The 61,472-nt window shown below is 42.6% G+C and overlaps 3 protein-coding genes across 3 annotated transcripts; all 3 read left to right on the top strand.

Moving 5' to 3' along the window:
- Positions 1 to 12,612: 12,612 nt before the first annotated feature.
- On the top strand, positions 12,613 to 30,664 carry armc3 (armadillo repeat containing 3; the record flags this gene model as incomplete). The annotated part of the gene is made up of 18 exons (XM_084196735.1): positions 12,613 to 12,668; positions 12,928 to 12,976; positions 13,070 to 13,187; positions 14,710 to 14,835; positions 15,006 to 15,074; positions 15,217 to 15,392; positions 15,492 to 15,686; positions 15,892 to 16,075; positions 16,261 to 16,413; positions 16,496 to 16,604; positions 17,514 to 17,763; positions 19,605 to 19,741; positions 21,949 to 22,117; positions 22,323 to 22,423; positions 29,182 to 29,280; positions 29,599 to 29,799; positions 30,206 to 30,368; positions 30,458 to 30,664. The coding sequence occupies exons 2-18, from the start codon at positions 12,929 to 12,931 to the stop codon at positions 30,662 to 30,664; spliced, it is 2,505 nt and encodes an 834-aa protein (XP_084052861.1). The 5' UTR covers positions 12,613 to 12,668; position 12,928.
- Positions 30,665 to 33,062: 2,398 nt separating this feature from the next.
- On the top strand, positions 33,063 to 35,620 carry msrb2 (methionine sulfoxide reductase B2). Its single transcript, XM_084196734.1, has 5 exons — positions 33,063 to 33,271; positions 33,707 to 33,804; positions 34,150 to 34,226; positions 34,380 to 34,527; positions 34,665 to 35,620. The coding sequence occupies exons 1-5, from the start codon at positions 33,154 to 33,156 to the stop codon at positions 34,791 to 34,793; spliced, it is 570 nt and encodes a 189-aa protein (XP_084052860.1). The 5' UTR covers positions 33,063 to 33,153; the 3' UTR covers positions 34,794 to 35,620.
- A 1,467-nt stretch (positions 35,621 to 37,087) lies between these two features.
- On the top strand, positions 37,088 to 58,139 carry c8g (complement component 8, gamma polypeptide; the record flags this gene model as incomplete). Its single annotated transcript, XM_084196733.1, is given in 6 exon segments — positions 37,088 to 37,125; positions 37,127 to 37,234; positions 37,236 to 37,263; positions 55,277 to 55,367; positions 56,608 to 56,712; positions 58,083 to 58,139. Coding segments are annotated over 6 exon segments (427 nt in total), but the record flags the coding sequence as incomplete, so codon positions are not given.
- Positions 58,140 to 61,472: the final 3,333 nt, after the last annotated feature.

Below are 61,472 nucleotides of genomic sequence, written 5' to 3'. Positions count from 1 at the left end.
TATATATTTATTTATAGCAAATATTTTCTTACTTAAAAAAATTCTGCATTGTTGATTAAGGGCTTGTAAGTAAGCATTTCACAGTAAGGTCTACACCTATTGCATTCGGCGCGTGAGATAAATACAATTTCATTTGACACACACCAGAGCATATGAGCGGAGTGGAGCGGTGAGAATCTCAGCTCCTCGCTCACGGAGCTGTTCACCCCTCCGCTCCCCCCGCTCAAAGCCACATCAGGCCAGTCCGCTCATTATCGCTCAGCGCTCAACGCAGTTTGCATCGCGCTCCACTCAAATCGCCCCCGCTCACTCCAAAAAAGGAACGAAATCTGCATGTATTTCACTTTTAGCTTAAACCACAGCCTTACTTTATCTCCCCGAATTTCTTGCATACAGACTCATCTCGGATTATCCATTCTGTCTTGAAACGGGGATCTAACACTGACGCTAAAATGAGATGTTAATCAGTATAGTATATTCCATAGCGAATTGACACGTTGTTTGCCAATGTTTCTGCAAAAGCAGCGATGCCCATTGGAAGTGCAGCGTGAGTGTAATCGGTGAGCAGGGATTTGATTTATGTGACAGCAGGGAGGATCATCCCCAGGTTCCCCAGCTCCTTCTGCATTTTGTCTGTGAGGTCTGCTAGTGGTGTCAGCACACGGACAAGGTGCGTCAGCTGCCGTACTTGATTCAGGGTGATGTTAGCAACATTAGACTTGAGTTTGTTTTGCCATAATGGGTCTTTTTGGAACAACCGGATGAACGACTGAATCATCCGCAGCTGGCTGCTCCATCAAATGGCGCAGGCATTTGTGGGGCGGACACCTAATTGGTCGGTTTCCTCTGTGCTCTTGCGTACACTTTTCACCAGGTGCCCGACTTTCACTAACAGCCTATTAATGTTGTCGTGCTCGTTAACGGCGTTTTTGATCGCCAGCTGAAGCATGTGAATGGGGCATCTCAGATGTAAATTTGACAAAGTAAAGTACTGATTTATCATAGTTTCTTGGGGGGGGGGGGGGGGGGGGGGGGGTGTAGCCCGGTTGAGCTGCGCTGGCGAAGTGTTGCATCCCTTCGCGTTCTCCTTTACTCAGCGGTTCATAGTCCATGAAAATCATTTTTTAAAATGCTACATCCAGCTCTCTTTTTCTCTCCCTTGTTATGGTTGGGCCTTTGCCTGCAGTGAATAAACTTTTGAATTCCTCAACGCTTTTCTCTTGTTGCTGCTGCTGCTCCTCGCTCTATAAAATACAAATTCTTGGACGACACAAATTAAATTAAACAGATGGATTCTGGGTCAGGCTTGAGCATGCTTCAGACTCTTGGTGTGAGCGAGCGAAATTGGAGCGGGACATAGGGCGACGCTCCGTCCTTTTAAAAATGCCGCTCTGCGCTCTGTTCAAAATCCGTCCGCTCACGCTCCACGCTCGCTCCCGCTCCACTCCGCTCATATGCTCTGACACACACACACACACTATTTTCGTCTCGTGGGGCCTACTGTACACACATTGATAGCCATGCAGGGCAACGAGGGCACTCGGATATCTATTGTTGGTGACTAAAGCTTTATTCAGTTTAAATCAAAGTCATTGTCTCCTCTGGCCAAACACGGAATATTTACCTCTGCTCCATGGCGAGCTACAGCTATATGAATGCAGCGGGCTATATGAATGCAGCGGGCTATATGAATGCAGCGGGCTATATGAATGCAGCGGGCTATATGAATGCAGCGGGCTATATGAATGCAGCGGGCTATATGAATGCAGCGGGCTGTATGAATGCAGCGGGCTATATGAATGCAGCGGGCTATATGAATGCAGCGGGCTATATGAATGCAGCGGGCTATATGAATGCAGCGGGCTATATGAATGCAGCGGGCTGTATGAATGCAGCGGGCTGTATGAATGCAGCGGGCTATATAAATGCAGCGGGCTATATGAATGCAGCGGGCTATATGAATGCAGCGGGCTATATGAATGCAGCGGGCTATATGAATGCAGTGGACGCCTGTGTGTGAGATACACACACACATACACACACACAGTAGAGGGCACAACAGAGGTACCAACACCAACTGTGCACCAAAGATGACCTCTCCTCTCCTGCTTCATCAAGTTGCCCCTCTCCAACTCGACCACCCATACACGATAAGTGAGACAGACCATGTGGAAAGACACCCACGCACACACGCCACACACTCTGAATGTGCTTGTCTGGTCTGGTCCCTGGGGACTCCAGGTCCTTTGTGAGATACCATCTATTTTGTTAACACACTCTGAATGTGCTTGTCTGGTCCCTGGGGACTCCAGGTCCTTTGTGAGAACCCATCTATTCTGTTCTTCACCCATATTCACCACATATTAGCTGCAGGTTGCTCCTAGTGGCTATTAATAGGAACTGCCTCTTACGCAACACACAGACCCAGACATAGTCACTGGCTCAGAGAGAGAGGGGGGAGAGGGACAAAGGGACGGGGACGGATAGAGAGACCGAGTGAGAGTGGAAAATAAAAATTATGACAGAGGGGAAATATGAGGAACAGGTAGCAGGGGAGAGAGAGCATGATTTCTAACGGAGGGGAAATATGAGGAACAGGTAGGGGAGAGAGAGCATGATTTCTAACGGAGGGGAAATATGAGGAACAGGTAGCAGGGGAGAGAGAGAGCATGATTTCTAACGGAGGGGAAATATGAGGAACAGGTAGCAGGGGAGAGAGAGAGCATGATTTCTAATGGATATTTTCATCTATGTCACATGAAATACATTTTATTTGTCACATGCGCCGACTACAACTGTTGTAGACTTGCTTACGAGCCCTTCCCAACGATGCAGAGTTTAAAAATAATAATAAAATAGTAACACAAGGAATAAAATAAAATACACAAGCATGGGGATATATACAGAGAGTACCAGTACCAGATCAATGTGCAGATGTACGAGCTTTGTACATGAAGGCAGGGTAATGTGACTAGGATAGACACCCAGGATAGACACAATTGGATAGACACCCAGGATAGACACCATTGGATAGACACCATTGGATAGACACCATTGGATAGACCCCATTGGATAGACCCCATTGGATAGACCCCATTGGATAGACACCATTGGATAGACACCATTGGATAGACACCCAGGATAGACACCCAGGATAGACCCCATTGGATAGACACCCAGGATATACACCCAGGATAGACACCATTGGATAGACACCATTGGATAGACACCCAGGATAGACACCATTGGATAGACACCATTGGATAGATACCCAGAATAGACACCATTGGATAGACACCATTGGATAGACTTCCAGTCATTGCGTTAACGCTAGTTAGCATTGGCTCACGAAACTACCTCTAACTTCCTTCATACTGGACACAGAGACATACAAATGGTACCCACGAGTTCATCTGACTCTGGAAGTAGATAAAAAGGCCTCATTGCCAAAATCCCGAAGTGATTGATTTACCCAGTTTATCAATAGAGATTTACCTTTCAAATAAATTATTATCATTATGTTGTTTTGTAGTTAGATTGTTTTTACCAAAGTCAAATTGATTGTATAATTGATTCATTAATGCATTCATAGTTGGCTCAAAAAAAATGACATAACATTTGTCTAATGTAATGATATTGAACTCAAAAGATGCCCAACGATTGAACAGAGCAGTAACTGAGTTTCTGTCTGGATCAAGTGCCCTTCTGTGACTTTGGCTAACACGCCTTCTTTTTGTTGTTGTGGTATTGTTTTGGAATCGAGTAGCGTGATACTAAACCTGGTATCGGTATCGGAGTCAAAATTCTGGTATGCTGACAACACTAGTATACAAAACATTAAGAACACCTGTTTTTCCATGAATACAGTCACCAGGTGTAGATGAAAGGGAGGAGATGGGTTAAAGAAGGATTTTTAAGCCTTGAGACAATTGAGACATGGATTGTGTATGTGTACCATTCAGAGGGTGAATGGGCAAGACAAAAAATGTAAGTGCCTTTGAACAGGGTATGGGAGTAGGTGCCAGGCCGCACCAGTTTGTGTCAAGAACTGCAACGCTGCTGGGTTTTTCATGCTCAACAGTTTCCCATGTGTATCAAGAATGGTCCACCACTCAAAGTACATCCAGCCTACTTGACACAACTGTGGGAAGCATTGGAGTCAACATGGGCCAGCATCCCTGTGGAACGCTTTCGACACCTTGTAGAGTCCATGCTCTACAAGGGGGGGGGGGGGGGGGCGGTGCAACTCAATATTAGGAAGGTGTTCCTAATGTTTGGTATACTCAGTGTATATGCTACTACTAGGCTATACATCAAATCATTTAAATGAACCACTGAAATAGTGCATGCCTACAACCTGCCCATGGCTGCGTTTAGACAGGCAGCCCAATTCTGATATTTCTTATTACACTAATTGGTCTTTAGACCATTCACATCAGATCTTTTCACATGATCTTTTTCAGAGCTGATATGATTGGTCAAAAGTGAGAGAAAAAAATATCTGAATAGGGCTGCCTGGCTAAACACAGCCAATTAGAGCCGACTGCTGTATGTATGATGATTCACCAGAGATGTGTACAGACATTCTAGAAAACAGTATTTCTCAACCTCCTGTCCATGGATGGAGCGCCACAGGTTCCTGCCTGGGATGTTGCTGTACGGCTAAATGGCTGGGCTGCATGTCAACAGTCAGAGTGTCTCTCTCTAAGCTAAGTCCTATATCCTCAGGGTCTTAAGACAGAGTAGGGATGTCTGAGGCTTTGGCTGTCAGACTGGGTTAGTTCCCTCTCCACACGGGGGGATTAAGAATTCTAGACAGAGATGTCTAGCTGCGGTCACTCACTACCATCAATCACACAGCTGGAAGGACCGAGGCACAGTGGAGGGCTTTAAAATCACAAACGCAATTTGTGTTTGAATGAACTACAGTAGAGGCGCTGCGTCAAATCAAGTAATCTAGTGACTTCTCTCTGTCCTCTCTACCATGGCCGTCTAGTTACTACCAGTTGAGTTGTCTACCTCGGTCACTGGTTTCCCATGATGCTCCAGCTACAGGAATGCAGAGTGCTGGCGAGTTTCCAGAAAGTGCTAGTGAGTGGATGGGTTTTATTGATGGGTCCCTCAGGAGATAAGGAGGGTTCTGTTTCTTTGCCAGCCTCAGTGTGTGTGTGTGTGTGTACATTCTCAGGCCTCCCCCTCTCCCCATTCCATTCTAGTGTTCTGTCGCTAGCAGACATTCCATCTGACCCCTACTCAAACCTGGGGCATAGACAGCAGCTACAACACAATCATCAGGCTTTCTCCAACCAACCTTCTACAAGAACCTCACAGCTATCACCCTCACTACAGTGTTTGCCTTAGGATTTTTTTTAGCAGCGATGGCAAAGTTAGCGTAGGAGGGGTAGTGTTAGTGGGCGTGGCCAATGGCGTGGTCTCCGACCAAAGGTTTTACAGGCCCTCCTCTTGGCCACAGAGACAGAATTTGGCTGTTTCCTGCAAATCTACACATTTTGTCATGGGGCTGAGAGATGTTTGTTTTCTTATGCTATCTGTGAGACTCAAACATTATAACAAAATCAATGGGGGCTCCATTCCATTACATTTTTTGAATTTTAGATTTGGCCTGACTGTCTAGTTTTAATAATTTTAGATAATCTTTGAGAACTAACAACCACCAAAATAAGGTGGTTGTTAGTTCCCAAAGATGATCTAAAATTATTTAAAAATATTCTAGCTCCATGATCTTTTCTACATACTTTATACCTGGTTTTAGTTGTTTAAGTTTACACTGAAAACGTTTTACCGTCCCAAATAAAAAAAAGAGTGGTTAAGCAGTAGGGGAAAGAAATAGTGCACTAACTGACCAATTTAGAGCTTGATGCAAGTCTGCAAGAAAGAGAAAGTTGTTGACCATGAGGAGCGAACCTGTAAAGCAAGCAGCTTCAGGCATAAAACCATGCTATCCGTCACTCTGTCCAGTGTTAGGCAATGCAACAACTAAAAAGGTTTGAACATGTAGGCTAGGCCTAACTGGCCGGGAATCAAACCCAGATACTGTCTGTGTGACTAAAGAGGACCACATTAGCCCACTGAGCCAAAGCCTAGGGGCATTAGCTCTCTCTGGGAGCTAACATTAGTATTCCAGTCCAAGGTGTGGTCACGACAAGCCTTGTGCAGCAAACTACCACTAGGATAGGATACCATGCAGAGCTGTTGTGGTAGTGACTCACTGGTTGAGATACCTCCTTTGGTTCCCCTTCCTGCCTTACACAGAGGTGACTGGGGCTAGAAACCTGTTTCCATAGAGTGTGTTTTCCCCCCTCTTGTCATACACACTAGTAACACCCTAAGAGACTGTTTTCATGTAGAATTTGGAGCTGGGCTGACCAGCCTCTGATGCAGCGTGACTGAGGGAGAACACACATGGAGAGGGGAGAGAGAGAAACCACCACTGTGTCTGGCCAACACTTCACTCTTACAGACACACAGCCAAGGTTTATTCCTGGACTCCTTTTCTGTTTAAAGCAAAAGCTGGTTTCCTCTGCTGGCTGGGCTGGGGTAATCATTTTAGGCCCATCTACTAAATAACCTCTGTTCCCTATTTAAAACCTCTCAGTTTATGTCTGTAGTCTCCAATTAAGCATGCCAGATATCGTAAACACCTCTTCTTCTAAAAGGCAAGTGTAGCACAGCAGAGAGAATCGAATGGTGACACCCTGAATATGGTGATCATTCATATTTTGAATAGAGATACTCTTCCACAGATGTAGGCTAAAGAATTCAGGGTGTCTTCAATGTTCTATCCAAAACAATCACAACATTCTAGTTCCAATGCAAATGAGTTTGTTATGTCATGAAACATTGGGCCAGTGAGCCTATGTTAGGCTATATGGCTCAGACTGAGCCTTCTGTGCAGTCACAGTGACGGAAAGAGACAGGGAAGAAGGGACAGGGAGTGATGAGAAGATCTCTGACATGGGAATATCTGCTTACACACTCACACACGAGTGCAGAGTTGACTAGTATTATAACAACTGTTCTATCAGCAATTCTCATTGACCCCAGTCAGTGTGGCAAGTTATGGAGAAACGACACGACAGACAATCTACCCAACAGCCTCTGAAAGGCCACTTAGTTACCTAGTTAGAATTGAATTGCTGCCAAAGCTCTATTGAAAACCAACTCAAATGGATTTAAAAATCAAGCCTGTTGCGACAAGGTGTTAATTTGCAATGACAGGGCGATCACCACTGCTAGCCGTCATCCCTGATTTCCGCCTGACAGTCTCGAGTCCGTCAAGTCAACCACACTTTGACACATCGCTATCAATAGTGTCAGCTAGTTGAGCTTCATGTTCAGTAGTACAGGGTCATGAAACATCGATTTGTCCACCACCAACCAACCCCGATGGACAGACTCACCGAATGGTTGACTCCCCACATGAGGACGCTGAGCAGAGGGTCGCTGGCTCGGAAAAGCTTCACTTTTTGAGCCACGAAGTGTTTCTTCTTCGTCTTCGTCTTGCTCGCAATAGATGCGGCAATGCTGCTCGCCGTAGCCATCTTTAGTGGAAATTGGCTGGATATCACTCAGTCAGTGACAGTTCGTTATGGAGCTGGGAGAGTAGCCTCTCAATGATCACCTACACTCTGCATTTAGCTAGCGAGCAATCAAAAAAAACGGTAGTCTTTTCTGTATTAGCTAGATACTCCAATTTGCCTTAGCTTTTAGAGTCCAACGGAGCTCACCTGCCTACTGCACACTCCGACTTTAGCTAGCTTTTGCAGCGCAGAGCAGTGGCAGCACTGGCCAAAGCTAACGATAGCTTGCTAACTACCAACTATCCAGCTAAACTAGCAAGCTAGTCAGTCCTTTAGATTATCTTCCTCTTACGCGTTCGTTGGTCTGCCCGAAATATGCTTGTGTCCCAACCGTTATTCTAGTGCCAAAAAGGAGAAATCTAAAATCTACGGTTGATCAAATCTGTGTTATTTCCTACGATGCTTCCGGCTCGGTGTTGCGCTGTCAACTGACAGCTCAATGGAGGGAGGTGACAGCGTTCATCTATACCTCCCTCAGTCAGTGGGTGGCAGATCAGCGTCTCATTAGCAACACTAAAAAATTGCTTCCGGGTCGCGGAATTTCGGGAATTTCCCTCAAATCCCCTACGTAATAGTAGAAAAGTATAATTAACCTGTATTTATTCATGATATATAAATGCCAAATAAATGCCCCCAATGCAATACACGGTATATTAAATACATATTAGCTTATAGAGAGAAAACTCTTCTAGGTGCCGAAGTAAAAGTGGGGCTGGGATTATTCTGCGTTCAAAACAACTGGGAACTCGATTTGAACGTTCATCCAACTCGGAATTCCAACTCGGGAATCCGGCCTCTTTCTAGAGCTCCGACTTTCCGACCTGAAGATCACTGACGTCATGATTTTACCAAATACTTTTCAGAGTTACGAGATGTTTTGACGCATTACTCACTAGGGTCTGTAGAATCTATAGTGTCCTCCGTAATTATTGGGACAGTGACATTTTTGTTGTTGTTTTGGCTCTGTAATCCAGCACTTTGGATTTGAAATGATACAATGACTATCAGGTTAAAGTGCAGACTGTCAGCTTTAATTTGAGGGAATTTTTTGAATATATGTACATTAAACAGGATAACAGTACTACAAGAACCAGAGCATTGCCTAACCTAAGTACAGGGGGTCCCTAATGTAAACTGATCTCTTTCCTCCATTGGAAAAGACTGTCCCACTTTAGCTACTCCATGCTGTCCTACTTTAGCTATGGTTGGTAAATCGGGACAACTACAAAAATGACTGAATTACAAAATGTAAACATAATATTGGCAACTTTTTTATTTATTTTGATGCACCAGTACATAGTATGCACATTTACATCACAATTTGGCACAGTGCATTATTTATGACAGTTTTATAACCTTAACATCAAAACAGAAAAAAGCTATGTTTCTGATCTTACTGTGTGCTTCGCGGGGTGAGCTTCCTGTTTGAACCTTGCTTTGCCCCCGTCTATGATGTCACACCGATGAAGTGATGTGATTTTGATCATGTGGTTTCTCTGCAAGGGTTTAGTTTTGATTTTCACTTGTCAGACCAAGAAATAAATGTGTCAGGATTAAGCAGTCCCAGTTTGTATGATGTCCCACTTTTTATGAATTCACCCAATGTAATTTATAGGCCTACAGTGTGTTGCATTTGGGACCAATGGAATGGGTGGAGTAGAAAGTGTTGCTGGGTATTTAAACCTGAGTCCCTCATGAAATAACACCATATATAGATTCTACAGACCCTACTGAGTAATCCCAACCCCACTTTTACATCAGCACATATAATAATTTTTTCTCTAAAAGCCTATATGTAATTTATAGGCCTACAGTGTGTTGCATTTGGTACCAATGGAATGGGTGGAGTAGAAAGTGCTGCTGGGTATTTAGACCACAGTCCCCCAAGAAATAACACCATATATAGACTCTAGTGCTAAATCAGTATGTTCTTTACATTCAATTACTTTAGCTCCAACCATTTCTCAATGTGCTCCACCTTATATTATTTATCTTATATAAAGTATTAATCATCTTTAGTTTTCCCCCCGATGTAGTTATAATTGTGTAACATAATTGTAACATGATGCACTACGCAAAGCTGCAAAAATGATTGATTTCGTATCATACACATAGCGCAGACTTTTATTTTGAAGGCAAAATCTGAAAACCGGAAGTCTTAATGCTGCTGCTGGAACACTAATACTGCTGCCATGACGTTAATGGGTGACGGCCAGAACGATGTTCCCTCGTGCAGACAGATTGGACAATGGAAGCGTTCCAGGTCGCCTAAATTGGCAGACACGTTGCGCAGATGACCAAATTGTTAAATCAGCATTTATATAGATTTTAGAGCTATCAGATCTCTACAAATACGGAAGTAGTGTTAATTATTAATAGAACCCCAGAAATATGACATACCGATACGATCATATGCGTAATGTAGGCGGCCTGGAACGCTACTATTGTGTTCCGGTTTGCCCTCTAATATATACACTGTAATCCAACCTCCCCCAAGTATGGGGTCTCTCTCTCTCTCTCTCTCTCTCTCTCTCTCTCTCTCTCTCTCTCTCTCTCTCTCTCTCTCTCTGTCTCTGTCTCTGTCTCTCTCTCTCTCTCTCTCTCTCCTCTCTCTCTCTCTCTCTCCTCTCTCTCTCTCTCTCTCTCTCTCTCTCTTCTCTCTCTCTCTCTCGCTCTCTCTCTCTCTCTCTCTCTCTCTCTCTCTCTCTCTCTCTCTCTCTTCTCTCTTCTCTCTTCTTCTCTCTCTCTCTCTCTCTCTCTCTCTCTGCTGTAATTTAATTATTATTAATAGAACCCCAGAAATATGACATACCGATACGATCATATGCGTAATGTAGGCGGCCTGGAACGCTACTATTGTGTTCCGGTTTGCCCTCTAATATATACACTGTAATCCAACCTCCCCCAAGTATGGGGTCTCTCTCTCTCTCTCTCTCTCTCTCTCTCTCTCTCTCTCTCTCTCTCTCTCTCTCTCTCTCTCTCTCTCTCTCTCTCTCTCTCTCTCTCTCTCTCTCTCTCTCTCTCTCTCTCTCTCTCTCTCTCTCTCTCTGTCTCTGTCTCTCTCTCTCTCTCTCTCTCTCTCTCTCTGTCTCTCTGCTGTAATTTCCTTCTCTCAAATACTGTATTGATACAGAATGTGACATAACCTCATAAATGCTGGTGCCTTTTGTATTTTAAAGGAATATTATCCGCTATGTGTGTGTGTGTCTATGTACTGTATGCATGTCCTTTTGCAACCCCTAACAATACATTAGTTAAAAGCCATACAATATCTGCACACCCCCATCCCCTAACCTTGAATGCTTTATTTGAGATTAATCTGTATCACTCAGGGCAGGCAGGCCACTGACAGTGTCCCGCATGGCCACAGTTGCTGTAATGCTTTTAGAGGTCGTTTGGGTGTTTTGGTGCAGAGCAGTGCAGAGTGTGCTGTTTCCAGCAGTGGTGCGGTGCTGTGCTGTGTCAGGGCGTGGTGGTGGTGGAGGAAACCCTGTTCTGTCCGCTCTGTCTGTTCTGTCTGATCTGTCCATTCTGTCTGCTCTACCCATTCTGTCTGCTCTACCCGTTCTGTCTGCTCTACCTGTTCTGTCCACTCTGTCTGTTCTGTCTGCTGATATGGAGCTAATTTGGTTTATGACTCACCCTCCTCTTGCCAGTAGCCTCTGCTGCTGTGGGAGACAGGCAGACCGACTCTTAAAAGGCACAGCCACAACAATGCTTAATAGAATAGAATAGTGGGTGTGGGTGGGTGACATCAGAGAAGCAGACACATAACAACACAATTACACACATGCATATTGCCCTATATAAATAAGGTAAACCAATAAGCCCTAACCAAACAGTTAGTAAAATGTTCAGGTTGTTCTTTTAATGCAAACTCTTTCCAAAATCCAGTTTCTTCAACTGCTGTGTGAAATGTAAATGGATCCTTCTGTTGCCAAGGCATGCAAAGCTATTGCTGAGGTCTTTGGAAAGTGATCAGAACAACCAGTTGATAGAAAGCCACAGTCTGTGATTTCCAGTAATTAACTGAGGAAATATACCTTGATTTTGTACAATTGTCATCATCAACCAAATAAAGGACCTACCTACTTAATTGTTTATGTTGCATGAGGCAGTCATTCCCTGAGCACCACTTCAAGTGCTACATGCATGTTAAAATGTCATGGGATGCACTCCATTGTTTATGTTTTTGTTGATGGTCCAATCTTTATTATGCACAACATGTTAAAGAGTGTGGCACAATCTAAACCAACAAAGGCTTTCCATCATTTCTGGTAAATCTAGTGGTGTAAACTAAGTAAAAATAATTAGAAGTGAGTATTTTTTTTGGGTATCTGTACTTCACTTTACTATTTCTATTTTTTACAACTTTTACTTCACTACATTCCTAAAGAAAATAACGTAATTTATACTCCATACATTTGCCCTGGCACCCAAAAGTACTCGTTATATTTCGAATGCTTAGCAGGACAAGAAAAGAGTACAATTCACACACTTATCAAGAGAACATCCCTGGTCATCTATTACCTCTGATCTGGTGGACTCACTAAACACAAATGCTTCGTTTGTAAATGATGTCTGAGTGTTTGTGTTCCCCTGGCTATCTGTAAATAAAAAAATAAAAAAATAAAATGGTGCCGTCTGGTTTGCTTAATATAAGGAATTTAAAAGTATTCATACTTTTACATTTACTTTTGATACTTAAGTATATTTTTGCGATTACATTTACTTTTGATAGTTAAGTATATTTAAAAGCAAATACTTTCCGAGTTTTACTTAAGTAGTATTTTACTGGGTGATTTTCACTTTTACTTGAGTAATTTTCTATTAAGGTATCTTTACTTTTACGCAAGTATAATAATTGGGTACTTTTTCCACCACTGGGTAAATCACCCGACTTCTGGCTTCTGGTTTCGACCACTAAAACCTCGTGGCATTGGTCGCCAAGCAACGAAATGTCAACCTCAGTTTTCAAACAAACATTGCTAACGGCAGTTAGCTAAAAAGCTAGCTGAAAACCTGTAGGCTAGCTAGGTACTGACCGCCCGCAGACTTCAACAACAGGTAACAAAAGGTTAATTATTCAAATAGTTATTAGGAAGATCATCATACATTACCTAAAGCCACCTCGTTTGGACGTCCAGTGTAATTATCACGCTCTCTTGCAACGTTACCTGTTCTGTGTAAACCAGTGCTTGCCAAAGTTGACACCCACTTTCTGTGTAAACCAGTGCTTGCCAAAGTTGACACCCACTTAGTCATCGACAGCATGTAATAATGGGTAAATAAGATTGCAAAAAAAAAAGGTGCTTTATTGTTTCAGGATGGGGAAGAAAGTGAAAAAAGAGAGTGAGCCTCCATCTAAGGATGTGGTAAGAAGATTAAGATAATTTAGCTGTTGTGATGAGGTCAATTTAATGAGAAGTCAAACTCTCTGCCTCTCTCTTTTGTGTCTCTTTCTCTAGTTTGACCCCCTGCCGATTGAGAGTAAGAAGGCAGCCACTGTGGTCCTCATGCTCAATTCCCCTGAAGAGGAGGTTTTGGCTAAAGCTTGCGAAGCCATCCACAAATTTGCAGAGAAAGGTATGTTTTACCATTGATGGTCATGTTCGTGAGAGAACCAACATCATAGCCATATGGTATAATTTCTTCCTAAAGTAATCACATTATCTGAAATAACTTGACTGTGGAAAGATATGTAATGAAGGTGATATGTTAATTTCACCCTGGACCAAAGCTTAGGAGCAGCTTACCTACTGAGCATAAAGCCATCTCTCTCTCTCTCTCTCTCTCTCTCTCTCTCTCTCTCTCAATTCAATTCAATTCAATTCAATTCAATTCAATAGACTTCATTGACATGGCAAGTTAAATTACTTACATTGTCAAAGTATACATATAACAAAACTGGTGGGACCAACAGCAATAATAATAGTAGTAGTGGAAATGGGATCACCATTAACAGCAACTACAACAACAATATTAATGAGAATAACAATACATTAAAGCAATAGTAGTCGACCAGTCTCAACATGACTGAGAAGACACATTACATGGTATGAAAGCCAAAACAAAACAGGAAATATTATTGACATTACATTACACTTTTCACTGGCTGTCCCTCAGGTTGTGGCAGGAGGACACATACAGTTGAAGTCGGAAGTTTACATACACTTAGGTTGGAGTCATTAAAACTCATTTTTCAACCACTCCACACATTTCTTGTTAACAAACTATAGTTTTGGCAAGTCGGTTAGGACATCTACTTTGTGCATGAAACAAGTAACTTTTCCAACAATTGTTTACAGACAGATTATTTCACTTATAATTCACTGTATCACAATTCCAGTGGTTCAGAAGTTTACATACACTAAGTTGATTGTTTTGGGTGACTTGTTTGTCAGTTAGAGTGTGGAGGGTGTAAATGTGGTCTGTTGTACGATAATAAAAAAAATTCATCCAAACTGGCTTCTGCTTAGGATGTTGTGTTCATCAAGGAAATGATGTAGTCTGCTGTTTATGATACTGCAGAGAATTTTCCCCAAGTTGCTGTTAACGCAAATTCCTCTGTAATTATTTGGGTCAAATTTGTCTCAATTTTTATAGATTGGTGTGATCAATCCTTGGTTCCAAATGTCGGGGAAAATACTTGCAGTTAGGATAATGTTGAAGAGTTTGAGTATAGCCAATTTGAATTGGTGGTCTGTATATTTGATCATTTCATTAAAAAAACCATCAGCACCACATGCCTTTTTGGGTTGGAGAGTGCAAAGTTTTTCCAATAATTCTTGTTCTGTAATTGGGGTATCCACAGGATTCTGATAGTCTTTGACTGCTGATTCAAGGATTTGTAATTTTTCTTCTATATCTTGTTGTTCTGGGTTCTTTGTTATATTGCTGTAGAGGTTTGCAAAGTGATTTCTCCACATATCCCCATTTTAGATAGCCAATTCCTCATTATGAGGTTTGTTTAATTTATTCAAATTCTCACAGAAATTGTTTGATTCTATTGATTCCTCAATTACATCCAGCTGATTTCTAATGTGCTGTTCCTTTTTTGTTCTCTCTCTCTCTCTCTCTCTCTCTCCCTGTCTCCCCCTGGTGACAGGTGATGAGAACAGGAGTTCTCTGCTGGGGCTGGGGGCGGTGGAGCCTCTGTCTCACCTCATCTCCCACGAAGACAAGCTGGTCCGCCGCAACGCCTTCATGGCCCTGGGGGTCATGGCTGCCAACAGTAAGGACCCCTGCCCTAACTACTGCTGTAGGAGTAGTAACACAACGCACAATGCAAAATCAGTTGTTTAGGGTCGGTCTGGAGTCTGTTCACAGTCTGTTCACTTGTGACTGAAGACAAGATTGTAGCCATAAACTTTGGGTAACCTCTGTTTCTGCTCTGTTTGAAAGGTGATGTAAAAAGACTTCTGAAGAAACTGAATGTCATTCCTTCTGTCATCGGAAAGCTGTCACCTGAAGGTATTCTCTGGCTGGGCGTGGCTCGCATCTTCTCAAGTATCAGTCATATGTTAAATCATTGTGACATTTCATTGTATCTGCCTGTCTGTCTATATCTGTGTGTACCTGTGTGTTTGTTTATATGTGTGTACTTCTGTGCCAGAGGATGTTGTGGTCCATGAGTTTGCCACCCTGTGCCTGGCCTCCCTGTCGGTGGACTTCAGCTGTAAGGTCCAGATCTCGGACCAGGAAGGACTAGAGCCACTTATACAGCTTCTGTCCAGCCCTGACCCTGATGTCAAGAAGAACTCTGTGGAGTCTATCTACAACCTGGTGCAGGTGTGTGTGTGTGACCGACGGGGCTTGAACCCAAGCCTCCTGCTCGCCACAAGACTGTGTTAGCCTGCTGAGCTAAAGCCCCATGTTACATGTGTGTAGGACCTCCCCAGCCGCGTGGCTGTGCGTGAGCTAAATGGCGTCCCCCCGCTCCTGGAGCTGTTGAGATCTGAGTTCCCGGTCATCCAGCAGCTATCCCTGAGGACGCTGGTGATCATAACCACAGATACCGACACACGAGCCACCTTCAGGGAGGAGCAGGGCTTTGACAGGCTGCTGGAGTTCCTCTGCAACAAGGTCTGTGTGGCTCAGACCCACCTGGGTCAAATATATTGATCACATACTTGGAAGTACCTGTAAAGTATTTGAGGTGCTCTTGATCAAGCTTGCAAGCTTGCACTTTTGGGACAATTCTATTGAATTCATTCTACCAGGTAAACAAAATGAAGCGTATCTCGAGTGTGAAGGAATTTGACTCCTGCCTTCTGTTTGTGTCCTGTAGGAGTTCAGTGATCTGCATGTAGAAGCCCTCCAGCTGGTATCTAACTGTCTGGAGGACAGAGACAGTCTCCAGCTGATCCAAGAGACTGGAGGTCTCCAGAGGTTACTGCAGTTCATCACCACTCCCACCCTGCCGGACATACAGACACACGCTGTCAAGGCCATCTACAGGGTGGCTCAGAGCTGTAAGGGCTAAGTGTATGTTTGTCTGTGTGTGAGTGTGTGTGTGTGTGTGTGTTTGAATGCTTAAGTGTGTGAGTGTGTGTGTTCCCCCATTCCCTGCCCCCCTCCCGCCCCCAAATCATCGGCTTTCTCTCTCTCTCTCTTACTCCCCCCACCCCCTCTCTCTTTCTGTCTCTCTGTCCTTCAGCGGAGAACCGCAAGCTGCTCCATGAGCAGGACATAGAGCGGTCGCTGGTGGAGCTGCTGTCTCTAGAGGATGACAGTGTGAGGACTGCTACCTGTCAGGCTATCGCTGCCATGAGTCTACACCTGGCCAGCAAAGACTCTTTCAGAGCCCTGGGTGAGACACACACACACAGGCGTGTGCAAACACACACTGACACACACCCGGGCCCTAACCCTAAACTTTCCTTGTGTTCCAGACGGTATCCGTGCGGTGGTGCAGCTGCTGGGGGGTGAGGGGGGTGAGGTGAGAGAGGCTGCAGCCCAGGCACTGTCCAGCCTTACCAACAGCAACCAGCTCAATGCATAGTGAGTTTCACACACACCTAATGTACTGTATTGCCTTCTCTCTCTCTACATCTCTCTCTCTACCTCTCTACCGCTCTCTCTCTACCTCTCTCTCTACCTCTCTCTCGCTCTACCGCTCTACCGCTCTCTCTCTCTACCTCTCTACCTCTCTCTCTACCACTCTCTCTCTCTACTGCTCTCTCTCTCTACTGCTCTCTCTCTCTCTCTCTCTCTCTCTCTCTCTCTCTCTCTCTCTCTCTCTCTCTCTCTCTCTCTCTCTCTCTCTCTCTCTCTCTCTCTCTCTCTCTCTCTCTCTCTACCTCTCTAGCTCTCTCATTCTCTCTACCTCTCTACCGCCCCCTCTCTCGCTCTACCGCTCTCTCTCTACCTCTCTACCTCTCTCTCTCTACCACTCTCTCTACCTCTCTCTCGCTCTACCGCTCTACCGCTCTCTCTCTCTACCTCTCTACCTCTCTCTCTCTACTGCTCTCTCTCTCTACTGCTCTCTCTCTTTCTCTCTCTTTCTCTCTCTCTCTCTCTCTCTCTCTCTCTCTACCTCTCTACCGCCCCCTCTCTCGCTCTACCGCTCTACCGCTCTCTCTCTACCTCTCTCCGCCTCTCTCTCTACCTCTTTCTCTCTACCGCTCTACCTCTCTCTTTCTATCTCTCTACCTCTCTCTCTCTATCTCTCTCTCTCTACCTCTCTACCTCTCTCTCTACCTCTCTCTCTCTCTCTCTTTCTCTCTCCTCTCTCTCTCTACCTCTCTCTCTCTATACCTCTCTCTCTCTACCTCTCTACCTCTCTCTCTCTACCTCTCTCTCTCTCTACCTCTCTTCCGCTCTACCTCTATGTCACTCCCTCAGTGTTATGTACACTTTGTGTGTGTGTGCGTGCGTCCATTCATGCGTGCGTGTCTGTGTGTGTGTCAGTGCTGTCTATGAGGCTGAGGGAGATGAGGGCATGGTTCAGCAGCTCCGTGACGTTATTCCCGGTGCGGTGGCTCACGCTGCAGCCGTCCTCACCAATATGGCCGAACAGGAAGTCCTCCGCTGCAGCATCCTGTCCCACGGGGCCATGGCTGCCCTCCTGGAGCCGCTGCAGTCTGCGGACACACACACCCTGGTTCGAGCCACGCAGGCCGTCGCCGCTCTCGCCTGCGATGCTGAGGGACGGGCAGACGTGAGTGTGTCTTTGTCCGAAGTGCTGGTCTTTCAGACCTGGATCAAATATTTGTCAAATTCTTGAGCTGCACATACACTACCAGTCAAAAGTTTGGACACACCTACTCATTCCAGGGTTTTTCTTTATTTAGGTTATTTTTTACATTGTAGAATAATAGTGAAGACATCAAAACTATGAAATAACACATATGGAATCATGTAGTAACCAAAAAAGTGTTAAACAAATAAAAATATAGTTTATATTTGAGATTATTCAAATAGTCACCCTTAGCCTTGATGACAGTTTAGCAAACTTTTTTTTTTTTTTTTTTTTTTTTGTTTTTTAGGTGAATGGATCAGCTTAATATTGCAGATATATTGTATCTTCTATCAATGTAATTGTCTGCATCACTTCCAATCCCCCATGTTTTTTTTTATTTTTTATATATATACTCCCCTTTATTACTTTTCAACCCCACCATCCTTTCCCTACTTGGAGTAAATTAGTGAACAACATTGCCCAGGCGTCTACTTCCGGTCTATACTTACTATCTACACCTTATGGACTCTTGGCATTCTCTCAACCAACTTCATGAGGTAGACACCAGGAATGCATTTCAATTAACAGGTGTGCCTTCTTAAAAGTTAATTTGTGGAATTTATTTCCTCAATACGGAACATTTCAAGAACTTTGAAAGTTTCTTCAAGTGCAGCCGCAAAAACCATCAAGAACTATGATGAAACTGGCTCTCATGAGGACTGCCACAGGAATGGAAGACCCAGAGTTACCTCTGCTGCAGAGGATAAGTTCATTAGCGTTACCAGCCTCAAATTGCAGCCCATATAAATGTTTCACAGAGTTCAAGTAACAGACACTCAACATCAACTGTTCAGAGGGGACTGTGTGAATCAGGCCTTCGTGGTCGAATTGCTGCAAAGAAACCACTACTAAAGGACATCAATAAGAAGAAGAGACTTGCTTGGGCCAAGAAACATGAGCTGTGGACATTAGACCGGTGGAAATGTGTCCTTTGGTCTGGAGTCCAAATTTGAGATTATTGGTTCCAACCACTGTGTCTTTGTGAGACGCGGTGTGGGTGAACGGATGATCTCTGCATGTGTAGTTCCCTCTGTAAAGCATGGAGGAGGAGGTGTTATGGTGTGGGAGTGCTTTGCTGGTGACACTGTCTGTGATTTATTTAGAATTCAAGGCACACTTCACCAGCATGGCTACCACAGCATTCTGCAGCGATACGCCATCCCATCTGGTTTGGGCTTAGTGGGACTATCATTTGTTTTTTCAACAGGACAATGACCCAATACACCTCCAGGCTGTGTAAGGGCTATTTTACCAAGAAGGAGAGTGATGGAGTGCTGCATCAGATGACCTGGCCTCCACAATCCCCCGACCTCAACCCAATTGAGATGGTTTGGGATGAGTCGGACGGCAGAGTGAAGGAAAAGCAGCCAACAAGTGCTCAGCATATGTGGAAACTCCTGCAAGGCTGTTGGAAAAGCATTCCAGGTGAAGTTGAGAGAATACCAAGAGTGTGCAAAGCTATCATCAAAGCAAAGGGTGGCTATTTGAAGAATCTCAAATATAAAATATATTTTGATTTGTTTAACACTTTTTTGGTTTTACAACATAATTCCATATGTGTTATTTCATAGTTTTGATGTCTTCACTATTATTCTACAATGTAGAAAATAGTAAAAATAAAGAAAAACCCTTGAATGAGTAGGTTTGTCCAAACTTTTGACTTCTACTGTAGTTTGCCTGGTACAGTGGAACCAATGGAATAGTCCCAAAAGTGCAAACTCCAACTCCTTCCTCTCATTCCATCTCTTCCTGTTGTTTAGCTGAGGAATGCGGGAGGCCTTGTCCCATTGGTCCAACTGCTACGGTCCAATCACAAGGAGGTTCGCCGCAATGCATGCTGGGCCATCAGTGTGTGTGCCAACGATGAGCCCACTGCCGTGGAGATGTGCAAGCTGGGGTGAGTGTGTGTGTGTATGTGAATACCACAGATTGCATAATGAAATGCTGTTGTGATTATAATCTCTAGAGATTATAGACACACACACACAAACACACATACAGTGAGGGAAAAAAGTATTTGATCCCCTGCTGATTTTGTACGTTTGCCCACTTACAAAGAAATGATCAGTCTATAATTTTAATGGTAGGTTTATTTGAACAGTGAGAGACAGAATAACAACAAAAAAATCCAGAAAAACGCATGTCAAAAATGTTATAAATTGATTTGCATTTTAATGAGGGAAATAAGTATTTGACCCCCTCTCAAACAGAAACATTTCTGTTTCCCAGGTGTCTTTTTTACAGGTAACGAGCTGAGATTAGGAGCACACTCTTAAAGGGAGTGCTCCTAATCTCAGTTTGTTACCTGTATAAAAGACACCTGTCCACAGAAGCAATCAATCAATCAGATTCCAAACTCTCCACTATGGCCAAGACCAAAGAGCTCTCCAAGGATGTCAGGGACAAGATTGTAGACCTACACAAGGCTGGAATGGGCTACAAGACCATCGCCAAGGAGCTTGGTGAGAAGGTGACAACAGTTGGTGCAATTATTCACAAATGGAAGAAACACAAAATAACTGTCAATCTCCCTCGGCCTGGGGCTCCATGCAAGAGCTCACCTCGTGGAGTTGCAATGATCATGAGAACGGTGAGGAATCAGCCCAGAACTACACGGGAGGATCTTGTCAATGATCTCAAGGCAGCTGGGACCATAGTCACCAAGAAAACAATTGGTAACACACTACGCCGTGAAGGACTGAAATCCTGCAGCGCCCGCAAGGTCCCCCTGCTCAAGAAAGCACATATACAGGCCCGTCTGAAGTTTGCCAATGAACATCTGAATGATTCAGAGGAGAACTGGGTGAAAGTGTTGTGGTCAGATGAGACCAAAATCGAGCTCTTTGGCATTAACTCAACTCGCCGTGTTTGGAGGAGGAGGAATGCTGCCTATGACCCCAAGAATACCATCCCCACCGTCAAACATGGAGGTGGAAACATTATGCTTTGGGGGTGTTTTTCTGCTAAGGGGACAGGACAACTTCACCGCATCAAAGGGACGATGGACGGCGCCATGTACCGTCAAATCTTGGGTGAGAACCTCCTTCCCTCAGCCAGGGCATTGAAAGTGGGTCGTGGATGGGTATTCCAGCATGACAATGACCCAAAACACACGGCCAAGGCAACAAAGGAGTGGCTCAAGAAGAAGCACATTACGGTCCTGGAGTGGCCTAGCCAGTCTCCAGACCTTAATCCCATAGAAAATCTGTGGAGGGAGCTGAAGGTTCAAGTTGCCAAATGTCAGGCTCTAAACCTTAATGACTTGGAGAAGATCTGCAAAGAGGAGTGGGACAAAATCCCTCCTGAGATGTGTGCAAACCTGGTGGCCAACTACAAGAAACGTCTGACCTCTGAGATTGCCAACAAGGGTTTTGCCACCAAGTACTAAGTCATGTTTTGCAGAGGGTGTCACGGATTCAGCCGAGGCTGCTCCTCCTCCTTGCTCGGGCAGGCTACCGGAGTACTAGCTGCTACCGATCTATGTTTCTGTGTTCTACTTGTCTTGTCTTTATTGTTCACACCTGGTTCCCATTAGGTATTGATTACTTCCCTATTTAACCCTCTGGCTCCCACTGTATGTTGTGCGTGTTTGTTCATGTTTGGTTGTCGTCTGGTGAGCGGGTTTGTTTCCTCCCTGTGTGGAGGTTATGTTAATTATGTTACCTACGAGTAAAGTACGTTTTCGATTAACTCTATGTCCTGCGCCTGAGTTCGTCTTACCGCATCACACTGACAAAAAATACTTATTTCCCTCATAAAAATGCAAATCAATTTATAACATTTTTGACATGCGTTTTTCAGGATTTTTTTGTTGTTATTCTGTCTCTCACTGTTCAAATAAACCTACCATTAAAATTATAGACTGATCATGTCTTTGTCAGTGGGCAAACGTACAAAATCAGCAGGGGATAAAATACTTTTTTCCCTCACTGTAGTAGTATTTTAGTGGTGATCCATGGGAGAGATTTACTAAGGAGCCAGCAGATGGCAGTATTGCTCTGTTCAATTTAGTGTCAGCTGTGAAGGTGTGTGTTTATTTGTGTGTGTTGTGTTGTGTATGACAATGTGTGTTTGTCTGTGTGTGTTTATCTGTGTGTGTGTCAGGGCCTTGGACTTGTTGCAGGAGATCAACAGCTCAGATAACCGTAGGAATAAGTTTAGTGAGATTGCTCTAAAGAGACTGCTGGACTCCAACCTGTCTCTCAAATACAGCCTGACCAACACACTGGCTTCCACAGACATCACTATGGACGGCTTCTACGACCCTGGACAGGTAGGGTTGAGGGTGTGTGTGTTACATCCTTCTCAGCACTTACGCTTGCCTCCTGCTAGTCTCTCTCTCTCTCTCTCTCTCTGTCTCTCTCTGTCTCTCTGTCTCTCTCTCTCTCTCTCTGTCTCTCTCTCTCTCTCTGTCTCTCTCTCTCTCTCTCTCTCTCTCTCTCTCTCTCTCTCTCTGTCTCTCTCTCTGTCTCTTTCAGGCTCGTTCGGGCCAGAGGGTGTTGACTCTAGAGGATCTGTCTAAACAGCCAGTCAACCAGCGACGGCCTGTCATTGCTATTAACGCAAAACCCCCCGACACGTGAGTATGATTATCGTTCACACCAACCCAACGACATACATACATATATATATATATATATATATACAGTTGAAGTCGGAAGTTTACCTTAACCTTAGCCAAATACATTTAAACTCAGTTTATCACAATTCCAGACATATAATCCTAGTAAAAATTCCCTGTTTTAGGTCAGTTAGGATCACCACTTTATTTTAAGAATGTGAAATGTCAGAATAATAGTAGAGAGAATTATTTCTTTCAGCTTTTATTTCTTTCATCACATTCCCAGTGGGTCAGAAGTTTACATACACTCAATTATTATTTGGTAGCATTGCCTTTAAATTGTTTAACTTGGGTCAAACGTTTCGGGTAGCCTTCCACAAGCTTCCCACAATAAGTTGGGTGAATTTTGGGCCATTCCTCTTGACAGAGCTGGTGTAACTGAGTCAGGTTTGTAGGCCTCCTTGCTCGCACACGCTTTTTCAGTTCTGCCCACAAATGTTCTATAGGACTGAGGTCAGGGCTTTGTGATGGCCACTCCAATACCTTGACTTTGTTGTCCTTAAACCATTTTGCCACAACTTTGGAAGTATGCTTGGGGTCATTGTCCATTTGGAAGACCCATTTGCGACCAAGCTTTAACTTCCTGACTGATGTCTTGAGATGTTGCTTCAATATATCCACATAATTTTCCTTCCTCATGATGCCATCTATTTTGTGAAGTGCACCAGTCCCTCCTGCAGCAAAGCACCCCCACAGCATGATGCTGCCACCCCCGTGCTTCACGGTTGGGATGGTGTTCTTCGGCTTGCAAGTGACCCCATTTTTCCTCCAAACATAACGATGGTCATTATGGCCAAACAGTTCTATTTTTGTTTCATCAGACCAGAGGACATTTCTCCAAAAAGTACGATATTTGTCCCCATGTGCAGTTGCAAACCCTAGTCTGGCTTTTTTATGGCGGTTTTGGAGCAGTAGCTTCTTCCTTGCTGAGCGGCCTTTCAGGTTATGTCGATATAGGACTCGTTTTACTGTGGATATTTTCCTCCAGCATCTTTACAAGGTCCTTTGCTGTTGTTCTGGGATTGATTTGCACCTTTCGCACCAAAGTACGTTCATCTCTAGGAGACAGAACGCGTCTCCATCCTGAGCGGTATGACGGCTGCGTGGTCCCATGGTGTTTATATTTGCGTACTATTGTTTGTACAGATGAACGTGGTACCTTCAGGCGTTTGGAAATTGCTCCCAAGGATGAACCAGACTTGTGGAGGTCCACAATTTGTTTTCGGAGGTCTTGGCTGATTTCTTATGATTTTCCCATGATGTCAAGCAAAGAGGCACTGAGTTTGAAGGTAGGCCTTGAAATACATCCACAGGTACACCTCCAATTGACTCAAATGATGTCAATTAACCTATCAGAAGCTTCTAAAGTCATGACATACTTTTCTGAAATGTTCCAAGCTGTTTAAAGGCACAGTCAATTTAGTGTATGTAAACTTCTGACCCACTGGAATTGTGATACTGTGAAATAATCTGTCTGTAAACAATTGTTGGAAAAATTACTTGTGTCATGCTCAAAGTAGATGTCCTAACTGACTTGCCAAAACTATAGTTTGTTAACAAGAAATTTGTGGAGTGGTTGAAAAATTAGTTTTAATGTCTCCAACCTAAGTGTATGTAAACTTCCGACTTCAACTGTATACAGTGGGGGAAAAAAGTATTTAGTCAGCTACCAATTGTGCAAGTTCTCCCACTTAAAAAGATGAGAGAGGCCTGTAATTTTCATCATAGGTACACGTCAACTATGACAGACAAATTGAGATTTTTTTCCAGAAAATCACATTGTAGGATTTTTTATGAATTTATTTGCAAATTATGGTGGAAAATAAGTATTTGGTCACCTACAAACAAGCAAGATTTCTGGCTCTCACAGACCTGTAACTTCTTCTTTAAGAGGCTCCTCTGTCCTCCACTCGTTACCTGTATTAATGGCACCTGTTTGAACTTGTTATCAGTATAAAAGACACCTGTCCACAACCTCAAACAGTCACACTCCAAACTCCACTATGGCCAAGACCAAAGAGCTGTCAAAGGACACCAGAAACAAAATTGTAGACCTGCACCAGGCTGGGAAGACTGAATCTGCAATAGGTAAGCAGCTTGGTTTGAAGAAATCAACTGTGGGAGCAATTATTAGGAAATGGAAGACATACAAGACCACTGATAATCTCCCTCGATCTGGGGCTCCACGCAAGATCTCACCCCGTGGGGTCAAAATGATCACAAGAACGGTGAGCAAAAATCCCAGAACCACACGTGGGGACCTAGTGAATGACCTGCAGAGAGCTGGGACCAAAGTAACAAAGCCTACCATCAGTAACACACTACGCCGCCAGGGACTCAAATCCTGCAGTGCCAGACGTGTCCCCCTGCTTAAGCCAGTACATGTCCAGGCCCGTCTGAAGTTTGCTAGAGTGCATTTGGATTATCCAGAAGAGGATTGGGAGAATGTCATATGGTCAGATGAAACCAAAATAGAACTTTTTGGTAAAAACTCAACTCGTCGTGTTTGGAGGACAAAGAATGCTGAGTTGCATCCAAAGAACACCATACCTACTGTGAAGCATGGGGGTGGAAACATCATGCTTTGGGGCTGTTTTTCTGCAAAGGGACCAGGACGACTGATCCGTGTAAAGGAAAGAATGAATGGGGCCATGTATCGTCAGATTTTGAGTGAAAACCTCCTTCCATCAGCAAGGGCATTGAAGATGAAATGTGGCTGGGTCTTTCAGCATGACAATGATCCCAAACACACCGCCCGGGCAACGAAGGAGTGGCTTCGTAAGAAGCATTTCAAGGTCCTGGAGTGGCCTAGCCAGTCTCCATATCTCAACCCCATAGAAAATCTTTGGAGGGAGTTGAAAGTCTGTGTTGCCCAGCGACAGCCCCGAAACATCACTGCTCTAGAGGAGATCTGCATGGAGGAATGGGCCAAAATACCAGCAACAGTGTGTGAAGACTTACAGAAAACATTTGACCTGTGTCATTGCCAACAAAGGGTATATAACAAAGTATTGAGAAACTTGTTATTGACCAAATACTTATTTTCCACCATAATTTGCAAATAAATTCATTAAAAATCCTACAATGTGATTTTTTTTCCTCATTTTGTCTCTCATAGTTGACGTGTACCTATGATGAAAATTACAGGCCTCTCTCATCTTTTTAAGTGGGAGAACTTGCACAATTGGTGGCTGACTAAATACTTTTTTCCCCCACTGTATATAGTACCAGTCAAAAGGTTGGACACACCTACTCATTCAAGGGTTTTTCTTTATTTTTACTATTTTCTACATTGTAGAATAATAGTGAAGACATTAAAACCATGAAATAACACAAATGGAATCATGTAGTAACCAAAAAACGTTGAAAGTTTCTTTAAGTGCAGTCGTAAAAACCATCAAGCGCTATGATGAAACTGGCTCTCATGAGGACCGCCACAGGAATGGAAGACCCAGAGTTACCTCTGCTGCAGAGGATAAGTTCATTAGAGTTACCAGCCTCAGAAATTGCAGCCCAAATAAAAGCTTCACAGAGCTTCACAGACACAACTCAACATCAACTGTTCAGAGGGGACTGTGTGAATCAGGCCTTCATGGTCGAATTGCTGCAAAGAAAACCACTATTAAAGGACACCAATAATAAGAAGAGACCTGCTTGGGCCAAGAAACACGAGCAATGGACATTAGACCGGTGGAAATGTGTCCTTTGGTCTGGAGTCCAAATTTGAAATTTTTGGTTCCAACTGCCGTGTCTTTGTGAGACGCTGTGTGGGTGAACGGATGATCTCCGCATGTGTAGTTCCCACTGTAAAGCATGGAGGAGGAGGTGTTATGGTGTGGGGGTGCTTTGCTGGTGACACTGTCTGTGATTTATTTAGAATTCAAGGCACACTTCACCAGCATGGCTACCACAGAATTCTGCAGCGATACGCCATCCCATCTGGTTTGGGCTTAGTGGGACTATCATTTGTTTTTCATCAGGACAATGACCCAACACACATCCAGGCTGTGTAAGGGCTATTTTACCAAGAAGGAGAGTGATGGAGTGCTGTAGCAGATGACCTGGCCTCCACAATCCCCCGACCTCATCCCAATTGAAATGGTTTGGAATGAGTCGGACAGCAGAGTGAAGGAAAAGCAGCCAACAAGTGCTCAGCATATGTGAGAACTCCTTCAAGAATGTTGGAAAAGCATTCCAGGTGAAGCTGGTTGAGAGAATGTCAAGAGTGTGCAAAGCTGTCATCAATGCAAAGGGTGACTATTTGAAGAATCTCAAATATAAAATATATTTTGATTTGTTTAACACTTCTTTGTTTCATAGTTTTGATGTCTTCACTATTATTCTACAATGTAAAAAATAGTAAAAATAATGAAAAGCCCTTGAATGAGTAGGTGTGTCCAAACTTTTGACTGGTACTGTATATATATGAATTAACCTTGGTGTCTGGCTCCTGGGTTTAGAGATTGTAGCTTCTAGATTCCCCCTTCTTTTTCTGGGCCTCTCTCTGCCCAGGGCTGTGTTCCAAAACTCTTCAAACTCTGTCCTCTCATTTCCCTTTGCGTTGTTGACAATCCCCTCTGTGTGTCTGGTCTGTGAGCACTGACTCTGGAAGCCATGTGCTCTCTCCTCCACTATGCCCCCTCAGTGATAGAGTAGTGATAGCGTAGTGTGTAGTGATAGTGTAGTGGTAGTGATAGAGTAGTGATAGTGTAGTGTGTAGTGATAGAGTAGTGATAGTGTAGTGATAGTGTAGTGATAGTGTAGTGGTAGTGATAGAGTAGTGATAGGGTAGTGTGTAGTGATAGAGTAGTGATAGAGTAGTGTGTAGTGATAGTGTAGTGGTAGTGATAGGGTAGTGATAGGGTAGTGATAGAGTAGTGTGTAGTGGTAGTGATAGAGTAGTGATAGTGTAGTGTGTAGTGATAGAGTAGTGGTAGTGTGTAGTGATAGAGTAGTGTGTAGTGATAGGGTAGTGGTAGGGTAGTGTGTAGTGATGTGGTAGTGTGTAGTGATAGAGTAGTGTGTAGTGATAGAGTAGTGATAGAGTAGTGTGTAGTGATAGAGTAGTGTGTAGTGATAGAGTAGTAATAGAGTAGTGTGTAGTGATAGGGTAGTGTGTAGTGGTAGTGTGTAGTGATGTGGTAGTGTGTAGTGATAGGGTAGTGTGTAGTGATGGAGTAGTGTGTAGTGATAGAGTAGTGTGTAGTGATAGAGTAGTGTGTAGTGATAGAGTAGTGTGTAGTGATAGAGTAGTGTGTAGTGATAGAGCAGTGATAGAGTAGTGTGTAGTGATAGGGTAGTGTGTAGTGGTAGTGTGTAGTGATAGAGTAGTGTGTAGTGGTAGTGTGTAGTGATAGGGTAGTGTGTAGTGATGGAGTAGTGTGTAGTGATAGAGTAGTGTGTAGTGATAGAGTAGTGTGTAGTGATAGAGTAGTGTGTAGTGATAAGAGTAGTGATAGAGTAGTGTGTAGTGATAGAGTAGTGATAGAGTAGTGTGTAGTGATAGAGTAGTGTGTAGTGATAGAGTAGTGATAGAGTAGTGTGTAGTGATAGAGTAGTGTGTAGTGATAAGAGTATTAGTAGTGATAAGAGTATTAGTAGTGATTAGAGTAGTGATAGAGTAGTGTGTAGTGATAAAAGTATTAGTAGTGATAAGAGTAGTGATAGAGTAGTGTGTAGTGATAGAGTAGTGTGTAGTGATAGAGTAGTGTGTAGTGATAGAGTAGTGTGTAGTGATAGAGTAGTGGTAGTGATAGAGTAGTGTGTAGTGATAAGAGTATTAGTAGTGATAAGAGTAGTGATAGAGTAGTGTGTAGTGATAGAGTAGTGTGTAGTGATAGAGTAGTGTGTAGTGATAGAGTAGTGTGTAGTGATAGAGTAGTGTGTAGTGATAGAGTAGTGATAGAGTAGTGTGTAGTGATAGAGTAGTGTGTAGTGATAGAGTAGTGATAGAGTAGTGTGTAGTGATAGAGTAGTATGTAGTGATAAGAGTATTAGTAGTGATAAGAGTATTAGTAGTGATAAGAGTAGTGTGTAGTGATAGAGTAGTGATAGAGTAGTGTGTAGTGATAGAGTAGTGTGTAGTGATAGAGTAGTGATAGAGTAGTGGTAGTGATAGAGTAGTGTGTAGTGATAGAGTAGTGTGTAGTGATAGAGTAGTGTGTAGTGATAGAGTAGTGGTAGTGATAGAGTAGTGTGTAGTGATAGAGTAGTGATAGAGTAGTGGTAGTGATAGAGTTGTCCTATTGTTAGTGTTTAGGGGGAGAGGGGAGTAGATGTGGGACTGATGCTGCTGCATGTTAAACCTAACTGGGCTTCAGTCAGGTACAGTAGTCAGAGCCTGTAGTCAGGGCCTGTAGTCAGATACAGTAGTTGGGGATGGTAGTCAGGGACAGTAGTCAGTAGTCAGGGACAGTAGTCAGTAGTCAGGGACAGTAGTTGGAGATGGTAGTCAGGGACAGTAGTTGGAGATGGTAGTCAGGGCCAGTAGTCAGGGCTGGGAGCTATAGGGCTTCAGAAAGACACAACAACCATACATGCTACTCCCATCAGACTCATTAATAAGCTGACATTTAACTCCTTAAGGACTCACTGTATATGTCAATGCATCTACAGTATGTGCTTGGAGATGTTTTTGTTATCTGATCAGTGACTAGAATGAGCATGAAAGTGTGTGTGTGTGTGTGTTTTTTAACTGTACTGTACCTGTCCTGCAGGGTGTCAGTGGATCAGTCAGAGGAGAGGCAACAGGACAGCCCCACCGAGACTCGCACCGCATCTGTACTCAGCAGCAAGGGAACCACCAGGACCCCCAGGTGTGTGTGTGTGTGTGTGTGTGTGTGTGTGTGTGTGTGAGAGAGATAGAACAAGAGAGAGAGTGTATGTGTGTGTTAGAACTGAAGTACAGTCAATTAAATCAAATTTATTTTATAAAGCTCTTTTTACCAAGCGTAAAACCCCGAAGAGAAAACAATGCCGATTTAGAAGCACAGTGGAACTTAGAAAGAGAGGAACCTGGCTCTGCGGGGTGACCAGTCCTCTTCCAGCAGTATGTATCAATAGGACAGTTAAAGTGGGATAAAACATATCTTTGTCATTCTCTTTCCTTTCTCTCTCACACTCTCTTCCTGTAGTAAAGGGAGGAGTAAAGGGCGGAGGGAGGACGACAAACTGAGAGATGAGGATGAGAGTAAGCCCCAGCAGGAGATAGCCACGGTAACAGAGAAGCCGTGGATGCTTCCGTATGATGCTACATTCCACGCCCTGGTTACCAAGGCCACCAAGACCATCCTCCCGCTGCTTGCGGAGAGTGAGCAGTACAGCGCCTTAGCCAGGTCAGAAAGACAGCACTGAAATAACCTACAAATAATCAACTGACAACCAACACACAACCTCAAATGACTAACACACAACTAAGAATGAGCTACCCACAACTAACACACAACCCCACTAACAGGCATTTTACTTCTGCTCTTTTTTTCTGAACACTTTTTTTGTTGTTGTTTTTAATTTCATTTTTTTATTTTTTTATTTTTTTTATACATATTTTAATTTTTTAAACTTTTTTGTTAAAAATAAATGCACTGTTGGTTAAGGGCTGTAAGTAAGCATTTCACTGTAATGTCTGCACCTGTTGTATTCGGCGCATGTGGCCAATAAAATTTGATTTGATTTGATTCCTTTATCATTTGTTGTGGCTGCTGCCACTTAGCCCCTATCTGCTGTGTGATTGGCTATTAGGCTGGTGAGTGAGGTGATGGGCGGGGCGGTGGAGGTGGATAGACAGCATGACTTCCTGTGGGAGCTCCACCTCAGCGAGCTGCGCTACGAACTACAGTCCAACATCATCCCCATCGGACAGATACGCAAGGGAACCTACTACCATAGGGCTCTGCTTTATAAGGTGGGTAGTGTACTATCTCTCCCCCCTCTCTCTCTCTTTATCTCTCTCCCTCTCTCTTATTCTAGTCCCTAACTCCTCTCTCTCCCCAGGTGTTGGCTGACCGAATAGGTGTGAGTTGTAGCCTGGTGAGAGGGGAGTATAACCGGGCGTGGAATGAGGTCCTCCTCTCAGTTGGGACGCCCCACTACCCAAGGTGCCAGCCCCAGCCCAGAGCTCACCTGGTAGACCTCATACAGCAGCCTGGGAGGCTGCTGAGAGCCAATACACCCCAGGCTATACAATACCAGACTATATAACCACACCTTAAAATAAACTTTACAACTACACAATACCAGACTATATAACCACACCTTCAAATAAACTTTACAACTACACAATACCAGACTATATAACCACACCTTAAAATAGACGTTATAACTACACAATAACAGACTATATAACCACACGTTAAAATAGACATTATAACTACACAATACCAGACTATATAACCACACGTTAAAATAGACGTTATAACTACACAATACCAGACTATACCCTGGGAGGCTGCTAAGGACCAACACACCACACAACCCCAAGTTATACAATACCAGCTCGTTTTTTCCCGACTTCCCAGTTGTCTTGAACTCACTGAAGTCAAGTTTTTGCAGTTCCGAGTTAACAGCTGTTTTGAGCGCGGCACAAATCATGCTTCATTGACAGCATGGCCAATGTTGAATGTTTATCATTTTAAACTTGGAAAAGAGACCCTTAATCCCAGATTTGGGACCACACAGCCACTCCATTGAATAGCAGGTTAGTGACTGCTTTGCAATGCTTGCAGTTAGCCACTGTCACTAATTCATTCCAAACCACTCATTGTTGAATTTCCGATTTCCAACTGTGTAATGTTTATGTCCAATGGCCGATGAGCACCGATAAGTTTTATCTATAATTTGTCTTCATTATTTCTCTTCATATGACAAGGATTAAAAAGGATTTGCCAGTAGATTGTTGACTTGATTCATGATGATGACTGCTAGCTAAGATTTTGAAAGTATGATGTTGACATGATCCGTCCAATCAAAGCTACTGTAGATATAACGTGATTTGACATAATTTTATCTGTGGCCAATGACCTTGAGCCTTCTTGGATGGGCACTTCTAATGTAACTCTATGGCAGCACCCAAGGGGCTTGAATTTTCAAGCTCTACCCTTAGACTTGGCAGTGATGTACTGTCCCCACGAGTGACAGAACACGAAGCTAATCATGGCGCAACTAGAGAACATTACCAACACCTACGCTCCGTATTTTCCACTGGCTGCCCCACCACCACCACAGAAAGCACTGAGCTAGGCAGAAACACTTGCATTTTGGAGCTGCCTTACTCAAGAAAGCAAAAAAGAGACCATGTTTGTAAATGGCTTTATTAACTCAAATATTTTTTTTATATATTATTTTTTGTACACTGTTTGCAAACTGATATGTGACATGTATTAATGCCAAAATAACATGCAAAACAGGCATGTGAAACCCTGACCAAGGTTGCCACAGGTTGTTTTCCCCACAGGCAGGCAGGGCCCCCGACGTTCTATCTAATACCGACTGGGACTATAACATATGGACCACCCATACACCAAAAAAATGTATGCACGCATGACTGTAAGTCGCTTTGGATAAAAGCGTCTGCTAAATGGCATATTATTATTATTATGTGGTTAGCTGATACTTAAAATACCTAGCCAGGCAAAACCTGGGCACAGGAACGCGCCCCATCATAGCAAATGATGAATGAATGGCAAAGTTTGAGAGAATCAAAACCGCAATGTATCATGGGTAAATTGTGACTTACTGATCTACAAATAATAATGAATCATTATTTATGATGCAAAGTGATTTGTAGATCAGGCACTCGCCTGCAGTCGTTTTGATGCTGTCGAACATGGCCATTGACAGATCTCTGGATGGTCGTCACTAGTTACCACATCCACAAAGTCATAAACTCCGCCTATTTCTACAATTTATCTTCTTCAAATTTGATTTGAAACCTAACCTTGACTCTAACCTTAACCACACTGCTAACCTTATGTCTAACCCTGACCTTAAATTAAGACCAAAAAGCTATTTCCCCCCCCCTGAATTTATACGATATAGACACATTTTACTTTGTGAATGTGGTAACTAGTGGAAACCCTCTTTAATGTCGTCAGTGACAAACGTGACTTTCTTAAAAAGACAGTACAATTTTCAATGTAATGCATTGCAAAAGGTAAATAGTTATTGTACACAATGTAGAAACCTAATATTCCACCAATGACTTAGTATTTTCAATGGTAAATATTTGTATCAACATTTTAGCTTTTTATAATACACACATATCTTTACAGGGTTACATATTAGATTCTAGGGTACAACATGTGCTTCAAAAGTAGCTAAAATGCATATAGGCCTATTATAGGCTATATGCAATCAATTTAAAAAATCTTATTTTCTGGTGCACCTAAACAAATGTTGTGCTCCTAATGTTTTTAAGTTGGGAGCACCAGTACCAATGAAAATGTTTAATTTCGAGCCCTGCATCTAGTTTGCGACCGGGTCTTCCCAGTCCCTTATACTGGACAGCAGGGCGGGCTAGGGGGGAGACGGTCAGGCAGGGACCAAAAGGAACTCGCTGGAGCGTTCAAAGTCCTCAATGAGCGCAGATTAGGTCACAGCAGCGCAGATGCCAACAGGCTGCACTTGACTTCGATACAGACACTTGCTGCGCGGAGGACTGGAGCGCACAGCCTCAAACTGCAGGAGAAAACATGTCTCGTTTTATCGTCCGACTTTCGCTCGTCATCGCTCAGAGGGCGGCTGCCAAGTCCGTGTTGTTGCCCAAGACCAGAGTTACTGCTTTCATCCGCCCTGTCTCCACTAGTTCAGGTATGAGCTATTATGTTAGAATCGAATTAGGCTTCATAGAATGGAATTACATAGCTTGCATCTGGATAGGCTACTTTATTGTCAGTTAATATTACGTTTATTAGATACTATTTTAATATTCATAGTCTTTCTATAATTCTAAATAAATAAACATGTGTTTTTGGTCCTGTTATCTGTCACAGGCCTCCTGTCACATTTTTCATGGGGACACATTTGCTCCAAAGAGCAGAAACACATTGTGCTCAAAACTTAGTAGGAAAATGAAAAGCTTAAAGCAATTAATATAAAATAAATATATATATGACAAATAAACAAAATGCAACAAAACGCTGACCAAATTTTGCTTTTCAACGTGTGTGTGTGTGCGCGTGTGTGTGTGTGCGCATGTGTGTGTGTGTGTGTGTGTGTGTGTGTGTGCGCGTGTGCGTGTTACAGGCTTGCAATCACTGACTCGTTATAATGCGACGACCGACTGGCAGAAGACACTGACCTCTGAACAGTACGTGGTCACGAGGGAGAAGGGGACAGAGATGGTGAGTCACACACACATGAACACACACACACACATGAACACACACACGCATACGTCGCCTGTCCTCAGCATCAATGACCATAGACTGACAATTCATAAACATCAGTGGGTTCAGTGAGTAGGTTTGTATGGACTTTGTTCTTTGTTTATAGTCTTCCTCAGTGTGGAAGATAGGAGCAGTTGGTTAAAGAATGACATTCAGTATGGGCTGCATCTCAATAGTCTACAGTGGCTCCCTTTCCTCACGTTGGCACTGGTCTGAAAACACAGGCTAGGTTAAAGCAGTATGGTGGAAACCTAAAGAAAGACAACATATAGTGTTTCTACTCTGTGTATGTGTCCTCAGCCTTTCAGCGGTCTCTATCTGAACCATAGTGAGGTGGGGATGTACCACTGTGTGTGCTGCGACACTCCCCTCTTCAGGTAACCATCTAACCCCCCTATACCTCCCTAGAACTGGTCACACTTCACACTAACCCCTAACGTCTTCATTTTGACCTCTCTGTAATCCGAACCCGAATATCAGCATTTTAGACTAGATCTCTTACTAGACCTCTCTCTCTCTCTCCTCTCTAGTTCAGAGGCGAAGTATGACTCGGGCACAGGCTGGCCGGCGTTCAAAGAGGCTCATGGGACGTGGGAACGCGACGAGAGCCATGCATCCATCATCCGTCGCCCTGACAACACCCTGGGTAGCGCAGAGACAGAGGTCATCTGTAAACATGTGAGTTCCATTCTGGGTAATTATGCTGAGAGTCAATCAGACCATTGTGTACTGCAGGTGTTAGTGTGTGGGGGTGTTGGTGTGTTTGTGTTCTGTCTCCTCTAGTGTGTGGTCTCTGTGTGTGTGCATCGTTACAGTGTGACGCCCATCTGGGTCATGCATTTGAGGATGGACCAGACCCCACAGGACAGAGGTTCTGCATCAACAGCGTGTCTCTCAACTTCAGGCCCAGAGAATCCAGAGAACCCAGACCCGGCGACCAGTAGAACCCCTTAGAACCGCTTAGAACAATCTTAAACCACCTAGGCCTGACCAGAACCAACCTTCAAACCCAGAGAACACAAACCCAAGGACCAGTAGAACGCAACAGACCCAATATCTAGATCCCTAACCATGACCAGAGATCTCGTCATCAGGAATACTGTTTTTATATGTCTGTATTTTTCTGTAACTGATCATAGATGAGCTTGTGACCTATATTCACCATCTTCTCAACCATAGCCACAACTACTGTACAGTATATGTTAATGGTCACATTTTGTAATGTCTGTTAAGGGGTTTTCAATCACGTTCACTGGGTATCCAAGATTTAACTGCTTTTAACTGATAGATGGTCATTATGAGGTGACTTCACTAAAACTGCTGTAGGTCCCATGACAGCAAAGTCTGAAATTAGGAATTAATTCTAATATTGGCTCTAGAACTAAAAGGAAACCCCTGCTGTTGCTCAGCAGGACCAGGTTTGAAGACCACCGATGAATGACTGTTGTATGACCACTGTGTGACCACAACGGACCGCAGATTTAGGGTCTCATTTGTGGGCAAGTCCTGGGCACTGAACACCAGGGCTTAATGTCTGCTGTTGTGTACAGTTAGTCTGTATCTGTGATAGAACTTAAGGGGTCTACACAGTCTATGCAAACGGAGCCGACGGATGTTCATTTGTGTCGCTCTGTAAGTAGTTCTACGTACATTTGTGCAGCAGAATTTTTTGGAACACGACTGTGAGTGTGTAGACCCCTTTACTGTCACTTGAACCATTCAACATGGAGCATATTCTGTCAATAAAATGTATATATTTTTGTTTTCTTCATCTTGCCTGCTTGGACTGAGTTCTATTGTGCTCTGTTGACCAAAAAATATAGAGTCTCGTGTGTTCTAAAATGATCATAATTCACTGGATAAATCAGCCGAGGTGTCAACCATAACATCCATCCATCCATCCATAGAGAGAGCAACTGCCCCCTCTCATTGAAGCCACAAAGTTCAAGGCTGACCGCAGTACTACAGGCATCGTTTGCAGAAAACAGGATCCCCCATTATAGTGAAAGGAAAAATTGTGATCTTGGTGTAAATAAATACACATTTAGAAGACAAGCAAGGTGCCAATAATTGTTTCTAATACTCCAGATGTATGTCCTTGAACCTATTATTTTAAAATCGCACACAGAAGAAGTTAAAAGGATCATTTAGTTAGTAGGTAACGGCAGCCTGCAGTACCCTGGTTGGCCTTCAACTTGAGATACTCAATGAGAGGGGGCAGCACTGAGCTTGCCTGCAACGTCACTTCCTGGTCTTCAAATGCACTATTGAGTCTTAATATAGGAATGGATGGTGTCGCATGATCGATGGCTTTGTCCATTCATATATACTGTCATTGATTGTTACAACAATGATATCACCATCGCCCCCTATCTGTCAGACACACACACTGCACTAACTGGTATGCGCAGCCCAACGCCAGTAAAGGGCCGTTAATTAAGCTCATCAAGAGGTCATCACCCCCTTTCTCTCTCTCTCTCTGTGTGTGTGTGTGTCAACATTTGTTCAGAAAGAGGCACCACAGGCCTCCTGAGTTGTGCAGCGGTCTAAGGCACTGCATCGCAGCGCTAGAGGCGTCACTACAGACCCAGGTTCGATCCCAGGCTGTGTCACAGCCGGCCGCGACCGGGAGACCCATGAGACGGCGCACAATTGGCCCAGCGTCATCCGGGTTAGGGGAGGGTTTGGCCGGCCGGGATGTCCTTGTCCCATCGCGCTCTAGCGACTCCTTGTGGCGGGCCGGGCGCATGCATGCTGACTTCGGTCCCCAGTTGTACAGTGTTTCCTCCGACACCGGTGGGGCTGGCTTCCGGGTTAAGTGAGCAGTGTGTCAAGAAGCTTGGCAGGGTCGTGTTTCGGAGTACGCATGGCTCTTGACCTTCGCCTCTCCCGAGTCCGTACAGGAGTTGCAGCAATGGGACAAGACTACCAAATGGATATCACGAAATTGGGGGTAAAAAGTAAAAAATTAAATAAATAAAAAGAGGCACCATAGAGAGAGTGAGGGTCGGACACAAGACAGAGGGATAGAGAGATTGATTGAGAGGGGTTCTGGTATTACACTAGGCATAATCATTTAGCAGTGATACATTCGATGCAGAAACCTGGCAGAACCAATCAGACTACACCAGAATGGTGAGAGAAACCCTGTGGACAGAGAGAGTGAGGAACGGACACATCACAGCAGAAAACAAAGAATAACAGAGAGGTATTGGAGTGGTTTGGGGACAGTGCTAGGATGACCGGGGTGTGGCGGTGTGTTACCATGGTGATGGTGGTGTGTGTGCCTGTGGGGGTCGGGGGAGGCGGTTGGGGGAGAAAAGAGCCAACCACGACCCCTGAGGAGACCCCACAGGAAGCCCAAGGTCAACCCCACAGACTACACCCCCACTTCAAAACATCGACATACAACAGGTAGGTACAGGAGTGTGTGTGTGTGTGTGTGTGTGTGTGTGTGTGTGTGTGTTCATGCAAACACTCATAATTTACATGATGTCACAACTACAGCACAAACACACAGTCATTAGTCAGTGGCGGACTTGCACTGACGTAGTCAATGTTGAATTCCTTCTATATTGTGTGTGTGTGTGTGTGTACATGTGTTTGTTATAGATGAGAGGGACATGGTACCTGGTCAGCGCAGCTGTGGTACCTGGTCAGCGTACCTGATGACCATGAAGCCCCCCTCCTCCCCAGACACCGTTCTCTCTGTTAGCACTAACACATGCCTGTGAGTTACACTACTTTCTCTCTTTCTATCTCTTTATCTCTCTCTCTCTCTCTGTCTCTCTCTCTTTCTCTCTCAATTCAATTTCAATTTAAGGGGCTTAATTGGCATGGGAAACATATGTTTACATTGTCAAAGCAAGTGAAATAGATAATAAACAAAAGTGAAATAAACAATTAAAACTTACAGTAAACATTACACTCACAAAAGTTCCAAAAGAATAAAGACATTTCAAGTGTCATTTTATGTCTATATACAGTGTTGTAATGATGTGCAAATAGTTAAAGTACAAAAGGGAAAATAAATAGACATAAATATAGGTTGTATTTACAATGGTGCTTGTTCTTCACTGGTTGCCCTTTTCTTGTGACAACAGGTCACAAATCTTGCTGCTGTGATGGCACACTGTGGTATTTCACCCAGTAGATAAGAGAGTTTATCAAAGGATTTGTTTTTTGAATTATTTGTGGGTCTGTGTAATCTAGTATGGTCATACATTTGGCAGGAAGTTAGGAAGTGCAGCTCAGTTTCCACCTCACTTTGTGGGCAGTGTGCACATAGCCTGTCTTCTCTTGAGAGCCAGGTCTGCCTTTGGCAGCCTTTCTCAATAGCAAGGCTATGCTCACTGAGTCTGTACATAGTCAAAGATTTCCTTAATTTTTGGTCAGTCACAATGGTTAGGTATTCTGCCACTGTGTACTCTCTGTTTAGGGCCAAATAGCATTCTAGTTTGCTCTGTTTTTTGTAAATTCTTTCCAATGAATCAAGTAATTATCTTTTTGGTTTCTCATGATTTGGTTGGATCTAATTGTGTTGCTGTCATGGGGCTCTGTGGGGTCTGTTTGTGTTTGTGAACAGAGCCCCAGGACCAGCTTGCTTAGGGGGCTCTTCTCCAGGTTAATTTCTCTGTAGGTGATGGCTTTGTTATGGAAGGTTTGGGAATCGCTTCCTTTTAGGTGGTTGTAGAATTTAACGGCTATTTTCTGGATTTTGATAATTAGCAGGTATCGGCCTAATTCTGCTCTGCATTCATTATTTGGTGTTTTACGTTGTACACAGAGGATATTTTTGCAGAATTCTGCATGCAGTCTCAATTTGGTGTTTGTCCCATTTTGTGAATTCTTGGTTGGTGAGCGGACCCCAGACCTCACAACAATAAAGGGCAATGGGTTCTATAACTGATTGAAGTATTTTTAGCCAGATCCTAATTGGTATGTCAAATTTTATGTTCCTTTTGATGGCGTAGAAGGCCCTTCTTGCCTTGTCTCTCAGATCGTTCACAGCTTTGTGGACGTTACCTGTGGCGCTGATGTTTAGGCCGAGTGCTATCGTTTTTTGTGTGCTGTAGGCCAACGGTGTCTAGATGGAATTTGTATGTGTGGTCCTGGCAACTGGACCTTTTTTGGAACACCATTATTTTTGTCTTACTGAGATTTACTTTCAGGGCCCAGGTCTGACAGAATCTGTGCAGAAGATCTAGGTGCTGCTGTAGGCCCTCCTTGGTTGGTGACAGTAGCACCAGATCATCAGCAAACAGAAGACATTTGACTTCAGATTCTAGTAGGGTGAGGCCGGGTGCTGCAGACTGTTGTAGTGCCCTCTCCAATTCGTTGATATAAATGTTGAAGAGGATGGGGCTTAAACTGCATCTCTGTCTCACCCCCCGGCCCTGTGGAAAGAAATGTGTGTGTTTTTTGCCCATTTTTACCGCACACTTATTGTTTGTGTACATGGATTTTATAATGTCGTATATTGTCCCCCCACCACCACTTTCCATCAATTTGTATATTGGGAGGATATAGGTAGCACACATGAGGACATTTTTGTCTGTTGAGATAATTTCCTTATTAATTTCTACTCAGATGTAAAATGTTCCTGTTTTGACTAACTTAATAGAGTGGGTTAGGTCTGCTCTATACCAAATTAGCATACCCCCTGAGTCTCTTCCTTGTTTCACACCTGGTAGTTTGGTGGATGGGGGGCCTATATAGGGTGTGACGACCGGTATCTATAGCCAGACTGTGCTCACTGAGTTTGTACCTAGTCATTGTTTTCCTCAGTTTTCTATCAGTCACAGTGGTCAGATAGTCTGCCACCATGTACTGTCTGTTTAGAGCTAAATAGCATTGAAGTTTACTTTGATTTTTTGTGGTGTCTTTCCAATAGGTGATATATTTTTATTTTTGCTTTGTGATGATTTGGTTGGGCCAGATTTTCTGAGTGCTGTCCTGAGGCTCTATGAGGTTGGTTTTGGTTAGTGAACTGAGCCTCAGAACCAGCTGGCTGAGGGGACTCTTCTCTTGTTTCATCTCTTGACATAGTAGAGCTGTGTGATGGAATGTTTTGGGGTCACTTGTTTTTAGATGGTTGTAAAATGTGTTTTTCTTTGCACTTGCAATACAGTCTTGCAAAACTCTGCATGCAGTATTTCGATTGAATGTTTGTCCCATTTGGTAAATTCAGTATTAGAGAGCGGACCCCATACTTCGCTGCCATATAGAGCAATTGGTTCTATAACTGATTGGAAAATGTTGAGCCAGATTCTAATTGGAATTTCGATTTTAATATTCATTTTAATGGCATAGAATGCTCTTCTTGCTTTGTCTCAGCTCATTCACAGCCATGTGAAAGCTACCTGTGTTGCTGATATTTAGTCCTAGATATGTGTAATTTTTGGTGTGTTCTAATAGAACTGTGTTCAAATATAATTTATATTTGTCATCCTGATTTCCGGACCTTTTTTGGAATATCATTATATTCTGTTTCTTTAGATTAACGGTCAGGGCCCAGGTCTGACAGAATCTGTGCAGATGATCTAGATGCTGCTGTAACCCCTCCTAGGTGGGAGACAGTAGCACCAGGTCATCTGCGTACAGCAGACACTTGATTTCAGTGTTGTGTAGGGTGAGACCAGGTGCTGCCGATTCTTCTAATGTTTTTGCCAATTCATTAATGTAGATGTTAAATAGTGTTGGACCTATTGGGCAGCCCTGTTTCACTCCACGTCCCTGAGAGAAGAAGTCTGTTTGTGGTCTGTTGTACAATAATTTTTTACAAATCCAATCTGGCTTCTGCTTAGGACGTTGTGTTCATCAAGGAAATGATGTAGTCTGCTGTTTATGATACTGCAGAGAATTTTCCCCAAGTTGCTGTTAAAGCAAATTCCTCTGTAATTATTTGGGTCAAATTTGTCTCCATTTTTATAAATTGGTGTGATCAATCCTTGGTTCCAAATATCGGGGAAAATACCTGCAGTTAGGGTAATGTTGAAGAGTTTGAGTATAGGCAATTTGAATTTGTGGTTTGTATATTTGATCATTTCATTTAACATACCATCAGCACCACAGGCCTTTTTGGGTTGGAGAGTGCAAAGTTTTTCCAATAATTATTGTTTTGTAATTGGGGTATCCACAGGATTCTGATAGTCTTTGACTGCTGATTCAAGGATTTGCAATTTTTCTTGTATATCTTGTTGTTCTGGGTTCTTTGTTATATTGCTGTAGAGGTTTGCAAAGTGATTTCTCCACATATCCCCATTTTGGATAGCCAATTCCTCATTATGAGGTTTGTTTAATTTATTCCAATTCTCCCAGAAGTGTGCCGGTGCCGCTGTCAGTGGGAGGCTGTTCTGGGGGCTTGGGGGGAGGCATGCAGCCAGCAGGGCTGGGGAGGCCTGGCTGGTTGAGGTGGGCTCCTCTGCTGTGTGAGGGCAGGTCATAGAGTGGTGATCTAGCTGCTCCTGCAGCCTGTCCTCTGTTCTCTTTCTCTCCTGCAGCTCCTCTCTTAGTGTGGTCAGCTCGTTATTACTGCTCTGCCTGTCTTTTTCGAGCTCTCTCACCTCCTTTGTTAGATCAGCCAGATCTCTCTTGAGTCCGTCTCTCTCTTGCTGAACATCTTTCAGCTGTGTTGCAAGGCTGCTGTCCTGCTCTGTCCGCACCTTGGTTAGGAGCTCCTCTAAGGTGTGGATGTCTGGTTGCTGTTTGCTCACACTCTCCCTGAGCAGGACCACCCCCTCCAGTTTGGTGAACTGATCCCTCATGACAGCCATGGTGGTGAGGAGGGCCTGAGCCTGCTCTGCACTGAGGGGGTTGCTCTCCTCCTGGGGCGTGTCCTCCACTATGGTGGGAAGAGAGGTGCTGGATGTGCCTTTTTGGGTGGGGATAGTGGGGGTGAGGGTGGTGCTGGTGGTGTTTGTCTTGTGGGAGGGCATGTCACTGGTGGTGTCCTTCTCTCTCTCTGCTCTCTCCTTAATGGTCTGAAAGTCTGTTTCAAACAGCCTAAGGTTACCTTGCACCATGACAGTTCCAGTCTTGTAGAGGTTGATTGTTATCATGGTGCTGTCAGGTTCGTCTGTCTCTTTGACTTTCAGCTTCCACCCATTACAGATTCCCTCTTTCTTTACGGATGGGTAGTGAGAGCAGACTGCTGAGCGCCATGCATTTGGCTGGTCAGTGAGAAAGATGAGATTACTCACATCACCGTTTTTGTAGAGGTCTGTGAAAAGGGTTTCTGGCCTCCCCTTTAGTAGATTCTGTTTAAAAGCTTTCCTCGTTGTGTCATTTTTGGCCTCTGGAGGGTAGAGAATGGACTCAGTGCTGAGGGGGAGTGGGGACATGGTGGCTGTGGGCTCTGCTATTACTGCTGCTGCTGCTGCTCTGGTCTGCTGCACCATTGCCATGGCAACCAGTTTTGTTTGTCTGCTGCTGTTGCTAGCTAGCTCCTGTTTAGCTCAAAAATCTTCACACACAAAAACAGAAGATATGTTTAAAGTTAGAGTCTGTGCTTCTTTTTGATTTACTCACTCAGTTTGGTCGTTTGATGTAGTTGTATTAACTCCCCTTGCTAGGTTTGTTCTAGCTCAATTTTCTGGCTGGCTGGCTTGCTAGCCTGCTGGCTAGGTTTTTGTTGTGTAGCTAGCTAGTGAGAGTCAAAACTTCTTAAAAGGCGCAAAGTTACTTATTTTTCTATTCTGATTTAATAGAGTTTTTCTCTATTAGATCTGTAGCTCAGCTGGTAGAGCACGGCGCTTGTAACGCCAAGGTAGTGGGTTCGATCCCCGGGACCACCCATACACAAAAATGTATGCACGCACGACTGTAAGTCGCTTTGGATAAAAGCGTCTGCTAAATGGCATATTATATTATATTATATTATTATTATATTATTATATTGCAGATAGATTGTAACTTCCATCAATGTAATTGTCTGCATCACTTCCAATCCCCCATGTTTTATATATATATATATATATATATATATATATATATATATATATATATATATATATTTACACACATACATACATATACATATATATATACACACACATACATACACATATACATATACACACATACACACACACATACACACCCACATACATACAGTGGGGAAAAAAAGTATTTAGTCAGCCACCAATTGTGCAAGTTCTCCCACTTAAAAAGATGAGAGAGGCCTGTAATTTTCATCATAGGTACACGTCAACTATGACAGACAAAATGAGAAAAAAAATTCCAGAAAATCACATTGTAGGATTTTTAATGAATTTATTTGCAAATTATGGTGGAAAATAAGTATTTGGTCAATAACAAAAGTTTCTCAATACACTTTGTTATATACCCTTTGTTGGCAATGACACAGGTCAAACGTTTTCTGTAAGTCTTCACAAGGTTTTCACACACTGTTGCTGGTATTTTGGCCCATTCCTCCATGCAGATCTCCTCTAGAGCAGTGATGTTTTGGGGCTGTCGCTGGGCAACACGGACTTTCAACTCCCTCCAAAGATTTTCTATGGGGTTGAGATCTGGAGACTAGCTAGGCCACTCCAGGACCTTGAAATGCTTCTTACGAAGCCACTCCTTCGTTGCCCGGGCGGTGTGTTTGGGATCATTGTCATGCTGAAAGACCCAGCCACGTTTCATCTTCAATGCCCTTGCTGATGGAAGGAGGTTTTCACTCAAAATCTCACGATACATGGCCCCATTCATTCTTTCCTTTACACGGATCAGTCGTCCTGGTCCCTTTGCAGAAAAACAGCCCCAAAGCATGATGTTTCCACCCCCATGCTTCACAGTAGGTATGGTGTTCTTTGGATGCAACTCAGCATTCTTTGTCCTCCAAACACGACGAGTTGAGTTTTTACCAAAAAGTTCTATTTTGGTTTCATCTGACCATATGACATTCTCCCAATCCTCTTCTGGATCATCCAAATGCACTCTAGCAAACTTCAGACGGGCCTGGACATGTACTGGCTTAAGCAGGGGGACACGTCTGGCACTGCAGGATTTGAGTCCCTGGCGGCGTAGTGTGTTACTGATGGTAGGCTTTGTTACTTTGGTCCCAGCTCTCTGCAGGTCATTCACTAGGTCCCCCCGTGTGGTTCTGGGATTTTTGCTCACCGTTCTTGTGATCATTTTGACCCCACGGGGTGAGATCTTGCATGGAGCCCCAGATCGAGGGAGATTATCAGTGGTCTTGTATGTCTTCCATTTCCTAATAATTGCTCCCACAGTTGATTTCTTCAAACCAAGCTGCTTACCTATTGCAGATTCACTCTTCCCAGCCTGGTGCAGGTCTACAATTTTGTTTCTGGTGTCCTTTGACAGCTCTTTGGTCTTGGCCATAGTGGAGTTTGGAGTGTGACTGTTTGAGGTTGTGGACAGGTGTCTTTTATACTGATAACAAGTTCAAACAAGTGCCATTAATACAGGTAACGAGTGGAGGAGAGAGGAGCCTCTTAAAGAAGAAGTTACAGGTCTGTGAGAGCCAGAAATCTTGCTTGTTTGTAGGTGACCAAATACTTATTTTCCACCATAATTTGCAAATAAATTTATAAAAAATCCTACAATGTGATTTTCTGGAAAAAAAATTCTCATTTTGTCTGTCATAGTTGACGTGTACCTATGATGAAAATTACAGGCCTCTCTCATCTTTTTAAGTGGGAGAACTTGCACAATTGGTGGCTGACTAAATACTTTTTTCCCCCACTGTATCTGTTCTGTTAGACTTTCTATTTCCTTTGTTAGTATAAACTCTTTTGACCTAAATTGCTTTTGTTTTCGAGATGAGTACTGAATTGCATGGCCTCTAAAGGCACATTTAAAGGTGTCCCATACAATAAGGGGATTTGCTGTACCTATGTTATGTCGGAAAAAGTCAGTTATAAATTCCTTTGCCCCCCCCCCCCCCACAACATCCCCACCCCCCCACAACAGATACCGGACAAACACACACTCACATACTCCAACACACTCAACCCCCCTCCTCCACAATCCACCATAAAATCAGATACTCAACGGTTGTTATATCCCAGAGCCCAACTCAAGAAAGGACCTGATTTTACGAGTGCACATACAGTTACAGCTGATTGAGAAAGCATGCAAGATTGAGCAGAAATTGACAACAATGTGAGATTTGATTAATCTACTTAATCTATGTCAAGTCCTAGGTGATGGAGATCAGTTCCACCCTCTTCACCTGAGACACAAACACTCTGGTCCCCCGTTGTAACCATTTTTACCAAGCATCTCCGTGCAGTCAGACCTTTGATTATTTTGTGCCACCTGGGCCACAATGATAAACCCCCTCTCTGATTGTCCGAGTGTGAACCCCTCCCCATGGGTTACTGCAGCCAGTGTTGCCAGCACTGCCACTACCTGGGTGGGGGTACCCCACCGGAATCCCCACCGGCTAAGTACAAGGTCGTCAAGGTTCTCATTAGCAGCTTTCCTTGTATATAATGCTCTCCCATCAGGGGGCTATGGCTTTGTAGGACCAACCCTGCCAGGCAGGCTCAGAATCTTGAGGGGGCCGTGCTGCTCAAGTAGGTCTCTGACCGCATTTATTTCTCTGTTTAGGCTGCATACTCACAGCAGGTCCATAAAAGAGATGGGAACTTCTCTTTGGTGTATGGGTCACTCAGGTGGGTGTCCCGGATATAGGGTTGGGGATCTTTCCATCATGATAGGACAATAAAAAATTAGATTAGATGTATACTATATTTAAAAATGTATATCCCTCATCTACACAAAATTGAAAGCTCTCTCTCACTACCCTTGCTAATAGACACCCGTCGGTTCTGGGATATGCAACCATTTCCCCTCTCACTCACTTCACACCGCACCTTTCCAAACACAAAAATGCACACCACATGGTTGACTGCGGAGGAAATGGGCCGAGCGTGCAAACGCACCCACATCCCACACCTGCCGCAAGGGGGAAAGGACGCCAGGGAGAACACAGGACCAACCTCAACAACCGTCCGCCAAAACAACAATTGCCCGCCAAAAAAGCCATGTTCTAATTAGTTGTATTTGAAGATGTATTATTCTGCTTGTTATCTTTTCTTGTTATATTGTTTTATCCTTTTTTAAATACTATACATACTATAAATGTTCTTTAATATTCCAATCCCTATCATTGCTAGTATTGGGTGTTCCATTATTCGACTCCTCTATTACAACTTTTAGAATAGCCATGGAGTAGTCTTTGTGTCTCTGAACATTTGGTTGTCAATATATAGTTTATCGACCACAAGTGCCACACGTTTCCCTTTTAATCTATTTTCCTTGAAGATTGGATACAGAACTTTGCGCCTTTCTGCAATCTCTCTCGGGAACTGATCATTCATGCCTATTTTCATGCCAGCAAGTCTTTTACCTAGGCTTTTAACCATTGCTTTATCCTTTAAAAAATGCAAATTTGGCAACGATTGGGCGATCATATTTCTGTCCTCTTTGTCCGAAACGGTGTACATGTTCGAGTTGGATTTTATCGACAGCCTCGAGTGGGATTTGAAGTGCTGTATGCAGGAAATCCTTCATAATATTCTCGGTTATTTCTCCCTCCTTTTCCTGAATAGCCATAAGTACTAGATTTTCTCTCATCGATCTAGTTTGGATGTCTAGTAAGGCTTCTCTCAGAAGGTTGTTCTCCTTTTTAAGTTCCTTAACGTCTGTTTCCATCCTAGTTACTGTCACTTAAAAATGTTTGGTTTCTGTTTCCATTATCGCTGCTTTTTCGTCATGTCGTATCGGGTGAATGGTGGCAATTATTGCTGTCAACAAAGAGTCCGCTTATGCTGCACAATGATTTAGAGGCTTTTATTAATATCACAAGGTTACAGCATAAGTTACAGACCCGCGGTGTCCGGAGAACGGCGTCCCAGATTGCCATGGCCGTTCTGACTTTCTTCTTCGTTTAACCCCTATTTATAAACAATGCAAAAAGATGGGTGGCTCCCTCTTCTGGCCAATCACCAGTCTCCCCTGTCTACAACACTCTTCCTGTCTGTTGTATGTGACATTACACTAAAACATTCCCTCTTGATACTAAAATCAACATTCTTTCAGTTCCACTTAAAAAACATTTAACACCATCATAATCTCAATACACTACATTCCCCCCTTTCGAGACAAACTAAAAGTCTCAAAAACAAACAGAATAGGATTATGACAAGTAAATGTTTATCTTATTGAGTATCTTTAACATTAAACCAAAAACATTCTCCTCTAGAGTGTAAATACCTTTCTATGAAATATGAACAAATCTCTATGGAGTGTAAGAGCGAAAAACTGTCCGGCAACCTTCCATCCATCAATCAAGACAGTAAAATTCTCTCACGGTCCCTCTGCCCCAGGCAACCACCTCGGTACTCCAGATAACCTCATAAACAATGTAAATGCATTTGAAACTATGATGCAATTAAATACACATGTAAGCCCCTGCAAACAAAATCCTATCCAAAAACATCCACTTGTAAGGCTGGTCAACCCATTGGACCCTACAGTGAACCTCTCCCTGCCTAAATTCCCTATCCCTAAACATCACCGAAATAAACAAAAACATCTAAGATCCTCACATGTATTCAATAACATCAAATATCCTTCTACAAAAATTAATACCTAAGAATATGACACAATTATGTATTACACATGTCTATATTTCATTGCAGACACTGGAATGTAGTCCACTACACTTCATCTCCCCGTAGTCTCCTCTTCCAATGGACTGTTGATGATGGAATCGGCCACACCCTCCTTGTTTCATCTCCTCCAGTCATATTGTCCCTTCATATTGTCGTTGTTTGAGTATTTCAATCTCCATATGTTCCCCAAATGCTTCTGAAAGAAAAGGAAAGACCAAACAGTATCTTTTGCAAAACAACACTTTCAAATTGACCATCAATATCAACTAAGAATATAAAAATGATGCATAAATGATGTATGAATCACATTAACCTCTTCCCCCCTTGATTCATAAAATCATACCAACATCACCCTAATATTGAAAAAAATTTTTTTTTTGAAAAATCATCAAATAATCAAAAATGATATTTATCCATTCAGTTCCACTGGTCCATCTTCATCCAGATCAGGAACAGTCAACACCGGCATCTGAGTGTTGTCTCCAGGCATCACTCTCCAACCTATCTCAATATCATAGCTTTCTCAAAGGTCAGTAACAAATTACAAACATCACACAGTGTTATCAAAGCTGCCATTAAATGTAACCCATCACTGCCCCTACTGGCCTACCTGATCTTGCAACCAAGTCTTCTCAGATCTCCCACTCCTTCAGATATACCAAATGCATCCCTTATATTCTTCAATGCATATATAACCCTAGTGATAATATCTGAACTATCTGGACTCAAAGTATACCTAATATTATCAATATGATCTTCCCAAATGTTATACCATACCATGGAAAAAATCCCCCCTTCTCCCTTAGATTTATCCTTCAATGATAGGCTTGAAGACTATGACCATGTCTCTTTTCATCCAATTTCAAATATAGCTTCAGATTTCTGTGTCCGGTGATACCCCTCTTATAATGGTAGAAACCTCATATGGAAGCTTCAACGTTGACATGTAACAACATCCTGTCTATCCATAGGGTAAGAATATATATGCTTTATCACCACAAACCCTCTAAATATCTCTAAAATTCCCCATAGTCACATTGTCAGGCAAAAGCTAATCTTTTAACCATAAAAGTCCTGCTGTTCTTACTACCTGGTACATAAAAAGTAACATATTTCTCTATTTCATTACTACCCTTAAGGTCATGCATACCCAAAGTTATCATATAACATCACAATCTGATATTCCCATAAACATACCCCTTACCTCATATGTTTTATTAGAACAAAAACAACTTTTAGGCCTCAATGGTTACACCTCTAATGCTTCAGGGTTTGCCGTTACCTGATTTTACTTTCCATCTACCAAATGCACCCAAGTTAATTCACTTAACCCAATACCACCTAACCCTAGGCTTAAACAAATGTTTTGACAATGACATTATTTTATCTGTTACTGACTGTTGCTGATACCACAGTCATGACAAAGCATAAGATTGACACATACTTGATAGAGGTCGAACGACCGTCTCTAACATGTTTGGTGCTGGAATTCTCACCAGACATGGACCCTCAAGATTCCTCACTGATCTTACAGAATGAGTTAACCGCTGGAACCAAAGATTCCTACCTGCCATCTATCTCTAATTTTCACAACAGAAGAATCAAACTACATGCATTTAGTTTTTCTCCTCCCTACATTAAAATCAAAGACCTCATCCTTTACCTCCATGATAGTATCATTCACTATTTCAGATGAATCTATATTGTCTCTACCACTATCTGCTCTCCTATTTTAAGTCCTTCTTGCTACCCCTTTAATTTCAGAAAAGTTGTTGTCGGTGTCATACTTCCTACATTTGCTATTGCCATCGTATCATTAATCCCTTCCAAAGTTACCATTAAAGTATGTATTAACCTTAATTATTTCTAGTGGCACAGTTACCAATATCCTCTGTGTATTATCTACTGTTGGAGTGGCTACTGTAATCTACTCCTCCTGAACTCCCTCAATGACTGTGGATGCCACAACAGACCTCAACTCTTCCATTATAAGCGTTACTTTATGAATTACATAGCCTTTTAACCAATAATTCTTAACCAGAACAAATTCTAATGCTTGCACTAGATAAGTATACTTCTTCTCCATAATTATCTCTGTATGTGGGAGGAACGTCCCCATCCTAACCCCAATAAGTATTTTTTCCCCTAAAATTGGTGCTGGAGCTATTGGTTCCCTTATAATCAAATGCGATATATTTATGGCTTTAATAACTATCAATGTTGAAAGAGTTAAATTGCTTCTCACTGTTGTTTTAATAGACTGAAGTGTTAATGTCCTTAGTTACTTCTAGTTTTCCAAAGAAAAGTTGTCTTTGCTTGTACTTCCATCTATCACCACTAGTGTCACTTTTTCCCAACTCTCAGTCCTATCTCTAATCCCTGACTTTCAAACTTTTGATTATAAAAAATACACCTATAATTACCTTGATCTCCCTGCTGGGAACTGTAACTATAGATACTCAATCACCCTCAATCTTCTCTTATCATTCAGCAACACATACTTTCTCAATGCATCTGCTCCTAACAGATCTAAACTCCTACCATATCTTCCCACTAAACTTTAAAATGTCCTTCACTACTGTTCTCTCTCTCTTACTACTAACTTTGAAACTTAGCTTACTGTCTTAGAGTTCCTTCAACCTAGTTCTCCTAACTTATTTTAATCTAATCTTTTCCTCCTAACCTTTAAAAACCTTTTCCACTGATTTATTCACAAAATCCCTTTACCACCAAATTTTTTGAATACGTGATTGGGAAAGTCCCCACCTGCTTCTGACTTCTTCACACAGACTTGGCAAACGACTAAACACCTTTTAGCCTAGCCTGAAATCTCTTGGTGTAAGAATGTAACCCAGAATAACAGTCACCCCTTTTAACTTTATTTTTCAGACAGATTGTCTAATAGGCAGTCTAATAGATTATCATCCTTCCTATGATATTATATTTTTAAGCCAATATGATTCCCAAAAACCTTACTTTTTAAAATCCTCTACCAGACAGCCGTTTAGTGTACATCTTATTGTACAGTTCAATTTAAACAATGCATCTCTTCCCAACAATGCAATAGGTATATGCTCTAATATTAGTATCTTAAGAGTAATTAACTGTTTTACTACCTCAAATCCCTATCCTAATTAGTTAATTTTACATAGTGATATGTTTAACCTCTTTAGGCTGAACACAGATAAGTTTTTCCACTATTCACCATCACTTCTAATGGTCGGTTGTTTTTACTTCAATTGTTGGATATTTTGTCTTCTTCTCTAATCGGTGCTATCAACTGGCACCCCCCTTTGTATCTTCTAGGCACTAACAGGTGATCTTCACTTGCTCCTTTATCTTCCTCTGTTGTTTTCTCCTGGCGCATTTCCATCACAGGTAAAGTGACCAACCTGTCCATAATTATAACAGTCTTCTGAAAGTTGCTGGAAGTGTAGCTGAAATCTTCCTCCTCCTTCTATTTCTTCTCGTCCTCTTCCTCTCCAATTCTGTGTCTGTCCAGAAACTGGCTGTGGATATGGAACACCTGGTACCCCCCTTGGCTGGTACAATTGCATTTGATATTGTTCAGTTGAAGCTGTAACAGTGATTGTTGATTTGGTTCACTCTGATTCTTCATAACCAAAGCTTCTCTTCTCCTTCTTCTTCTCCAATTCTTGGGAACCGTTTCTCAGCAGTTTCTCCTCTTCTGTATCTTCAGCTGTGTTACTTCTTCTAAACTATTTGCTTTATCCAGGCATGATAAGCATCGGTCTATATCTCCTTCTTCTTTGCTAGTCATTGTAGGATAAAATCCTCTTGAACATAAAGCACCTTTAATCTCCAAATCTTCATCGCTTTCTTCATCTTTGCTTTCATCAGAGATCAAATCTCGTGTATCCTTCTTCCTTCAACTTCCATCAGAGATCAAATCTCTAGTATCCTTCTTCTTTCCTCTCTTGCCAACTTCCTTCTGATCACAGAGTCATATCCACCCATGACCTCTTCTCAATCACTCATCTTCATCATCCTCATCTTCTTTAAGTTCCATCCTCCTTAACCTCCCTCTTTTCTTCCAGACATCTCATTTTCTTCCTTCTGGAGTTTTGGTTCATCTTCATCGTCGTTTCTGCTTGTCCTCTATCTATTATTTGTTCATCTTCATCTCTGATGCAACAATCACCCTCCTGGATGATCCCTGGAAGCTGAGGATAAACATCCCTAAGCTCTCCTTCCCTTCTCATAAGGTGGGTGTCATTTTCGTTTTTTTTTTTTTTTTAATAAATCAATTAAAAATCATGAATAATTAAAACCAATTTTTATTCCTATATCCTATGTCACCAATTTATCAATTAATGTTGGCTATCTTACCACAACCCATCAAATGCAAGTAAATGTAAATTAGTCAACTTCAAAGCAATCCCAAAAACAAAGCCTGTAACCCCTTGCTCTATAACCCCTAATTATCTTAAATTTACACAATAATGTCAGTCCTTGATTCCCAACACAATTCCAATCAAACCCCAGTGATGCACAGAGCCTCCAAAATGCAATTTTTAATGAAATAGTATTTGCCAAGCCTATGTGAAATTGTCATCAAATATTTTGTAAGGGATGATTTTGTGAACTAGCCTGATATCTGATCCTCTGCCTCTGCCGCGTCACGTGATGTCACGTCAGCACTTCCTGTATCTCCTCTCTCTCTCTCTCCTGTCTCTCATATGACAAGGGAACAAAGACACAGAAACAGATTTTAGTAGTTAATGCAATCACTGAGTATTTCCAACCATTCAATATTCATTCGTTCATATTCGCTCTAAGACTTAATTTAATTCATTACATATTTTATTTTAATCCGTCATTTAACTCAGGACTAAATAGATCGCTCAAAAACATTTTTATTTAATTTTAATCCGTCATTTAATTTAATTCATTATACTTCGCCAACATATATTTAATGTATAAATTCACTACATCTCAACAAATAGTTTCATGTTCAAACCCCAGCCACTTTAAACTATAAGATTCGTGTTAAAATCTCTCCTCTGTCTGTCTATTTCTCCCCTTGCAGGGTAACCCCAGATGGGACCTATGACCTTTACCCACAATGCAGTGTTCGTAGTTTTAGCAAATAACCTCATGTCGTAGTTTTAGCGCCGTAAAATCATGCACATGCGCACATCCATTTAACCCCATGCTTGCCACACCATAGAACGATAGCATTACGCTACAGCTTCACTATTTTATACCTTATACTCACACAATTACACATAACAGAGCTCACAAAACATATAACCTGACTTACACACACAGAGACAAGTTTAAGAGACTTTAATCCATCGCAATGGGGTCTCTAAGGATATCCGTTAGCATGTAGCACGCAACACAATTAGCATTTAGCCTTAGCATTTAGCATTAGCCGCTATGTACCATGTAGCATGAAACCCAATCCCATTTAGCATTAACATTAGCTTTAGCCTTTAGCTAACTGCGGCCTACCACACAAATAAATATCCTTCACTGCCCTTATTCCTTTTAACATATATTTCCTACCGTTTTTGCTACCGTGGATTAATGACCATTACACCGAGAAATCAAACCCAATCAAACCCCCCGTCGGACGAGAGTCGAGTCATAATCACAATCAGATAAATCCCATCAAACCGAGTTTTCTTTAAAACCCACCGAATGCACATTCTATCGTGCACGCGGATTTGTCGGCCCATCATTTTCTAAATGGCCCCCCCGGGGTCTTAAGCGGTACAGTGCTCTAATGAATGCGCATATCTGTTTTAATTGTACACCTGCCAATACTTAATTCCTACCGTTTTATGCTCTAAACTTCCAATTACCTGCCGTTTCCAATGGAATATATTATAACAGACTCTAGTCGACCGCAATAACGCCACCCGAGGCAAGGTCGTATGGTACATCTCTCCAGTGTACACAAGTCGTATCCAATCTAACAAGCTCCAAAGCGGTAAGAAAAACTCACCCTTGTCTGGCCATGCTTCAAAGCGAGTTAGCCTGGTGGCTGAATGAACCAAAGGAGAGGTGCAGACCAGCCCCACGTTGGGCGCCATTTGTTGTATCGGGTGAATGGTGGCAATTATTGCTGTCAACAAAGAGTCCGCTTATGCTGCACAATGATTTAGAGGCTTTTATTAATATCACAAGGTTACAGCATAAGTTACAGACCCGCGGTGTCCGGAGAACGGCGTCCCAGATTGCCATGGCCGTTCTGACTTTCTTCTTCGTTTAACCCCTATTTATAAACAATGCAAAAAGATGGGTGGCTCCCTCTTCTGGCCAATCACCAGTCTCCCCTGTCTACAACACTCTTCCTGTCTGTTGTATGTGACATTACACTAAAACATTCCCTCTTGATACTAAAATCAACATTCTTTCAGTTCCACTTAAAAAACATTTAACACCATCATAATCTCAATACACTACAGTCACTCATTTCAAGACTCGCTTTCAACTCTTTTACGTCCTTACTGACCAATTCTAGAATGCCCAATTTGTCATTTATCGACTTCAACAGGTCACTTTCCACACTTACCAGACCCAGTGGTGAAAAGCATATATCATCTGTATCAGTCGACGAGTCGCGTTTTCTCTTGGGGATTGGTTCTCCTCGTTTATCTTCCGCCATGTTTGGGTGTTGCGTGTTGTTGTAATATTTGTCGATATGTTTCTCTAGCTTTATGATTTGTTTTGTGTTATTATCCAGATTTAATTTTATTTACTGCGAATATATGAAATGCTAATATTTAGTCTAACTTACTGATTTTGAATATTATGTTTTTATCTTGAGGTGGTTTGTACCGCTTTCTATTCAATACGCCATCTTGTACACAGAAGTTATTTAATAGAGTTGTTGTTCATTACTTCCTGTCTTGAATTCTTTTTAGATTCGAGTGTTTATCTCATTCTAAAAACAAAAAAACTGAATGAAATCAGGAGCTCATGTTGAGCATGACCTCTCTCTCTCTATATATGTATCTCTTCTCTCTCTCTCTCTGTCTCTCTCTCTCTCTCTCTCTCTCTCTCTCTCTCTCTTTCTTTCTCTCTCTCTGTCTCTCTCTCTGTCTCTCTCTCTCTCTCTCTCTTTCTCTCTCTCTCTCTATATGTCTCTCTTTCTCTCTCTCTCTCTCTCTCTCTCTCTCTCTCTCTCTCTCTCTCTCTCTCTCTCTCTCTCTCTCTCTTTCTCTCTCTATCTCTCTCTCTCTTTCTCTCTATCGCTCTCTGTCTCTCTCTGTCTCTCTCTCTCTCTCTCTCTCTCTCTCTCTCTCTCTCTCTCTGTCTCTCTCTCTCTTTCTTTCTCTCTCTCTCTCTCTCTTTCTCTCTCTCTCTCTCTCTCTCTCTGTCTCTCTTCTCTCTCTCTGTCTCTCTATGTCTCTCTCTCTCTCTGTCTCTTTCTCTCGGTCTCTCTCTCTCTATGTCTCTCTCACTCTATCTCTATGTCTCTCTCTGTCTCTCTCTCTCCGTCTCACTCTTTCCTTTTCTCTCTTTCTCCATATCGCGCTCACTTTTTTTCTCTCCCTGTTTCTCTCTATCTGTCTCTCTCTAACCTATTAGACCTGTTTTGACTTGAATGTTACATAATCTGGCTGAACCAAGTTGCAAAATAGCTGCAAGTTCTCTCACGCACGGAAGCACACACACACACACACACACACACACACACACACATCCCCAACCACAAACACAGCATGTTCATGTCCAAATTACATAAATTGAGAATAAGATGCAAACATTTTGAACTATCACTGCATTCCCTGTGTAGGTAGCAGACCAGTGCTGAACACTGGCATAGTGATTGGAGCTCCTACACAGTGTTCTACTACCAGAAACCGGGACAGCTCACCATGAAGCTCTACGGTCATTGTGCAGCTTGCTTTCTACCAGCCTGCTTGATACTAACAACAGACTGATCACCGACAACGACGAGACAGCCTATAGGGAGGAGGTCAGAGACCTGGCAGTGTGGTGCCAGGACAACAACCTCTCCCTCAATGTGAGCAAGACAAAGGAGCTAATCGTGGACTACAGGAAAAGGAGGGCCGAACACGCCCCCATTCACATCGACTGGGCTGTAGTAGAGCGGGTCGAGAGTTTCAAGTTCCTTGGTGTCCACATCACCAACAAACTATCATGGTCCAAACACACCAAGAAAGTCATGAAGAGGGCACGACAACACCTTTTCCCCCTCAGGAGACTGAAAATATTTGGCATGGGTCCCCAGATCCTCAAAAACTTCTACAGCTGCACCATCGAGAGCATCTTGACCGGTTGCATCATTGCCTGGTATGGCAACTGCTCGGCATCCGACCATAAGGCGCTACAGAGGGTAGTGCGTACGGCCCAATACATCACTGGGGCCAAGCTTCCTGCCATCCAGGACCTATATACTAGGCGGTGTCAGAGGAAGGCCCAGAAAATTGTCAAAGACGCTAGTCACCCAAGTCATAGGCTGTTCTCTCTGCTCCCGAAGTGCCAAGTCTAGGTCCAAAAGGCTCCTTAACAGCTTCTACCCCTAAGCCATAAGACTTCTGAACAATTAATCAAATGGCCACCCGGACTATTTACATTGACCCCCCCCCCATTTGTTTTTACACTGCTGCTACTCACTGTTTATTATCTATGCATAGTCACTTTACCCTACCTACATGTACAAATTACCTGGACTAACCTGTACCCCCGCACATTGACTCAGAACCGGTACCCCCTGTATATAGCCTCGTTATTTTATTGTGTTACTTGTTATTTTATTTTTTACTTTAGTTTATTAAGTAAATATTTTCTTAACTCTATTTCTTGAACTGTATTGTTGGTTAAGGGCTTGTCAGTAAGCATTTCACAGTAAGGTGTATTCGGTGCATGTGACCATTTTTTATTTTTTTATTTTATTTGATACTCCAAGCCAACTGTATCTGTATGTGACCATATGTCAGTTTGAACCTGAGTCTAACCACAAATCAAATCAAATTGTATTTTTCATGTGCAGAATGCAACAGGTGTAGACGTTCTTCAGGTCTCAGGAAAGGTTACTCGTAACGTGAACATGGTTCACCAAACCACCTATGTTACACATATATTAATGAGACAGTTTTCTCTACAGGCAGATCCAAGGATACCCTCTCAGAAGCTGCCTTGGAAAAGTTTGAGGACCTTGCTGAGAAAAAGGGTCTGGGATTGGCCTATGTGTTCGCTTTCCCCAACTACAGTAGGAACTTCTCTATCATAATACACATACACACACACACACACACAAATACACACACACACACACACCCTGCCATAACTAGGCTACCATCTCAAATCAAATCAAATCAAATTGTATTGGCCACATGCGCCGAATACAACAGGTGCAGACATTACAGTGAAATGCTTACTTACAGCCCTTAACCAACAGTGCATTTATTTTTAACAAAAAAAGTAAAAATAAAACAACAACAAAAAAAGTGTTGAGAAAAAAAAAAGAGCAGAAGTAAAATAAAATAACAGTAGGGAGGCTATATATACAGGGGGGTACCGGTGCAGAGTCAATGTGCGGGGGCACCGGCTAGTTGAGGTAGTTGAAGTAATATGTACATGTGGGTAGAGTTAAAGTGACTATGCATAAATAATTAACAGAGTAGCAGCAGCGTAAAAGGATGGGGTGGGGGGGCAGTGCAAATAGTCTGGGTAGCCATGATTAGCTGTTCAGGAGTCTTATGGCTTGGGGGTAGAAGCTGTCGAGAAGTCTTTTGGACCTAGACTTGGCACTCCGGTACCGCTTGCCTGTGCGGTAGCAGAGAGAACAGTCTATGACTAGGGTGGCTGGAGTCTTTGACAATTTTGAGGGCCTTCCTCTGACAACGCCTGGCATAGAGGTCCTGGATGGCAGGGAGCTTGGCCCCAGTGATGTACTGGGCCATACGCACTACCCTCTGTAGTGCCTTGCGGTCGGAGGCCAAGCAGTTGCCATACCAGGCGGTGATGCAACCAGTCAGGATGCTCTCGATGGTGCAGCTGTAGAATTTTTTTGAGGATCTGGGGACCCATGCCAAATCTTTTCAGTCTTCTGAGGGGGAATAGGCTTTGTCGTGCCCTCTTCACGACTGTCTTGGTGTGTTTGGACCATGATAGTTCGTTGGTGATGTGGACACCAAGGAACTTGAAGCTCTCAACCTGTTCCACTACAGCCCCGTCGATGAGAATGGGGCCATGCTCAGTCCTCTTTTTTGCCTCTAGCTACATCTATACCAATGCCTACAGGTGTAGGATCTTAATTTGATCACCCTGTTGCAGGAAAACTTTCCTGCACATTGCAGGAAATGTAAAACTTGTAGTGAATTTTATGTTTAAAAAGGCTTCTGAATTTTGTAATTGAAATGTAGGACTTGATTTTCCCTTATTAAAAATGTTTCAACGCCTACAAAAATGTCCATTAATTATAATCTACATAATAATTCAAATTTCCTGTTGCTTAAATTAAGATCCTACATTTGTACATAGATTAAATGAGAAGGGTTATGTCCCTTAGCTATGTATGTTAAAACAATAATGTTGAAATTGAAATTTAATTGACTCCCTGTTTTTAATTTGTTGCAGGTCACTGCGAGTCTGTGGATAAGGACTATATGATCAATGAGTATACCATTTCAAAAGGTTTGTCCAGCCAATGGTAGCGGAGACCATATCAAAGCCTGTGCATCGTGGAGCTAAAGTTACAAACTACAGCGATATGAATATAGACAATAGACTTCTTCTAGAGTAGGCTGAGTGAGTAGAGGTGACATGAGGACGGATTCTCTGGATTTTATTGGGATGTGGTGCTGCATCTGTAGAGGGAGGCACGAGAGAGACGCAGATTGGTGGAAAAGGCACATACCTACCTGTCAGGAACAATGCTCAAATGTGTTTTATTATTGGATATTAGGTGGCTTTTCGTTAGCTCTTCAACAAAGCATGCCATGACTATGATAATTATATATTCTGGATCAGGGGCGGATGGAGACCAATCCACACCTCTTTATGTGGATCATTTTTATTTATAAATGTTTTACTAGGATTTCAATCCTCAATATGTCATAAACAAGGCTTGCCATGACTATGCAAATGATATTCTCTGAATCAAGGGAGGATTTGTTATCCATCCTCCCCTGATTCAGAATATATAATTGTCATAGTCATGCCACACTTTATTTAAAAGCCTTTGAAGATTGAAATCCGGAATCTTTATTTTTTTATTTATTTTTATTCAACAACAGAAAAAGGTGTGGATTGTTCTCCATCCTCCCCTGATTCAGAATATATCATTTTCAATATATCATGGCATGCTTGGTTCAACAGCAATTGATGAGAGAGAACAGAATTGCCCCGAATATCCAATATAAAACAAATTTCACCTCGGTTCATCGCGCCTTCATAGAGACCAATAACTTCCCCACCAAAAAACATCACGTTTACTCCTTCATGCAGGGCATGTGGAAATGTACTTGCATAAAGGTCAGTTACATAAATTGCATAAACAAGTTTATATAACTTACATCATTTTGAACATGCACCCTAAAATCTATAGTTAACTTTCCTAAAAAAAACATCACGTTTACTCCATCATGCATGGATGTAGCTCAGTTGGTAGAGCATGGCGTTTGCAACGCCAGGGTTGTGGGTTCGATTCCCACCGGGGGCCAGTATGAAAAATAAAAAATAATGTATGCACTAACTGTGAGTCGCTCTGGATAAGAGCGTCTACGTAAATGTAATGACGATCAGTTATAAATTCCGTAAACAAGTTTATCTAACTGTTACCTAATTTTGAATACGCACCACAACTTATATAGGCTGTAGAAACAGATATTAATGTAAATGTATGGACGTGTTCATAGCTTTTTCTGTCTTTTTCTCTAACTTCATATTTAGAGTTAAAAACATACACATGATCTCTACTGTCACATTGAATGGTGTCTTCATATTTAGAGTTAAAAACATACACATGATCCCTACTGTCACATTGGATGGTGTCTTCATATTTAGAGTTTAAAACATACACACAATCCCCTGGTCTAGTTTAAAACATACACACAATCCCCTGGTCTCCTGAAGTCCTCCTTTTTTGTGTGCAAATGTTTTCACCATGGCCTTTAGGTCCAGGTTGCGGGCCCAACTGTTTTATATGCTGAGTATTTCCAACCCAGACAGTCTTTCCTGAGACATTGTGCAGTAGCCTATATGTCCATTGCGCTGCACACAATTTAAACTTTGTATTGAATGACGCATATCGAGATATACCGGAGATAAGGGACTGTTGATATTTGCAACCACACAACTCAAACACCGGTTCACCAACCAGCCGTCAAGAACTGTTGTCTGCCAATTTATTGTCTGTCCGGTATCCAGACGACCTGTCCCCAGAGCTTCCTATACAGTTAATCTCTTTCCGTAACTTGTGGAGGCGGCAATTAAGGAGAATGAGAGGCTCAATTAGCTATGAGACCATACCAACGGCTGTGCATCGTGGAACTAAAATTAGCCTACTTGATAATGGATTCACCTGTAGCTCAGTTGGTAGAGCATGGCGCTTGCAACGCCAGGGTTGTGGGTTCGTTTCCCACGGGGGGCCAGTATGAAAATGTATGCACTCACTAACTGTAAGTCGCTCTGCATAAGAGCGTCTGCTAAATGACTAAAATGTAGATAGGCTACAATCCTTAGACAATATACTTATTCTACGGTAGGCTAAGTAGCGGTGACATGAGGACGGATTCTCTGGGTTTTATTTATATGCGGTGCAGAGCTGCATCTGTAGAGGGAGGAATGGGAGAGATGCAGATTGGTGGAACAGGCACCGAGGTAAAATTTGTTTTATACTGAATATTCTGTGGATATTCATTTTTCTCTCGGAACTAGCTATTGAACCAAACATGCCATGACTATGAACATTGCAGATTCTGAATCAGGGGGGGATGCAGAACAATCCATACCTTATTTTCTTCTCCATCCTCCCCTGATTCAGATATAATTTTCATAGTCATGGCACGCTTTGTTTAAGAGCTATTGACGATTGAAATACGAAATCTATTTTTTTAAATATATATATATATATATAGATAAAATGTGTGGATTGTAAAAATAGAATATCCACCGAATATCCAATATAAAATTAATTTTACCTCTGTTTATGGCGCCTTCATGGAGTCGAAAAACATTCCCACCAAGAAAACATCATGTTTACTCCTTCTTACAGGGTATGTGGAAAGGTACTTGCAAACGATCAGTTATATGAATTGCGTAAACAAGTTTATCCAACTGTTACCTAATTTTGAAGACGCAGCCCAAATTCTATAGGCTATAGAAACAGATTTACATGTAATTGTATGGACATGTTCATAGCTTTTTCTGTCTTTTTCACTAACTTGATTCAGTTCGTATAGTCAGAGTCTTTGTTTCTGTGTTTGTTCTGAGCTTGTCTCAACTCTCCTTCACAGACTGGGTGCCAATATGTTGAGGAAGATTCAAAGGGCGACCAAGCCCGAGTTCTGACTGCTAAGCAAAATATGACACATTAAAATGATTGAATTTATTTTGTGTGTGTGTTTGTGCTTTCCTATAAATTGTCTACAATGTCTTCACTATGGTGACAACATTTATATAACGCTCATCTCCAAGATGTAGCCTGGAGGGGGTCCGTTTTTTATTATATATATATTTTTACTAAACTGTGGTATGACTCTGCAAACCACTAGCCCCCACTCTAAACATCCCAGAGAGAGAGTGTGTGTGTGTGTGTATTATGTAACCGACTCCCTGCCTACAAGACTCTGCCTGCCTCCTTCAGAACAAAGAGAGTTCAGGGAAGTTATGTATCCCTCAAAGTTATGTACCATTCAGAGTAATATATCCTCCAGGAGTTATGTACCATTTAGAGTTATATATCCTCCAGGAGTTATGTACCATTTAGAGTTATATATCCTCCAGGAGTTATGTACCATTCAGAGT

The sequence above is a fragment of the Coregonus lavaretus genome (assembly GCF_964263955.1).
Source record: "Coregonus lavaretus genome assembly, contig: HAP1_SCAFFOLD_3552, whole genome shotgun sequence".
NCBI lineage: Eukaryota > Metazoa > Chordata > Actinopteri > Salmoniformes > Salmonidae > Coregonus > Coregonus lavaretus.
The sequence above is the reverse complement of the archived record's forward strand: the minus strand, read 5'-3'. Positions and strand labels throughout refer to the sequence as shown.

Coding starts and splice junctions, on each gene's coding strand:
- msrb2 (XM_084196734.1), top strand. CDS start 33,154: ATGTCTCGTTTTATCGTCCGACTTTCGCTCGTCATCGCTCAGAGGGCG. Junction 33,805..34,149: donor GGGAGAAGGGGACAGAGATG/GTGAGTCACACA, acceptor ATGTGTCCTCAG/CCTTTCAGCGGTCTCTATCT. Junction 34,227..34,379: donor TGCGACACTCCCCTCTTCAG/GTAACCATCTAA, acceptor TCTCCTCTCTAG/TTCAGAGGCGAAGTATGACT.